Source organism: Triticum aestivum, chromosome 3A (genome assembly GCF_018294505.1).
Source record: "Triticum aestivum cultivar Chinese Spring chromosome 3A, IWGSC CS RefSeq v2.1, whole genome shotgun sequence".
Taxonomy (NCBI): domain Eukaryota; kingdom Viridiplantae; phylum Streptophyta; class Magnoliopsida; order Poales; family Poaceae; genus Triticum; species Triticum aestivum.
In genome coordinates, this window is record NC_057800.1 from 147,485,405 (window position 1) to 147,557,493 (window position 72,089).

At 43.0% G+C, this 72,089-nt stretch overlaps 1 protein-coding gene, 3 long non-coding RNA genes and 1 pseudogene across 29 annotated transcripts in view; 3 read left to right on the plus strand and 2 right to left on the minus strand.

Annotated features, from left to right (window-relative positions):
* The window catches only part of LOC123060746 (dual specificity protein phosphatase 1B), a 3,844-nt gene extending 2,162 nt beyond the window's left edge, over positions 1-1,682 (plus strand). Inside the window, exons 4-6 of one of the 7 annotated variants that reach the window (XR_006428114.1) lie at positions 1-21; positions 1,250-1,373; positions 1,518-1,682. The exon at positions 1-21 is cut by the window's left edge and continues 125 nt beyond it. Coding sequence is in view for 6 of the 7 variants with exons in the window: in XM_044483579.1 (XP_044339514.1) it covers positions 1-21; positions 1,188-1,411 (245 nt within the window). In the remaining variant the exon portion in view is untranslated. Of the gene's footprint in view, positions 22-1,187 lie in introns of all 7 variants that reach the window. The other 6 variants (XM_044483581.1, XM_044483580.1, XM_044483584.1 and 3 more) reach the window with 6 other exon arrangements.
* Positions 1,683-15,925: 14,243 nt separating this feature from the next.
* On the plus strand, positions 15,926-19,671 carry LOC123060747 (uncharacterized). 3 transcript variants are annotated; one of them, XR_006428116.1, is made up of 3 exons: positions 15,927-17,627; positions 17,718-18,439; positions 19,202-19,671. It is a non-coding gene; the product is annotated as an uncharacterized lncRNA (long non-coding RNA). The 3 variants fall into 3 exon arrangements; XR_006428117.1 differs by having other exon boundaries at positions 19,216-19,671; XR_006428115.1 differs by having other exon boundaries at positions 15,926-17,627; positions 17,718-19,671.
* A 2,635-nt stretch (positions 19,672-22,306) lies between these two features.
* LOC123060748 (uncharacterized) lies at positions 22,307-30,609 on the minus strand. 18 transcript variants are annotated; one of them, XR_006428124.1, is made up of 9 exons: positions 30,509-30,609; positions 30,027-30,128; positions 29,435-29,574; positions 28,630-28,856; positions 26,973-28,055; positions 25,021-26,466; positions 24,727-24,890; positions 24,048-24,619; positions 22,307-22,772 (listed from the first exon to the last, which is right to left on the minus strand). It is a non-coding gene; the product is annotated as an uncharacterized lncRNA (long non-coding RNA). The 18 variants fall into 18 exon arrangements; XR_006428118.1 differs by having other exon boundaries at positions 26,973-27,097; positions 27,815-28,856; XR_006428125.1 differs by having other exon boundaries at positions 24,048-24,172; positions 24,573-24,619; positions 24,727-24,887; positions 26,973-28,856.
* LOC123060750 (uncharacterized) lies at positions 22,501-23,335 on the plus strand. Its single transcript, XR_006428136.1, has 2 exons — positions 22,501-22,785; positions 23,076-23,335. It is a non-coding gene; the product is annotated as an uncharacterized lncRNA (long non-coding RNA).
* A 1,603-nt stretch (positions 30,610-32,212) lies between the features above and the next one.
* LOC123056856 (heat shock 70 kDa protein 17-like) lies at positions 32,213-40,461 on the minus strand (annotated as a pseudogene).
* Between the last annotated feature and the right edge of the window lie 31,628 nt (positions 40,462-72,089).

The following is a 72,089-nucleotide window of genomic DNA, read 5'->3' on the forward strand; positions in this document are numbered from 1 at the left end:
ACTTTGAGAAGTCTCTGCAAGGTAAAATACAAATATCTCTTGTTTTATGACAACAGTTTGTAAGTTTCATTTTTTTAACATACTGCTTCTTCATATCAATAACCTAGTTTTCCAAGTAACAGCAACTTAGTATTTCGGGTGTCAATTCCTTCATAGTTTCTTGTGTCTATTTCATTTGATCCCAACCTATGATTTGACTACAAGTGTATATTCAAATCTTTAGGGCTTGTTTCGACCAGAAGGGATATACTAAATCCCTTGAATTGCAAGGGAAACTGTAGCAAGTCCTTGCCAATATGTAACTAGTGGACCTAAATAATCCCCACATAGCCAGCCAGCCCTTAATGGGTTTCTAAATGTTTTCTCCGTGTATAATTGCTTATAGTGAAGCTATATTTTCTGTGGAAAGATGTTTGCTGTAATGTTTTTCCCTGAACCAGCCTGATTAAGGAGTAGGACAGTTGCAAGCAAGGCTGCACATATAAGCTGATTAAACTCTCCTTTTGTTGCTAAACCAAACTTTGGAAGCATAGAAGTAGGTTCACTACTATTTTCCCGTTACTGCCTGGAGATATTTGGCATGTTGGGAAGTATGCTATTATGTCGGGACGGAGGGGGTACTATTTTCCCGTTACTGCCTCGAGATATTTATTATGTCAGGAAGTACGCTATTTTGCTTGTTGGCACAACATTTTCCTAGCAACATGGCTTGAAGAAAAGCGTACTGGAACCTTGTTAAGTTTGCTAATGTTAGAGTTTCCGTTTTTTGTATACACATCTCTTCTTCCTTAGCTCTCAGCCTTAGTCACTGTCAGTTACTACCTCTGACGCTTAATAAACAAGTTTTTTTTGGTGAGATGCATGGATCCATGGGAGGATTCCGTAAAGAGAGACCTGAAGGGGACTGGAATATCACCAAAGAACTAGCCATGTGCAGGGAAGTGTGGAAGTTAGCTATCCACGTGCAGGGAAGTGTGGAAGTTAGCTAGCCACGTGCCAGAACCATGGCTAGGTTTTGAGATCTTATAGGTTTCAATTCTAGCTTACCCCAACTTGTTTGGGACTGAAAGGCTTTGTTGTTGTGCATGGATCCAAGTATTAGATGTCATTGGTACCATGACTCAATTGTATTAATCGTATTCACTAAGTTTTCACTCATCATCTTTTAGTTCACTTCCAGTTCTTAGTTTATCATAGGCCTAACCACAGTGGGAGTAATCTTACATGCCAAACTTCCATCGGTGTGCAGTGGAGCAGGGACAAAGAACGTTGCAATCTAACTAACTACAGGTGTAAATATCAAGAACCCGCTGTGAATAGCTTCCTTACTGCATGTTATCACCTCCAGAAATCAAACAGGGCCGTTGCAACTGGTATGAGTTCCGGCCATCTTATTATGCTCATTTCCTAATTGATTCTGTGATGTTCTAGGGTAATTTTTAGCCCAGGGAATCAGCGCTACAAGAATGCAGATGATACAGCAGTCTCCCCTGTAATAAATGTTCCCTGTAATGCAGATGATACCTTTGCCCTCTTCATTTAGGGCCTGTTTGAATCACGGGGAATTTTCCTGTCGACCTGTTCCATTTTGATGCTCAATGCTCTTCAGCAGCAGCAGCCTTCTGTAATGAAAGATGTGTATGTATGATCTTTGAAAAAAAATTGGTATGGTGGTTGTGTGACATGAATTAGCTTCTGTTCGGTGTTCGTGGTTGTCTGTTTATTCTGTTACTGACGGTCCTGGGATACTACTCCCTCCGTTCCTCAATATAAGTCTTTGTAGAGATTTTACTAGATGGACTACATACGGAGCAAAATGAATGAATCTATACTTAAAATACATATATATACACCCGTATGTGGTTCCTAGTGGAATCTCTACAAAAACTTATACTCCCTCCGTTCCTAAATACTTGTCTTTCTAGACATTTCAAATGACTACTACATACGGATGTATGTAGACATATTTTAGAGTGTAGATTCATTCATTTTGCTTCGTATGTAGTCACTTGTTGAAATGTCTAGAAAAACAAGTATTTAAGAACGGAGGGAGTATTTAGGAACAGAGGAAGTAGTTTTTTAACTTCGCGGCCATGATGCTATGCATGCAAGGAAGACAACAAATTTCTGACTCGGTTGACGCTATTTTGGACGTTTTCACATCGGATTAACCACCACCTTGTTTAGCTTTTAACGTGTCATCCTAGGCCGTACAAACAAAATTATAGACAGGCACACCAACACATTAGATGTTGCATTTTAGTGATGTTGTATTTAATTTGTTTAGGAATCATGTCTTTTTAGCAACAGCTAAGAGCATTACCTTCTGTGTGTGTCGAAGGAAGGGGGGGGGGGGGGGGGGGGTGGAGGAAAATAACAATTCATGACTTTGCATAACCCAACCCTACCTACCTCAATCTCCCCCCCCCCCCCCTCCCCTCCCTCAGTCTTTGGCTGTCGTTGTGAGGCAGAGGGGAGGGAATCATCTTCTCTCGTCCTTTGTGTCGTAGGTTTTTGGGTCAAGGGGGCGGCGCTCCTACGGTGATGGCGATGTCATCTCGAATGAAAGTCCTTCGGCTCCAATCCTGTCATGGTAAGGCTTGGTGCAGCATTGCTGAGGAGCCTTGGAGTTTTTGTCCCCGCAGTTATTGATGGACGATTGGTAGGTTATCTAGTGTTGTTTGTCAATGTGGTTTCATGTGCATTGGCGGTGGTATCATCGTCTTCTTCGACAACCTTTTCCTTCGAGCCTTCGTGAGTAAGGTTGTTGGCTTGGTCTGGCAATGCTAGTGCGGCTGCCTGCCTAGATCAGGGTGACCCCCCCCCGCCCCCAGCCCACCACCAATATGGTTGGCATGATTGCCAATCTCCTCGTATGCAGCGGTCTACTATTATGGCGATTCAACGAGATTTGTTCCTCTACAGGTCTTTGTAGGCACTTTGGCGGTTGAATTTCTTATGTTGTCCATTATTGGCGTGAGCTATGGTGGTGCAACGACGCGAGATTTCGGCAAGAATTTTAAGGCATATAGTCGTGGTCATAGGCTCCTCCTTTTTTCGGATGTTTTCGTGTATGTGGGTTCAATTACCCTATATCCGATTGCATCGAATCTTCTATTAATCTAATATAAATCAGATATAATTTAAAAAATAAAAAGGCATGCTACCTTAATGAAGTCATCCTCGTGTTGTTGAAGATGCATCGACTCCTTTCTTTTCCCACACAATAATAAAATCCATTAACGGTGGCGCAAAGGGCGCACCCTCGCCTATGCCACGTTCATGATTTTTACTGTCGCGGGATCTACCCCAGGATAACACCTCACCAAAGTAAGTACGTCCCACTTGTGACGCCCCGAGACCGATGCGCCAGGTGTCTTTCAGTTGTTCGTCGTCGTTGCCATGTCATTTGCTCATGTGTTGCATCTTGTCATGTCATCATGTGCATTGTATCATCATGTTTTCAAAACTTGCATCCATCCCGGTCTCCTTGTTATTTCCGTTATCCGTTCTGAGCCCAGCCACACTTACACGCGCCCGCGGCACGTCCGAAATATTATTTTATAAGTGGCCAAAAGGGGTCTCGGAATGGGATGAGAGTTGGCGTGCGGTCTTGTTATAGTGTAGGTAGACCGCCTGCCAAGTTTCATCACATTCAAAGTCCGTTTGATAGCCCAACCGTTAAACTATAGCGGCAGTATAGCCGGTCAATACGTCGGACGTTTTCGATCTCCAAAAACTGCTGCCGGGTCTCTCTCTCTCTCTTCTCTCCTCTCAGCCCGAGCCCTTCTGCACAGCCCACAAGTTCCAACCGACCCCTCCTCACGCGCGTTCGAAAGCTGTCCTGGACCCGACCCGGGCAGTCGTCACCGTTGGATCCGGATCATCCCCTAACATCTACAAAACATCTCCATTTTTCTGTTTGGACTCCCTAGCCTATTTTTCTCGACCGCCTGATTACGATCGGATGGACCGAATACCCCCTAACCTAACCCAACAACGCATATAAAAGGGCAACCCTAAATTTTAGGGAGTTATCCCATCCATTCCATCACCGCGCTGCCACTCCACCTCGTCTCTCCTCCCACCTTGGGATCTTCCTAGATCCAAATCCTCCCGCGTCCAAACCAACCAGCAACCGATCCCCCCTACCTGAACTCCTCACCGCGCCTGCAGCTCCTCGCCGGAGCAGGCAACCGAACTGCAGCCAGGCCTCTCCCTCTTCCCTCCGCTTCCCCTTCCCTCTGCTTCCCCTTCCCTCTGCTCTTCATTCCCCTCTATGACCCCCTGCTTTTCCCCTCTTGTCGACAGGAACAATGACGCCATGGCGCCCGGATCTTGAGCTCGTCCGGCACCACCATCTAGACCCATCTCCGGGGACCGGATCCACCTCCCACCGCCGGGAATCGGTTCCCCTCGACCTCGCGCCGCCTCCGGTGGTCGTCCCGCCGTCTACCGTCGTCGGAAGCACCAACGCCTCCACCACTCACCTTCCTGTAACGCAAGCAGCCACTTCGGCATGACCCCAGCTTCGTTGACCGGCCATGGCGCGCCCCTGCCTCGCCAAGTCCGTCTCCAGCCGCTGCAGAGCCGCTCCTTCGCCCACCCCGCAAGCCTGCCTCCAGCGTCCCATCACCTTGGAGCAGTCATGGTGGCGTCGTCCTCCTCCAACCCCGTGCAGACCTGAAGCCCTACCCTGTGGCCCCGCCATCTCCATCGCTCCCTCGCAGCAGCCGGACCTTTGCCTCGCTGGAGAACACCGTCCTCGACCGGAACCCCATCGCCGCGTTGCTGTTTCAGGCCTCCTGCCGTTCAAGTCCCGCCTCACCGTGGCTCTGCTTCATGCGAACCGAGAACGAGCACGACCGCGCGCTCGTCCCTGCTCGCGTTGACCCCCCCCCCCCCCCCGCGTGGGCTGACCGATCTCGAGGCCCAGCTGCCTCCCCACCAGCGCCTGGGCTTGGCCCATGGTGAGAAACCCCCCAAGCCCTCCTGTGTTCTATTGGGCCAACCTTTGTTTCGGCCCGTTTCTGTTTTTTTTTTAGTTTTGCGAATTTATCAATTTTCCAGAGACTGCGGTTTTACAGAAAAACCCTCCAACATCATGCGTATAATAACTTTTCAACCGTGCATCATATTAAAATAATTTATATATGAAAAATGCTTAGAATTTTGTGTAGTTTCATAATATGCCACTTTCATCTATGGCTAAAATGTTTAAACTGCTGTTTGCATGTATTTGCTTAATTGCCATGCTAAAATGCTTTAATTCATAGCTAAATAACCATGGCTCCAAATTTAATAATCTTTATATGTAAATGGGGTAGAAAAATGTCTAGTTTAACATGGTGGCGTCACTTTGCATGTTTAACAACCCTAAATTGTGTTTAGGGCAGAACAGTACCAAATCCATTAATATGCACATGAGGTTTTTCCGGACTTATTTCATGTTGTTTCGACCTCATTTAAACTTGCCTAGATAGGTAGTTTTACTTTGCTACAACCCTTGCCATGTTTAAGAACATTTAATATCGTTGGGTACATAAACTAGATTGAACTAAATAATCAAATGTGGTGTCCGGCAATATGCAACTCGTTGCATATTGAGCTCCACTTAATTTGTAGTGTTGTTTGTTGCACTTTGCCATGCCATGCTTCATTAAACCGGACATGCATCATACTTGGTTGTGCATCATGCCATGTTTATGTGATGGTTGTTTACTATGTTGTTTGCTTCTTTCCGGTGTCGCTTCTTCGGGCTGGTTCCGATAACGTCGTGTTTGTGAGGATTCGTTCGACTTCATCCGTTTATCTTCTTCATGGACTCGCTCTTCTTCCTTGCGGGATCTCAGGCAAGATGACCTTACCCTCGAAATCACTTCTATCTTTGCTTGCTAGTTGTTTGCTCTATTGCTATGCCGTGATACCTACCACTTGGTATGTCGTGCCTTCCATTTTGCCATGTCAAGCCTCTAACCCACCTTTCCTAGCAAACTGTTGTTTGGCTATGTTAGCGCTTTGCTCAGCCCCTCTTTTAGCGTTGCCAGTTGCAGGTGGAGATGAAGTTTGTTCCATGTTGGAACATGGATATGTTGGGATCACAATATCTCTTATTTATATTAATGCATCTATATACTTGGTAAGGGTGGAAGGCTCGGCCTTATGCCTGGTGTTTTGTTCCACTCTTGCTGCCCTAGTTTCCGTCATACCGGTGTTATGTTCCTTGATTTTGCGTTCATTACACGGTTGGGTGTTATGGGGACCCCTTGACAGTTCGCTTTGAATAAAACTCCTCCAGCAAGGCCCAACCTTGGTTTTACCATTTGCCTCACCACCACCTACCCTTCCCTCGGGTCGGCCAACCCGAGGGTCATCTTTATTTTAACCCCCCCCCCCCCGAGCCAGTGCTTGTCTAAGTGTTGGTCCGAACCGAGCTGCCTGCAGGGCCACCTCGGGGAAACTTGAGGTTTGGTTCTACTCGTAGATAGTCTCATCCGGTGTTGCCCTGAGAACGAGATACGTGCGACTCCTATCAGGATTGTCGGCACATCGGGTGGCTTTGCTGGTCTTTTTTTACCATTGTCGAAATGTCTTGTAACCGGGATTCCGAGACTGATCGGGTCTTCCCGGGAGATGGAATATCCTTCGTTGACCGTGAGAGCTTGTGATGGGCTAAGTTGGGACACCCCTGCAGTGTTTTGAACTTTCAAAAGCCGTGCCCGCGGTTATGGGCAGATGGGAATTTGTTAATGTTCGGTTGTAGAGAACTTGACACTTGACTTTATTAAAATGCACCAACCGCGTGTGTATCCGTGATGGTCTCTTTTCGGCAGAGTCCGGGAAGTGAACACAGTTCTTGTGTTATGCTTGAACGTACTCCCTCCTTCCATCTATATAGGGCCTAATGCGTTTTTCAAGACTGCCTTTAACTATTGACAAAATTAATAGTACATGACATGCATAATATGAAAATTATATTATTGAAAGCTCCTTTCACATACGAATTTGATGATGTGCTTTGTGTAAGTTGCATGTCATATATTATTGCTCTAACATTTGGTCAAAGTTAGCCTCAAAAAACGCATTAGGCCCTATATAGATGGAAGGGGAGAGTAAGTAGTTTCAGGATCACTTCTTGATTACTTCTAGTTCACAACCATGCTTTGCTTCTCTTCTCGCTCTTATTTGCGTATGTTAGCCACCATATATGCTTAGTGCTTGCTGCAGCTCCACCTCACTATCCTTTCCTACCCATAAGCTTAAATAGTCTTGATCTCGCGGGTGTGAGATTGTTGAGTCCTCGTGACTCACAGATTCTTCCAACAGTTGCAGGTGCCGATGATACCAGTGCAGATGGCGCAACCTAGCTCAAGTGGGAGCTTGATGAAAACCTTTTCGTTGTTGTGTTTCGTTTCCTTTTGATCAGTAGTGGAGCCCAGTTGCGACGATCGGGGACCTATGCATTTGGGGTTGTCTTTATTTTGGTTCTGTAGTCGGACCTTGATTGTATCTGGATAATGTAATGCTATATTTATGTATTGTGTGAAGTGGCGATTGTAAGCCAACTCTGTATCTCTTTCTTACTCAGTACATGGGATGTGTAAAGATTACCCCTCTTGCGACATGCCTACTATGCGGTTATGTCTCTAAGTCGTGCTCCGACACGTGAGAGATATAGCCGCATCGTGGGTGTTACAAGTTGGTATCAGAGCCATCTCCGACTTAGGAGCCCCCTGCTTGATCGAATCGCTGGCGTTGTTGAGTCTAGAAGAAAAAAATTTGAGTCTTAGGATTATATATATCGGAGAGTAGGATTCTTTTTACTCCCCAGTCCCTTCATCGCTTTGGTGAGGCCTCCTGACGTAGAGTTTTGACTCTTCTCTTCTCAAATTTCATGAATTTTTTTAGGATCACGCAGGTATCTTGGAATCATTTCGATGGTTTTGTGACGAGAACATTGTTCTTGGTGCCTCCTGACATTTAGGGGTTGTGGCAGTGTCCCGGGGAGTTGAGCTCCGAGGTGTTGTCGTCACAATTTTATCGTGGTAGTTCTGGAATACCTAAGTTTCACCAACATCGAAAATCTCTTTTATGCAGTTGTTGGTGAGATAACCTCAACGCCACCCAGTACTGGGGCAGGAATTCGGGAGTACTGCCATAACTCGTATAACGGATGCTTTTCAAAGGTTGGGGTAAATGATTTCCGAAGGTTTCTTGGTTATGTGTTTAAGGATGGATACAACTGGATGTAGGATTTGTTAGTTTTGGGTGAGATATTATGCTTCCCCTGTATCCCCAACACCTGATTGCATAATCAGAAAGTTTCGGGAGTTTATAAGTGGGAATTCAAGTATATCGTAGGATATCTTTCTAACAGTTGTATGATGTGAAATTGGGGTTCGACGTCTAGTGGTCCGTCTATCCATGGTTGGTTTTACAGTGGTCTCATTGTGTCTTAAAGAGTCCTTGGCTATGCTGACTCGGGGACACTTCGTATGTCATGTGCACTGCCTTGTACATGATGGTGCTGTAGGATCGAGCCCGTGTGGGCCCCACCACAAAAACTTCAGATGAAATCTCTATCATATGTTTGTTCCGGCTTTTTCTGCAAGCCAATCCTTTGTTTTGTTTTCAGTTGTGGTATTCGGGTTGCTTCGAAGTCAAATGTTGATTCCATACCTTTCCTAAATGGTGTTCTCATACTCCGATGTGAATACCAATCCTTCATGATAATCGAGATTGTCATGTCAATCCTTTTCAACCGGCGTGTTTCTCTTCAAGTGGATCTGATCATTCTTCAACGTCCGCAAGATCAGTTCTAAGTTCTCTCAACGGTGTTTGTTTCATCCGTCCCAAGTTGCCTTTGTTTTACCCACCCTCCCACCCTTTTTCTTCGAGGACTCAGATTTCTTAATCAAGTATCATGTTATTGATGATAAGTCTATTCATTCTTTTCTTTCAATGTTCGTATCCGGTGATTCTCATGAAGATACTAACGGAGCATCAAGTTCATCATTCTTCGTTCTCTTTTCTTCTCCGGTGGATTCAATTCAAGTTTTGTTGACCGTATCCTTTCCTCGTTTTAAATGTTTTCTCATGTCAGTGCACCTCTTAATCTTCCACTTCTCGCTATTCAATTGTTCCGGAGTGCCGAGGTTCTCTCAGAAGATTCACGTTTTCCATTCTCAATCAGTTCAAGTTATTTCGAGGTTGTTATCTCATTCAAGCCATTTAATTCAACCGGCGCAATCTCCCTTTCAAGTAATCGTTCGATGGTGTATCTTTTGAGTGGGCCCTAACCCACAAGTCTTTTCCCGGGATCTTACCTGACTCTTCTAATTTTTCCCGGAGCTTCCCAAATTCTTTTCCAAGTTTGACGTAAGAATGAATTGTCACCAATCAAATGTCTTTCTCAAAGATCTTTCAAATTCTTCTCATCGTTGGTTCAACCTTTCAATTCTTCATTATTCCGGAGTGTCTCAACAAGTTGGTGGTGTTTCTCATCGTCTTCTCTGCATTTGAAGTCTGAAGAAGAGTTTTCCTCCAAATCTTGCTCCATTCTCTTCAAGATTCATGGTTCTAGCTTGATGTCGTCCTCTCATAATTGGTTTTCGATTGTGAGAATTCTTTTCATCCATCCGGAGCATTTCAAGAGTCTTTCAGGTTGATTCTCCGAAGGCCATCATTTCGGGATTATTCATTCCAACTTTCAGCTCTCGTTCTCCAAATCTTACCGGTGCATCATTCAAATATTCTCTAATCAGCTCGTGATCTCTTTGTTCTTATGTATCTAAATTCTCTCAAGTATTTTCATTCGTTCTCTAATTCTTCCTGGTGTTTTGTGTCTTTGCTACTTTCATTTTCAAGTCTTACGGTGGTTCTTCCAATATTCTTCTTCTTTCGTTTATCATATCAATTTATTCGTTTGTTTCAACCCTTCCGGTGGTTCGTTGAAGACCTTCCCAAGTTGGCGCTATATCTATCTTCATCCTTTTTACGAGAATAAGTAGTATGCAAAATCCATTGCTTGTCATCAACTTAAATTAGTGAAGGATAAGCATAATGTAATTCTTATTCTTATTTCATCGAGTAAATTCAATTCCTTATTCTGGAGGTTCATCAAAGTTCTCGGTTTTCAATTGTGTCATCTTTTCTTTCCCGGGGTTTCAAGCTCTCGCAATGATATCACCACGAAGATCCATTTAAATCATTACAAGGCTTCACCTTGTGTTTTCAACTTCTCTTTCTTTTTATCATCATTTTGTTACCGGAGTTCTTCATGGAGGTTCTACATCATGGTTCGTCAAGGATTCCTTTCATTCTTCATTTGTTCTTCAAGATTTCTCTCGAAGTCATGATCCGCCAAGCTATACTCTCAAATAAACATGGTGTTCAACACATGTTTTGTTTTGAGGAGTTCAAGTATTCTTCTTCCTGCATTCCAAAGTGCAATTATTTCATATCTCATCTTTTGAGGTGGTGTTATGTCATTGTTGACAATTTCCCTTCGTGTTTCATGATTCACAAGTTGTCCGGAATGACATATTTTAAACCCATCATTTTCAATTCGTTCTTGAGATCCTTTGCAACCAATCAATCTCTTCATTGGAGTTATCTTGGGTTATATTTCACCTAAAGCTTTCCCTAAGGGTTGCTGCTATTTAGGGTGCTTATAAATGACCCAAGTTCTTCATTTATCCTCCCGGTGAGATAAGCTTCTCGTCTCCTTGTTCATATCAATCCAATCTATTGGTTCTGTTAGTGGCAGAATTTCACCTCATAGTTTTGAGAAGTTTTTCATAAGCCCACTATAAGCTTATTCGTTTCGTTGTTGGTTTTCCAACAATTCCGTTTTAACCTTCTTGGAAGGGTGTTTGTCCAAGCTCAATTATGGCAGAAGTTGTCATTTTCTTCTCCATTCTTATATTTCAATTATCTATCTTCTATTTTTCTTCCGGAGACATTGGGATGTTGCAATCTTCGACCCATCTTCCCATTTTTGTCAAAGATCATGTTCTTTTCGTGCTTATCCATTTAACCGGAGTGTCGTGCCCTCTTTTCAAGTTCTTCCATCTTATCAAGTTTTACCTCCATTCTCAACCGGAGTGCTGTCTGGAATCTTTCTTACCCCTTGTGCCATTCTTTCAATAGTTCCGGAGGCAGTGCGTTGTTAATTTCATCAAGTATCCTCTCATCTTGTCAAATTCATGTTCATTTCCTTCCATTTACAGTCAGAGTGCTGCCCAAATTATATCATTCTTTTCCCTTCTCTATCTTGTCTTAACCGGAGTGTTATGTCTATCATTCCTCTTCTAACCGGAGTCTCATCCAAGTGCTTTCATTTTGCCTAGCTCATATTCTTTGCCTAACATTTCTTACCGGAGTGTTGTCGTAATTGACCTTTATCGTTCCTTGTACTTCTCGTTTCGACCGGAGTGCTTGCATGTACTTCTTGTCCATCGAAACCCCTTTTCTTATGTCTTTAAACCTACAAGGCTCTAGTAATGTTCCTTGTTTCTCTTTTCTAACGGAGTGTTTTCAACTTTGGTCATCTTTGTTGTTTTCTTCTTTAAAAATGTTCAACCTCTAAGGTTCTTTGGTTTCACTCTTTTGTCAAGAAGCAACTTTGTTTTACCTCTTCCTCCGCTTTCTCTCCGGTGCCATCCTAGATCTTGGGACGAGATCCTCTCGTAGTGGCGGAGTGTTGTGATGCCCCGAGACCGATACGCCAGGTGTCTCCTAGTTGTTCGTCGTCGTTGCCATGTCATTTGCTCGCGTGTTGCATCTTGTCATGTCATCATGTGCATTGCATTATCATGTTCTCAAAACTTGCATCCGTCCCAGTCTCATCGTTCTTTCCGTTGTCCGTTCTGAGCCCAGCCACACTTGCACACGCCCACGGCACGTCCGAAATATTATTTTATAAGTGGCCGAAAAAGGGTCTCGGAATGGGATGAGAGTTGGCGTGCGGTCTTGCTATAGTGTAGGTAGACCGCCTGCCAGGTTTCATCGCATTCAAAGTCCGTTTGATAGCCCAACCGTTAAACTATGGCGGCAATATAGCCGGTCAATACGTCGGACATTTTCGGTCTCCGAAAACTGCTGCCGGGTCTCTCTCTCTTCTCTCCTCTCAGCCCAAGCCCTTCTGCACAGCCCACAAGTTCCAACCGACCCCTCCTCACACGCGCGTCCGAAAGCTGTCTTGGACCAGACCCGGGCAGTCGTCACCGTTGGATCCGGATCATCCCCTAACATCTACAAAACATCTTCGTTTTTTTGTTTGGACTCCCTAGCCTATTTTTCTCGACCGCCTGATTACGATCGGACGGACCGAATACCCCCTAACCTAACCCAACAACGTATATAAGAGGGCAACCCAAAATGTTAGGGAGTTGTCCCATCCATTCCATCACCGCGCCGCCACTCCACCTCATCTCTCCTCCCACCTTGGGATTTTCCCAGATCCAAATCCTCCCGCGTCCGAACCAACCAGCAACCGATCCTCCCCTACCCGAACTCCTCACCGCGCCTGCAGCTCCTCGCCGGAGCAGGCAACCGGACCGCAGCCAGGCCTCTCCCTCTTCCCTCTGCTTCCCCTTCCCTCTGCTCTCCATTCCCCTCTATGGCCCCTTCTTTTCCCCTCTTGTCGACAGGAATAATGACGCCATGGCGCCCGGAGCTTGAGCTCGTCCGGCACCACCGTCTAGACCCATCTCCGGGGACCGGATCCGCCTCCCACCGCCGGGAATCGATTCCCCTCGACCTCGCGCCGCCTCCGGTGGTCGTCCCGCCGTCTACCGTCACCGGAAGCACCAACGCCTCCACCACTCGCCTTCCTGGAACGCAGGCAGCCACTTCGGCATGACCCCAACTTCGTTGATCGGCCATGGCGCGCCCCTGCCTCGCCAAGTCCGTCTCCAGTCGCTGCGGAGCCGCTCCTTCGCCCGCCCCGCAAGCCTGCCTCCAGCGTCGCAACACCTTGGAGCAGTCATGGTGGCGCCGTCCTCCTCCGACCCCGTGCAGACCGGAAGCCCTACCCCGGGGCTCCGCCATCTCCATCGCTCCCTCGCAGCAGCCGGACCTTGCCACGCCGGAGAACGTCGTCCTCGACCGGAACCCCATCGCCGCGCTGCTGTTTCAGGCCTCCTGTCATTCAAGTCCCGCCTAGCCGTGGCTCTGCTTCGTGCGAACAAAGAACGAGCACGACCGCGCGCTCGTCCTTGCTCGCGTTGACCGTCCCCCCCCCCTCCCGCGTGGGCTGACCGATCTCGAGGCCCAGCTGCCTCCCCACCAGCGCCTGGGCTTGGCCCATGGTGAGAAACCCCCCAAGCCCCTCATGTGTTCTATTGGGCCAACCTTTGTTTTGGCCCGTTTATGTTTTTTTCTAGTTTTGCGAATTTATCAATTTTCCAGAGACTGCCGTTTTACAGAAAAACCCTCCAACATCATGCATATAATAACTTTTCAACCGTGCATCATATTAAAATTATTTATATATGAAAAATGCTTAGAATTTTATGTAGTTTCATAATATGCCACTTTCATCTATGGCTAAAATGTTTAAACTGCTGTTTGCATGTATTTGCTTAATTGCCATGCTAAAATGCTTTAATTCATAGCTAAATAACCGTAGCTCCAAATTTAATAACCTTTATATGTAAATGGGGTAGAAAAATGTCTAGTTTAACATGGTGGCATCACTTTGCATGTTTAACAACCCTAAAATTGTGTTTAGGGCAGAACAGTACCAAATCCATTAATATGCACATGAGGTTTTTCCAGACTTATTGCTTGTTGTTCCGGCCTCATTTAAACTTGCCTAGATAGGTAGTTTTACTTTGCTCCAACCCTTGCCATGTTTAAGAATATTTAATATTGTTGGGTACATAAACGAGATTGAACTAAATAATCAAATGTGGTGTCCGGCAATATGCAACTCGTTGCATATTGAGCTCCACTTAATTTGTAGTGTTGTTTGTTGCACTTTGCCATGCCATGCTTCATTAAACCGGACATGCATCATACTTGGTTGTGCATCATGCCATGTTTATGTGATGGTTGTTTACTATGTTGTTTGCTTCTTTTCGGTGTTGCTTCTTCGGGTTGGTTCCGATAACGTCGCGTTTGTGAGGATTTGTTCGACTTCGTCCGTTTGTCTTCTTCATGGACTCGTTCTTCCTTGCGGGATCTCAGGCAAGATGACCTTACCCTCAAAATCACTTCTATCTTTGCTTGCTAGTTGTTCGCTCTATTGCTATGCCGCGATACCTACCACTTGCTATGTCATGCCTTCCATTTTGCCATGTCAAGCCTCTAACCCACCTTTCCTAGCAAACCGTTGTTTGCCTATGTTACCGCTTTGCTCAGCCCCTCTTTTAGCGTTGCCAGTTGCAGGTGGAGATGAAGTTTGTTCCTTGTTGAAACATGGATATGTTGGGATATCAAAATATCTCTTATTTATATTAATGCATCTATATACTTGGTAAAGGATGGAAGGCTCGGCCTTATGCCTGGTGTTTTGTTCCACTCTTGCCGCCCTAGTTTCCGTCATACTGGTGTTATGTTCCTTGATTTTGTGTTCCTTACACGGTTGGGTGTTATGGGGTCCCCTTTACAGTTCGCTTTAAATAAAACTCCTCCAGCAAGGCCCAATCTTGGTTTTACCATTTGCCTCACCACCACCTACCCTTCCCTCGGGTCGGCCAACCCGAGGGTCATCTTTATTTTATCCCCCGGGGCCAGTGCTTGTCTAAGTGTTGGTCCGAACCGAGCTGCCTGCGGGGCCACCTCGGGGAAACTTGAGGTTTGGTTTTACTCGTAGCTAGTCTCATCCGGTGTTGCCCTGAGAACGAGATACGTGTGACTCCTATCGGGATTATCGGCACATCGGGTGGCTTTACTGGTCTTGTTTTACCATTGGGGAAACTTGAGGTTTGGTTTTACCCGTAGCTAGTCTCATCCGGTGTTGCCCTGAGAACGAGATACGTGTGACTCCTATCGGGATTGTCGGCACATCGGGTGGCTTTGCTGGTCTTGTTTTACCATTGTTGAAATGTCTTGTAACCGGGATTCCGAGACTGATTGGGTCTTCCCGGGAGAAAGAATATCCTTCGTTGACCGTGAGAGCTTGTGATGGGCTAAGTTGGGACACCCCTGCAGGGTTTTGAACTTTCGAAAGTCGTGCCCGCGGTTATGGGCAGATGGGAATTTGTTAATGTCCGGTTGTAGAGAACTTGACACTTGACTTTATTAAAATGCACCAACCACGTGTGTAGCCGTGATGGTCTCTTTCCGGCGGAGTCCGGGAAGTGAACACGGTTCTTGTGTTATGCTTGAACGTAAGTAGTTTCAGGATCACTTCTTGATCACTTCTAGTTCACGATCGTGCTTTGCTTCTCTTCTCGCTCTTATTTGCGTATGTTAGCCACCATAGATGCTTAGTGCTTGGTGCAGCTCCACCTCACTAGCCTTTCCTACCCATAAGCTTAAATAGTCTTGATCTCGCGGGTGTGAGATTGCTGAGTCCTCGTGACTCACAGATTCTTCCAACAGTTGCAGGTGCCGATGATACCAGTGCAGATGGCGCAACCCAGCTCAAGTGGGAGCTCGATGAAAACCTTTTCGTTGTTGTGTTTCGTTTCCTTTTGATCAGTAGTGGAGCCCAGTTGGGACGATCGGGGACCTATGCATTTGGGGTTGTCTTTATTTTGATTCTATAGTCGGACCTTGATTGTATCTGGATGATGTAATGCTATATTTATGTATTGTGTGAAGTGGCGATTGTAAGCCAACTCTTTATCTCTTTCTTATTCAGTACATGGGATGTGTAAAGATTACCCCTCTTGCGACATGCCTACTATACGATTATGTCTCTAAGTCGTGCTCCGACACATGGGAGATATAGCCGCATCGTGGGTGTTACACCACTTCTCTCTCATCTTCTGAAAAAATCTCTCTCTCGTCTTCTCCTCGAGTGGCGGCTAGGGTTCCGCCTCCCTCCCACCAGCCGCCGCCTCTTCCGCCACACTCGTCCCCTCCTCGCTATGTGTGCCGCCTCCACCCACCATCCCTCGCCTTCCCCCTCTGGTCTCGTCCTTCGATGGCAGAAAACTGACACCCTGAGGAGGTCGTTCCCGGCGCCCGCATCCTCGTCGTCGACCTTGCCCAAACGGCAGGTCGCTGCTGCTGGCCGAGGTCGCCCAGGTCATCACCGCCCCCGCCGGCCTGCAGCTCATCCTACCCAAGGGCAGGGTATGTACAGTCGCTTGCTCCCCCTTCCTCCCCCTGTCGATCTCCAGAGGTGTTGATTTGTTGGGTTGTTCGATTCAGTGCTTCGAGCGAGGATGACTGTGAGTGGTTGGGCATGGGATAGCCTAGCGCCCGTAGATACATGATAGATTTGTGCTTCACTAATTGTTACACATGCAGCTATCCAATTACCCCAAGCGGAATTAAATTACTTGTAGAATGATAGCCGTAATGTTATAGTGTTGGTCCCAGTATCCGGCTATCCTTTGATAAAAACAATTTGTTGCAAAATTGCAAAAATAAGTATGTGCCTTATTTTCTCAGATGAATGCAAGGCGGCTTGCATAGTTCTCAGACTGGCATATGTGGAATGTGCTATGTGCCCAACATCTCTATCTACTCCACCGTGATCTAACTCACATGTCAAAGAATCACATAATACATTTTGCATGAAGGAGGTGCAAGAACCTACTTATCTTGCAATAGAAAGTACTGCAAGACATGTTTATCCAGAGAATATTGTGTTGGATGCTTGCTTCAAATTGGCTAATCTAACTCTTCTGATAGATAATATAGAGGCCAATCAGTAGTGTTATGTATTTCGACCAATGTCAGCTAATTTCCAGCTGTAAACAAGCAGGTATAATTTAATATTCATTTTCATGGACTTGAATCTGAATATATTTTGGTTTAGTACAGTATCTAAACTATTACTTTTGGGGTCTGCTATGAGGCATTGGGTTTAAATACTTTCTTAAGAGTTGTGTGAAATAGCATTTATTCCAAGAAATTGCAATGTATATAGTGCTACTTTATTTTATATTTTTATTTTAAAAATTGTTCCTCGACACTTCAAACTCAGAATTTTTACAATTAACTCTTAAATCGGAAATTAGCTGCCATGGCCTGAATTATCATGGATCGAGTGTGTTTTGTGTAAGATTTTTCTATTGACAATCCTTTTATATGTACACCTTCTAGGAAGTATGTGCATTCCTTCTTGCAGACAGATATGTTTTCTCGGGTTGTTGAATGCTGGAAACGAGGATTATCAGTCACAAAATACATAACAGACCTTCGGATCCATGGATGTAGCCAGCAAGGGCGCCATCAACCTGGGCTGCCTTAGAGCTTAGGCAACCATGCTGTATTTGATGTGAACAGTTCATATCAATAGCTCGATTAACTTGTGTATGTCTCATGTGTGGTTGAATACTAATTCTAACCCTGTTGCACTCTGTGCTGCCATTTGATCTAAAAAACTGAACCATGAAAGGTTCACTGTTAAATCAGTATGCGACATGGTGACGGTTGCAAAATACTGGAATGTCACAATCATCGTGTCGTACATGGATAAAACTTCATTTTGGGTTGCCCAGGTCAGCATTTCTTTCTGCAGTCAATGCAATTCTTAACATTTTAGTTAAGGACTGCCTTTGTCTTACCCTTTTCTCTTCCTTTCCCTACAGTGAGTTCCAAGATATATTTGATGTAGACTACTTCATAGCATCATTGAGAGATGAGGTCCGGATACTGCAAGAGCTGCCTCCAAGGCTGAAAAGGAGAGTTGAATAGGGATATCCTTGCTCCTTGCCGCCCTTCAGTTGGTCTGATACATCCTATTACCATAATCAGGTTTCTTTGCATCTCTCCATTTCTCGTGATGTATCTAAATCATATGCGTACCCAAATAAATATTGTAAGTAGTAATTTATGGGAAAACATATTTTACCAATGATAAAGAAGTGCATGGTCCTTCATATGAATAAATCACGTGCACGGCTTGAAAATAATGGGCTACCCATGGAGATTCAGAAACCGAGGTGCCATTTCAGTTTTCATGCACTTGGATTTACCCCCTAAAACAGAAGAGTTGGGCAGGTGTGTGGTTCAAATTCTTCGTCGGAATGGACCCTTTTGTGGTTCTCCACTTGTGGTATAAGATGGACATACTTGCCTTCTCTGGGTGTACACATGGTAGCAGGAAAGATGAGGCTGAGGAGGGTTAGAAGGATGAGATATTGCAGTTCTAGCAAGTGGATCTGCACAAACAAGTATGTGTTTGACTGTGCAGGTGATAAGGGAGCTGAAGCTGCTGGACGGCGTCGGTCTTGCAGAGGTCATCACAATCCTTGTTCCAAATAGGTCCGTCGGACTTCGCATCCCTTGCCTTGCTGCACTCTCCTGGAAGGTAATGTTTGTCACTTATTGTGTGTGTGTGTGTGTGTGTAGGATACGTCGTGATGAAAATGATATTCTTAAACAACCCTTCATGTTTGGGCACAAGTTGACTCTTCCCACCGTGTATAGAGATGATTGAATTCTCAAGTCCCGTCAATTGCTTTGCCATGTTTTGTAAGAGAAAATGTATGTGTTGATTACTACTGTGTTTTTGGTTAGTTGTTGAACCTGGCAATGTGTGTGTATTACTTGACACTGTACATTTGATGCTTCATGGTGTTCCAATACGGCCCCATCTAGCTAAGCTTGTTGGTAGTATTGGACAAAAGCAATAGATATTTCGACTTTGACAAATTAGGATATGTCTGTTTCAAGCGTGTTGTGCTTATGTTTAATTTACTCTTGTGCGTGAGGTTTTCTCATTGTCCCTAGCTCTGTACATTGTTCCTGTTGTTTAGTAAAGCTTTATAATGATGCATTGGGTTTAGAACCACAACCACAATCTCTTCCTATTTTTTATCATCTTGTTTAGAACCACAACCTACGATCTCTTCCTATTTTTTATCATCTTCTTGTTTAGTACCACAACAGATAAGCATCACTTGAGACTCCTTCTCTAAACAAGTAAGCATCATGGGCAGTGGGTATGAGGAGGACATTGGAAAAATGATATTTGGGGTGGTGATTTCCCCAAATGCTGCTTGGTTAGATGATATATCTCCTGATAATGCAGTGTGTTTTCATTTTTGTGAGTTTGACCTTTTTTAGAAAGATTTTCAATTGCAGGCCTGTCTCTTATGGATGGATGGTCACATGGGAGTAATCAGTTGACTAACTATGAAGATTGCTAGGATTGACAAAAACGCAAAAATGATCCAGTCGGTGGAACTATTATAAAACTCCTGAAGGAGGTAACCCTTTACAAAAGGGTGCAAGTGTTACTGTCTCCTGCTATATTTGACAGTAAAAAAACCAGTCAACAAGTAGTCAAGTATTCTTGATTGAAAGTCTGCAAGTAATCAAGTGGTCTTACGGAAGGCCATTCTAGAAGATCTTTGCTTGTTGTAGCTATACAATTTACCTCAATTTTTTGCCAGTTGCTAGCACCGTATTTTAATCTTTGTGGCTTTGGCGAGGATTTTTCTGTCCGCTCTTTTTCTTGTACCAAATTAACTCCTTTGACTCTAATGCAATTAAGCTTTGTTATAATAATATGTTGAGAGCAGGCTAGCATTGCTTTTATGCAGTTGGGCATAAATTGCAAACAACAAATAGAAAGGGGCGCCTTTCACCTGCCACTGCCCCAACTAAAACTTAGGCGGACAACCGAATGTGCGGAAACAAGATAAGAGCGCACAGGCACATCTCAGGAGGTGCCACCAGGTGGCGCCCCAGCCTCTAGTGTAGATAAAAGATCGTTTCGACACCTCTTTTGATTGTTATTGATGCCACAAATCATCTTCTGCTAACAATTCATGATTTTAGATAACCCTTGATTGAAAAGCCATTGCCCTTTGCATGATTTCCTCAAAAATAAGGTGCCCCACCTCAACTCATGAAGAAACCCTAGCTACCAAAAATTCAATCTCCTCTCCCCTCCGTCTTCGGTCGTCGCTCCAATGTCGTGTGGAGGTTTTGGACCAATCTCAAGACCTGCTAGCTCAGTCTCTTAGAGGTGCTCATAGAGGTAGGGTGTGCATGCGTGGTGAGTGTATGTACGTGTTTGTGAGCGTCTGCATCTGTATTGTGTTTCTCAAAAAACAAATAGAATACATTAAAAAAATAAAAAAGGTGTGCCACCGCCATGAAGTCATCCTCATGTTGTTGAAGATGCGGCGGTTCCTTTCTTTTCGGACGTTCCACATAACATACTCCCTCTGTTCCAAAATATGTGTCGTGATTTTAGTTCAAGACACTTATTTTGGAACGGATGGAGTAGATAAGATGACCGTTGCGACCCCTCTTTTGATTGTTGATGTCACACAAAACCCCATCCCACCAAACATCGATCAAAGGGTAGGGGGGCTCGATGGCTATCCACCCAAGATAACACCAGCTAGTGGACTTCTGAGGTGAAAGGGAAATCCTTACATAGGTGGGTAGCGGTCTTGGGTGCCCATAAGCAAAGCCGACAAATCAGGTCATGAGGCCATCCTCGCATGGCGACCTGGTTAGTCACGAGGATTATGTTGCGGAGAACAAGCCATGAGAAAAGTATGCATTACAACTCTGCATGGGCCCTCCAAATCTTCTCGGGTAGGAACTTGTGACGCGATCCAATGAGCGGGGTCGTGTAAGACAGACTAGAGGCGTATTGATGACTCGTGTTCCATAGGAAAGTTTAAGGGCACCACCAGCCGAATCCAAATGTCGTTGCGGACCTCATCATGAATCGATCGTTTCGTTCTTAGGATGCACAATGCATAAGAGCATACAACAGTGGTGGCGAAGGGCTCTGTGATACGAGGATCTCTAACCGTCTAGCGCAGGGTGAGGAACATGGGTGGCGAAACCGAGAGATACTATTGCTCCACCCTACCGATAGTCGGAGTATTCGTCGACATGGAACAAGGGTGGATCGAGATACCTCCCGAAGAGCATATGATGTTGTAATTGAGTTCAATGTGAGACACCACTAGAGATAGAGGGAGAGAGGGGGAGGAAGAGAGAGAGAGAGAGAGAGGGGGGGGGGAGGGAGGGAGGGCGGGAGAGGAAGAGAAAGAAGAAGGTGATTTGGTAAAATTAGAATTTAACTAGGACCTCCATGTGTATGACGTCCCACCGTCAATGAAAGCGCTTCGAGTGAGGATAAATACTAGACGTGTGAGTTCCAAAAGTTTAGGGTGCAATTTCCCCGGTTTAATTTTTTTAATGGGTTTAATAGGAGTTTCATTCCATAGTAACATGGTTACAGTCGAGAAGTAAGATTTCCTTTATACATGGAGGACCCCAATGCAACCACACACCCTTGGTGCATTCAATTCAACTATACTACCTTCGTCCTGGTTTATTGGTCCTTATTGTATTTTGTACCAAATTTTGATCATAAATTTAACTAAGAAAATGTTCATGCATGTCATAAAAAAATTATATCATTGAAAACTAGATTCAAATACGAATCCAACGAAATTATTTTTGTTGACATGCATTAACATCTTATTAGTTAAATATTTGGTCAAAATTTGGCACAAATTACAAAGAAGACTAATAAACTAGGACGGAGGTAGTATCTAGCTAGGTAATCTGCAACCTTATTTGATCTCTATGATTCTTTTTGAGGAATAAAAATCCTACCAACCGTTAAAAATGTAATCTTCGAAACTAGTTGTTCATAAGTAGAGCGATTCAAGCTATTACTAAAGAATAGAAAGAGCTGCACAACTCTTGAGTTCCAAGTCTGACTACACGAGAATGGACCCTTGAAAATGCTGCACAACCAGTGTCATATCCATCATTGTTAATGTGCCGGATCGATGCCAGTCTACAAGTTGAATTGTACTCCCCGGGATTGTGCTTGGGGATCAACGACATACTACTCAATCGATTGTGCTTGAACAAGGACGTAGTGTTCCGTGACGACGTAGCTCTGCACCAACGCCTCGCAAAAAAGAAAAGAAAATGCATGCCAGCAAGAGACACAGGAGGTTATGGGTCACAACCTGACATGTGGGGTGTTAGTTATGTGGGGACTACACGTCAGGTTGTGTATTGGCTTTGAGTAGGCTATATTATTATTTTTCATACGATCCAAATTGGATCGGGCTCTACTATCATCTATATCTACTAGATAACCCGTCCCATGGCGCAAAGACCGAGAACAAGCTAGTTATTGAAAAAGTGTGCATCAAAATATGTAGACACAGAAAGAAACATATGAAAATAAATACGGGTTGATGATAGATAGATGACTGCTGATCATAAATGTTTTCTAAGAAGCACCAAATAGCACTGGCGTTTGGCCCAGCCCAAATACATTTAAGCCCAATACACCGACCAACTCCCACGCACGCTCGTCTCTCCTCCTTTCCCCCAACCAGACCTTATCTGTTCTCCTCCTTTCCGCAAATCAACCCACATCTTTCACAGTTTCACTCGCTTCTCGCTGTTGCCAACTGTTGGCCGCCGGCCTTGCCAACTCTCGCTGCCCACCACAGCTAGGGCCCTCCAAGCCGCCACGCCGGGTGCCGGGTGTCTGCTGGTTTTGGCTGCTGGCTGCTGCCGCTTCTCCTCTCGCTGCCTTCTCCGCTCGTGCTACCTGCTGCCGTGCTGCGGACCACTGTTGCTGCCGCCGGCTCATAAACTAATCGGTGAACTGTTGTTGAAGCGCCGAAGGAGCAAGACTGCTGCAAGAGCAAGGTATGTTTCGAAAATAATTAAAGAAGAATGATTCAATGATGTTCTTCAGACTTGCATAAAGTTTTGATTGCCATGTAATTTTTGAAGTTACTATCCGCGTCAGCCATGTATTGTGCCAACTTTTGATAGACTAAGCATCCATGATTTTTGTGCTATATACGTCAGTAATGAAGTACAGTTTCAGATCCATCATTCATTCATGCGTTTTGGGCTATGCCTTTTTTAGTAGACAGTCGGCCATCTTCTGATTCAGAAAAGAGGTGACAATGTTTTTTGAATTTTTGGCTCAGGTGACACTGGTGAAACAGAAAACCATGGTCCAGGAGAGCATATCTGTAGTTATTGGTTGTAGGCGTCTTTTGGTCAGTCCGGTGTATTCCACAGTTGTGGCTATGGAGCATTTTTGGCCAGTTCCGTGTATTCTACGGTTGTGGCTATGGAGCACTGGATAATAGTAATTATCCACAATAGCAGGTATGTTGGTGTTACCATGTATCTGTGTAAACATAAATAGTGAGCATTGGATAATAGTAGTAATTATATGTTATAACATTGTTAGCTGCATCTATTTTTGTGCACATTTTGCTTTGTATTCGAAACTGCCAGATAGGACAAATAAACTATACGTAGTACATGTACATATGAACTGAATTACACCGGGCATCCTGAAGCCAGCGGGTAAAAACAATGGAACAACCTGGAAGCAAGAATGCAGCACATGCAAAAACATATAATAATGAAGGTGTATAAAACATAGCTGTTTTTGGCAAAAAGAATCAATTCTTTCTAGTGCCTTAATTCTGGGGCTACACATTTGCAGCTCTTACAACTTATCTGCGATAATCTGTCAAAGTACTGCATGCATCAAACATTTGCTAGGATAGCTGAAAGCTGAAACTATCCGGCACAAGGACCATCTAATTTTCCAAGGCTGTTAGTCACTATGTGTGAACAAGGCCCTCAAAACTCTACCCGAGCAAACACGACGTTCCATCTCCGAATAGAAAGTGAGGCACCCAGCAAAAACTCCCTTTGCAGAGACAACGCCACATCCTTAAGTTAGTTCTACACCCTTCATCAGCATGAAGAAAGAACGTATGAAAGCAGAAATTAACAGCAGTCACAAGCAATAATCAACGGCAAGCAACACCAGGTAAAGACATGAAACGACACAATGCATGGAACACACACAGTTAGAACCGGGTAAATAACTGAATCTGAAATGAGTATAAGAAAAGAAAATGCTTAGGAGGAGATGAAACCTTGGCACGACGAAAGAGAGCAGCCGAGGCGTCGAGCGAGCTGAACTGCAGCTGAATCTTCACAAAACTGGAGTGAGGAGGCGAGCTGACCGGGATGGAAAACAGATGGAGGCAGAAACAACTGGCTGCTCAACAAAATGATGGCAGCGGTTAAATGCAAGAAAAAGAATAGGGTCCTGAACACATGCCTTCTTAAATTCGATCAAGGTTTTATCGGTACAGAGTAATGAAGCTTGTCAACATAATTTGTTTTATTCTAATATATGAGAAGCATGATACAAGCGCATGCATAGATTAAGAAAAACATCAATGACACACACTAGTGAGAGGCAAACGTGCCGAGAGATTGCTGACTATTAGATCATAATCTATTTACAACATGTAAAATTAGCATTTTACCTTATAAAATTCAGGCTAACCAACTTACCAAGCTAGGAAAGCAAAAGGCATACAATGCATATAATCTATGGAATACCGAGGCAAGCAATAGGATGAACCTGTCTTTGGTGAGGTCTGAATCTATACCTATTTACAGTGTTACTGCACCGAGTCCGTAAATCTCGCAAACTTGGCTGCACAAATATTATAGGTGTCATTATTTTCTCTCAGCCAATGTATAGCAGCAGATTCCCAACTCGAGCCTGCCACTCTTCAAAATAAAAATCACATCCTACCATACCTCAGAGTCTGTGGTAAACAACACCAGCTCGGACGGCGTCCATTAGCAGCTGGTCTTTGTCTTCTTCAGCTGAAAGTAATGGTGAAGCAGATGACGAGCCAGCGCGTGAGGCCACGCCCTGTTCCTTCCCCCGCTGGTCTCACTCGCCCAATTCCCTCCCCCTGCTGGGCTTGCCGGTTTATTCAGAAAAATAAGAAAGGAACCACAACACTTGCACAATATTGCATAGATGGGAAGAAAGAGAGAGTGATAGAGATCAGGAGCAAAGTGTGAGAAGGACGCAGAGAAGCTCACTTTGGCATCACCGACGGCGCTGCCACCTCGACCTGAGAGTACCTCTCCGTCTGGATCCCTACACCCCCACCTCGGGCCATTGTCCTGCAGTCTTGCCAGCCCCAACTCGACCTGTGAGCGGCTCATCCATCCGTGGGCAGGAGAAGACGCTGCCGCCTCGGCCCGTCGCCTTGTAGCCTCGCCCGCCCCCACGGCCAGATGCGCTGTTGCACGGGGAGAGAGGAGGAAAGACAAGGGTGGCGGCGGCAGCTGGAGAGGATGAACGGGGGGAGGAGAGGTGGCGGCTAGGGTTGTGCCCCGACCTTAGATGCGGGCTGGAGGAGGACGGGGATTGGTGGATGAGTCGTCGAGGATCCCCGCGGTTAAAATTTTATCACCCAAGACGCATGCGACGCACACACAGCACGCACACTGCCAAACCAGACCCGCGAAAGACGAAGGCCCACCCGTCATCTGCCTAAGCAAGAAACATCAGCGTGGAAAGAAACAAGCCGTGGGATTGTTGACAGCACGGTGAAAAACCTCCAGCGAGGCAGATCGAGTGAAAGAGATCGCTCGCGCGTCGCGAGTGCCTCAGGTGGGCGGGTTGCCTAGCATCCTTTATACTAGACTGGATCGGGATCGCGCCCTGCCGGTCCCAACATTTTGGTAAAGCAAGTAGTGGTGCCGGTCCCAACATTTTGGTAAAGCAAGTAGTGCTAAGTTAGTAAAAATCTACGTTTAGCGTATGAAACATGATAACAAACTAAAGTGAAGAAGAAACATTCGTTTGTGATAAAACATAATGGAGTTCAATATCGACATGAAATTATAAGGCAATGTTGAGTTCAGCATGTACATAAGACCACAAAAGATAACCACTCATCATTAAGTTTGGTACCAAAATCATTAATATAGGATAGGAAGGACTGAAAGTAGGCACATAATGCAGAGCCCATGCTTTTAGCAGAGAGAACGATTATCTTTGACATAGAACTTGTACTTGTGGATTAGTAGGTGATATGAGCATGCCGCAGTATAGTACATGTGGGTTAGTAGGTGATATGAACTTGTACATTGTGGAATTTTACCTTCGCTGTCAGTATAGTAGCTCAAAGCTTGACGCATCAAGTTTGGCAAAAAGGAATGGATCAAAAGCAATGTGGTATAATAAATCAGAATTAGAGCAAGCCATTTATATAGAAAGCAGCACACTCCATATGTCATTCATAATAATTAGGTCATTTGTACATACAGATACTGAAGGCTGAGTAGTGCATTAGAGGGTAGCTGTACAGTACAGAATACATGTCTCATTACTTTGGACAGAAGTGTAGAAAAGCATAATCACACTGATTTGTTCTGTGAGTACATCCTTCGACGGTAAATGGCTCTACGAATTCCAAGATGATCCAACATGATATAAAGAATGATCCTGGCCGAGATTCTCACAATAGTATGGTCAACCTGAGTCGTCAGAAATGGTTTAGAGACAACATAAGTAAGTGGTTGAAATGTATAAACAGTAAAAGAAAGTACATGTGCAGGACAATAGACCAATTCCAATTGGATTTCTTGTAGAAACAAACATGATACAAATCCTACAAAGCAAGTTGATAATTTTCATCAAACCTTGATAGGTGGACGAACCCAATAAGAACTAAAAACTTTGGCACCATATTCTGCTACGTTTCTTTAATTCTTTTCAACATGAGAATGCAAGAAATTCATTTCCTTGTGAAACCTCATACGTTAATGGATACCCCATGGAGTCAATCCAGAGATATGGCATGTATCACCATCAAGCTAGCACACACAGTTCATCTATGAAATCTACTCCTATAAACTAAATCAAGCTAGCATACGCAGTTCATATCCAAATAGGATTACATCTCTTGGGTTCTAGTTACCCAAATCCAACCATAGATCCTCACAAGCGAGGTGGGGGGCATAGAAGAGCAAAAGGAGCTTACTTGCAAGAAGAAGTCAGACTCCAGGGTCGCGCAAGTGCTAGACATGCCATCACAAGCACCATTACGGCTCTTGATCCAGATCCCCTCCTTCACCGTATGATGCCACTTGAAAATAGACCATTTTCCTGGGTGGGAAAAAGCATGGCTCATAGGCATTGTGGAGGCTCCATCCTTTACACAAAGGTGTAGAAAAGGCAACTCATCTCCAAACAAAATAACTTGAAATAATTCTTTCTTTGGAACTGCTTAATTTAAATGCATGCAGCTCTTTATTTGTTTAGGATGTATGCAAGAATTTCTAGTAAGTTCTACATGGAAAGAACTGAACACAACTTGACAGCAAGACAATCTCATGTTTAAGTTGAAGTTGAAATTGTATGCTCAATATTTATGAAATTGGATGCTCAATATGTGTCTAACCATATCTATCACGGGCCTTTGTCACAGAAACAGGGTAAGTAATCGAGTAGGAATACCACATCACCATGTGTCAGCAGTTTTATTTATTTTCATAATAAATACACCATCACCAAGGAACATACTCAGTTTTGAAGCAATGTGTATATCCTATTATAATGTTTGGTAACTGATCATAAACACTAAGGAGCAAAGCAAGTGTGCACGAGTCCTTTTTAGTATACAGAACATCATCCTAGCATTAGAAGCAAGAAAAAAAATCACCTGCCGCCTGAGCTCTGATTTTCACATGCCTAAAACATGCAATTCATATATAAACCCAAAACAATATAATGATACATTTATAAAACTCTCTGCAGTTCATGTATAAACCAAAATCAATATAGTGATGCATTCCTAAAACCCGTTGCAATTGATGTATAAACCTTGAAGGAGTATTGTAGTTTTTTCCTAAACACGTATCTAGCAAGAAAGCAGACGGGCCCACAGCGTCCTGCCGACGCTGCCGGACCAAGGACCCATGTGTCTCCCGCCCCCATAAACCAGGCCATGCACCACAGGTCCTGCACCGCGCCAGATCTAGCCGGGCAAACGCCTGCCGGCCACCACCAAAGCAGGGGAAGACCCCGCAGCCGCCGCAAATCACCGTGCCACCGGGGGGTGAACCTGGAACCCCGACGGAGTCGAGATGAAGGCGGCAAAGCTCCGACAAATGTCCATCACATGATAAATAAAGAAAAAAACAAATTAGCGGATCTTCTACGCATATCCACTGCTATAGATTCAAATAACACTAATCGGAAAGCAAGGATGTAGCTTTACAGGACCAACCAGTAGCTAAGAAATCAGGGGCTAAACAATTATTTTGTCTAAGAGCTAGTACATACTACAGAATGAATACTGCAGCAAGAATTAATAGAACACTTGACCAGTCCAACCAAATTAATAGGTTATAATACTACACCATGTCTTGACCAGCTCCAAACTAAATTCTATTTGGATTCTGTGTAAACGAAGCCTAGTTATACTACTACAATAACCTAGAACCACTAAAGCACCCACACAAACATTCACAGTATCCTCATCTTGATGAAAGCAAAAATGTATCATATAGCACGCACACACACAAATAGTCACAGTATCCTCATCTATGAAAGCGAAAATGCATCATATAGCACGCACGCACACAAACAGTCACATTATCCTCATCTTGCTGAAAGCAAAAAATGTAAATACATACCTTGACCTGGAACGGTATGGTCCAGTCTCAGTTGACAGTCTTGATGATTCATGTTGGCCTTTAGATATGTTTTTGAACAACAATTTTTCTTGCTGCTTGTAGAAGACAACATCCTTCACATAACCACCATCTAAGCACTCCGCCAATGGAAGGCCATCAGTGATACAGGCTATCACTGTCAGCTTCACCATTTCAAAAAGATAACAAGAGACAAGCAAAAGTGCCACCTGCACAAAAAAGCAGAGGAGAGCTAGTAAATACTTGTAACATGTTCACTTCAGTATAGAGGATCCTACTTATCCAATGACCCATATATCTCAAACAGAACAGATTAATATCTCAGGCAACAGTGAATATCTAGCATGTTCTCCAAAGTTACAGAATATAACAGGTTCAGAGACTGTCAAGATCAAACAATAACGAGGTATTTTGTAGCCACATGGCAAAGCTAATAAAATTTCTTCTAATTTAAATCTCAGACATCTCACTGAAATAAATAATTTGATACATAACTGAAACTGAACTCTAACCTTTTGTTGTTTAGTTGTCTTCTAATGACTATCAACACAGGTATAACTAAAACTTCGAAAGCTTAATGTTAACTAGATTAGAACTTTCGAAGTGTAACACCATATTGAGCAAGACTAAGGTAAAAGCAAGAAAGATTAAAATTGATTACCACAATTACACAAAGAGAAGTATTTTTCCTTTTTCAGGCAACCAAATCTAACTCAATGTATGGTATGTATTTGTTATTAAATATTTAATCAGCAAAGTCTTGAGAGAGAGAGAGGGGGGAACTTACCAGTTGAAGGGGCCACAGGAGTGAGGGGTGAGGAGACGCTCGGAAGTGGCACCGCTAGCCAGCAGCACCTCAAAGGCCGAAGCCAATCGACTGGACTCCTGATGCTCACCAGCCTGCACTTGGTCCTCTTGCCTGTGACACTGTATAGCAGAAACACATAAAATTGATCACACAGAGCTTAGAGCAAGTTTCTTCTTGCAAAAATAAGAGAGCATATTCCTAACACACATAACCAATGTTATTCATTCACACCTCATTATACTTCCTTGTATAGTCGTATGTGTATATGGTTTCACTATGTGGTTTGATACACTGAGACTTCACCTCCAATTCAAGCATAAGCATATGAAAAATGGTATAGTGAACCTGAGTTTGATTTTTTGAAGCTTGGAGACTTAAATATTTGAATAAGAGAACATAAAAAAAATCTACTGAGTAATCCTCTATGGAGATCATATTATCTTTCTGGAGGAAGTACAAAGAAATGGATTGTGGAGGGATAACCTCAACATGCAAATAGTATCACTTTGAGAAAAAAATTCTAGAATCCCTTGAAACAATCACGTGAGTGTGGTGCATGCGTATAGCTTACCTTAGCGACATGAGGAAGAGGCAGTCAGAAAAACGCACAGTTGCTCTCCTTCTTCCAACTTTCCTCTTCAGCTTGCCTCTTTTTGTAAGTACTGCCCTGGTCCTGGGGAGAAAAAATTAAGCATTTACTGTAATAACCTATGTAAATTTCTTCATTCCAAAGAACAAACAAATGTTATCTTCTTCATTTGCTCATAGAAACTGAGGGGCATGTTTAGAGCCATTGGAAACAGAAGCAAATATATTTGAATTATATTCAGTTGAAAACAGGAGGACGGGTAGCTTCCACAATTTTCTAAAGCTAGCAACATAGAAAAGGGCCAGCCACCGCTTGTATGTTACCGCTGAATAAATCTAAAAGTTTTTAATATAGAAGGTTCAAGCACCTTTTTTCACACATTAGTTTGGCCATATTTAACCAGTACTAATGCAAAGAGCGTAGCTATTGCAAACCAAATGGAACATGAGATCGCAAGACTGAACCTGCTGCCGGACGGCGGCAAGGATGTCAGCGTCCACCCAACAAATCTCTCTATGAATCTTCTCCATCAGCGGCTCGACCACCAAGAACGACGCCTCTGCCAAGCCACACAAAAACATAACCAATGATAAAATCCTGAACAGCGAAGTTCAAAAGAGCACATTGCAATTACATGTAAACAACAAATAGATGGAGCTAATATCAATTTCAGGAATATTTTTGCAACAAAGTCTAGTCATGCACAACACTGCCAAATATAAGATGCTTATGGCGTCTAGCGACTCATGCACTTTGATCAAACAGAGACAAAATTGCAAGGCGGAAGATGAAGTGATGACTGCAAACTTAACCAAAAGGTTTACTGCAGAAAGAGGAGCGAGACAGATATATGCTGAATAAGTGAATCTGGTATTTCATACATTACACAACAATATGTAATAACTCATGCTGCCTAATTAATCACATTGTCAATTTAAGGTACTGCATGCCTTTCTTTTGCTTCATATGAACTGACCAGCTCCACACAAAAAAAGGAAAACTCAACACAAACATTAGACTTGGTAAGCCACAACCCATGCCTAAATGATAAATATTAAATTAGAAAATGTACATGGAAAGGCATAAATAAAGGAATGAGAAAAGAAAAGCACCTGCAATAGGACCGTTGACAAAAATCATAACTATCGAGACAACCACAACAACGACAGATCCCAGCAGTCCGACAGTCAAGAGCATGAGCAGACGACAACCATCAACAGAAAAATGTTGGATCCAACAGCAAACCCTAACCCATCCCTACACAGAGCAAAAGCAATAGAACAATAAAATGCCTAGATGTGCAGCAGGACATCCAACAGATGCATATAGTACCAACTCACAGCAAACATCCTATCAGCTGTCAGGCTCAAAGGTTCTAAACATGTCTTATATATTCTAAACCTTTACCTGCTATGATCCACCATATGGTGCTGCAAATACTAAAAAACATATTAATAAATGATTTGTACATCATGATTACTACATAGTTACTAAATTCTTAAATTTGTCTCCATTTCTAATTAGAATATGATACTACTCTGATATGCCTCCTGATTGTGATGATACTGAAAACTAAACTAAAGGATATGCAGAAGAAGCCAAATAATAAAACCATGGTGATTACCATAGGGAGAAGGCACTTCGACCCTGTAATCTTAAATATTGGGATGAAGAGGCTAAACTAAAGTATTTCTGCGTAATTAGTTGCCACCAAGAAGAGGCTAAATCACACGGCCCTAACCAAACCATGTTCCGGCCGCAATCAGATCAAGCAATCTCTAACAAAGAATGTACGCAAGCAGCACCATGACGGGAATCAGTGTAATCTCTCTAGGGGTGCTATAACTGCTACTCTGCCTCTGTTTTCAGCAAATGGAGCTAAGATATTTTCAGCAAATGGAGCTAAGATATTTTCTGTCCATGCCTAGAGAGGTTAGTGGAGGGGATGCGGCGATGGCGAGGGGCAAGCTCAGCCACTTCCGGAAGTTGGATCAATTTCTAGACAATTTATATTGACATGACCATATACGTATTACAACTTCACAGAAAATTTATTCAGAATAAATATTGGTTCACATAAGGTCCTTTCAGGCTGTTAAGTTGACTATGGGCAGGGTTGAGAGTTGACACTTGAGACTACACGCACCAAAATAACATCAAAACTGTGCTTACTTTTCACTGGTTTCTGTCAGGCCTGATATGGCGTACTCTGCAAACATTTGCAATAAAACACCTGGGGGCAATTCAGAAGCTTTGTCATAGCTGAGAGACACATCAAAGTCCTTAGTATATTTGATGGACCTGAACAACTGTAGACAACAGACAAATAAAAAGCTTGCTCAGATATATATTTTCAAACAACGGGCAAAGTTTGTCGACAAGTAAGAGATTGACTAATATCCTTCTTAACCTTTATTGGCATCTTTTTCATCCTTGGAACCAGTACTTGATCAGTACTTTCATCTTTGACAAAATCTGGGCCATCTATTTCAAACACGAAACCATAAGTAGAACTGTCAATCATCCCCAACTTGCGGTTCAACTTAATCCCATCACTTAGATTAGCAGCATGTCGTGAGGCGCCAAGAACAATTGCTTCATCAGCATCAAGGTGCTTATCTAGCTCACTCCATCCCAGGAATTCCTGCAGCTTAGCCTGGAACAGTGGAATACAAATGTGCCTCGTGAGTCAAAATGTGAAAAATAAAAAAAACAATGAGATTCAAGATAATAATAAATGGTACAGATAGATAAGGCATGTAACTCTATTCCATAAGTAAATGAAGTCCTCTGTATGACTAACAACAGTTTATAAACTCCATCCCAAATACTGAATTCTGTTCACGATGAAACCTTCTTACGAGAGAAAAGGTGTAACAAGAAGCAGGCAATCACATGCACCCAAGTTCTAAAATCAGTTTAGTTTATATGAGCATACACAGAAAGTTTCAGAAATTCAACAATGCAACAGTCCTGCATTCCATTACAGCCCCTCAATGGCAAGTCAAGTATAAGTCTTGAATGAGGGAGTAATAATCACCTGCAGTTTCGGTACCCTGGTAGCTCCTCGAATTAGCTCTACAGCATATACGTCACCAATTTTCATGCCTGAATGCGTGAGCACATCTTTGATTGGAGACAGAGCCTGCTCCCATAAATATGCACAAAGCTCTTCAAATTTTTCACGTGTTATGCTGCTTCTGTAATAAACAACATGTCGGTCAGCATGTAAAACCTTGATTTTTTTTCCTAACCATGATTTAGGATTAAAGGTGCGCTCTATGCTGAGAAAAACTGAAGGAAAGCTGAAAGCATGAGCTGGGGTAAAAGATCAATAATCACAGAACAAAGCAGTAAGGAATAAGGACATCAATGGCCAATGGGTCTACGGAAAATACCAACAATGGCATGTTAAGAAGCCGGTATAATCTTGCAAGTTCCACATAATCATGAATATGCAATGAAAATGGATGCAGAACTTCAATGTAGCAGAAACTATCCACAAGAGATATGCAAAAGCAGTACCAAAACACATTTTATTCAATTGATACTGCATATACGCACTTTAAAGGAGACAAAGAAATCAACTTGATCTATCAAAGGTCAGACCATTTGGCAAATATGAAATAATAGGGCCTGTCATCCATGCTACTCCAGATTATGTTTGGTTGCAAGCAAGAGGTCCATGTGTTCAGAATCGATCCAGGACATAAGATGGATCTTTTAAGTTTCATATAAAAAGGTCATCCAAAGATTATGCATGTACCAAAGGACACACCTGAAATCGGTATCATTATAGAGAGATTCAACTGAGATTGGAGCAGGGGTATATGCGCTCAGAATTTCTTTGGTGCGCTTGACTTGCTTCTTCAACTTAGCCATTGCTTTAGGAGACTGACAGATGTATGCTTATTAAATTGATCTGCGGAATAGTTTACCAAACGCATTTCCATTTCAAGGCCTCCCAGTTTGGAGTTCCATCTGACATCCTTAACGTGCGGAGGAATTAGCTAAAAGCATTAGCACTAGATGCCTATTCAAGATAGCGGCTAAAATTTCATGTTTTTTCAGATCTACAGTCATCTAGCATGTGAAAGCAGTAGTAACAACTTTTTCTTCAGAGATCTTACAAACAGACATATGAGTTTAAGCAGAACTGAACAGCTAAAGGAGCTGGAGAGGTGAGAATTTTACCTGGAACTCGTTGACACACACCATCTTCCCGAACTCCTTGGCGCTGTAGGACGAACTGCAGCGCGGCCCCGGCGTGTTCGTTGACGAGCGCCAGGACGTTGAACCCGGCGAGCTGGGCCGCCTGCGTGAGGGCCCGGCGCTCGGCCTGGCCGAAATAGGGCGGCACGGCGACGACGGCGTCACGCACGGAAGGCCAACGTGCGCATCGGCGATCCCCGAGGCATAGTGGAGCACCATGGCGATGGTCTCGTCGACGGTGTTGGACCTGGCCGTCGTCGGCGCGGACGGCATCGGTGCCACGGGCGTCGTGGACGAGGTCACAACGGAGGAAGAGCGAGTCGGCGATGGCCCGCGCGTAGAGGATGGACTTGGCGAGGAGGTCGCGCACGCGGGAGAATACCTTGGTCGGGCGGCGCGCGGTGATGCCGACCGTAAATGTAGCGGGGCTGGCGAGACGGGCAGCGGGACGGACGGGGCGGGGCTGGCGAGGCCGCGGGGCATCGGCCACTGCGAGCGGGACGGGCGAGGCGGGACGGCGGGGTCGTGGTCATCGGCCACGGCCACGGCGAGCGGGGCGGCGGGGCGGGGTGGGCGAGGCGGCGGGGCGGGGCAGGGCGGGCGAGGCGGCGGGGCGGGGCAGGGCGGGCGAGGGAGTGCCGGGAGAGGAGGAGGCTAGGGTTCACCACGCGAGCCGGCCCTTTTATACCCCCACCACGCGAAATGACCAAAATGCCCTGGTGGGGGCATGGTATTTACATTCTGTTGCCATTACTATTCATTCCAGCAGTGTTTTTTCCAGATCCAACGGCCCAGATTTATCCAAACGTCAATCCAACGGATGAAAACGCATCAAGGGACCCGATCCAACGGCCCAGAATCGCTGATCTCTGTGGAGCCTTGTAGGAACATCCTTTTCTTATCTCTTGATGTTCCATGCCTTGTAGGAACATCCTTCTCTTATCTCTTGAATCCAAACGTCGATCCAACTGACGAAAACGCATCAAGGGACCCGATCCAACGGCCCAGAATCGCTGATCTCTGTGGAGCCTTGTAGGAACATCCTTCTCTTATCTCTTGATGTTCCATGCCTATTAAGGGCATCTCCAACGTTGACTCTCAAACCGCCCGCATACGTCTGGACCGTGTGTTGCGCTATCTAACGCGGGCCTGTATCGGTCCGAACGCATTTTATCTAAAAACAACGTCGGATAGCATCCACGTAGGACTCCAACACCCCTGGCCCACTAAATCCCCACCTCGGTCCTATTTTCTTCCATTTCGCTCCTTCTCCCCCCTTACTTTGCATCTTCACTGATGTAGGGTGGAAACCCTAAGGCCGATCTTTCACGAAATGGAGAGAATCCTACAAAAAACACGAGGGAAAGACACTCAAATCAACGAGAACAATCACACATGTGCTAGATCCATGAATATAAAGAGTGATACAAGATCGAAACACAATAAATGACGATATAAGAGACGGTAGTTCTTCTCCGTGAGGAGATCTTGAGGAGTCTTCCCGTTAGGGGTCTTGAATCCACTTGGGGGATCTTCTCCGTAGAGGTCGCGGTCTCTGAAGGAGAAAGTATCAAGTGGATGAGCAAAGCTCTATCTCCAAAATGAGCTATAACATTGTCGACCCTAGAAAGAGGGAGGAGGAGGAGTATATATAGTCTAGGGTCACGAAAGGGTACATGGGCCTCGGTCCAACACGCTGTGCACAGACAGGCGTTGGTCGTCCGACAGCTACCGGACGTCCGGTGGCTCGTGAGGGTCCGGTCGTCCGGCTGGTGTCGGACGTCCGGCGTTTTGGCTCTGATCAGGTGGCGTCGGATTTCCGATGGACGTCGGACGTCCGGAGGCTTCAGACTTCCGATAATTTCCATTTTGTTGTGTGACACCGGTCGTCCGGAGGGGCTCGGTCGTCCGGGCGCTGGGAGGTGTCGGACGTCCAGTCGCTGGAGTCCTCGTTGGCTGGTCCTTGGGTTGTCTAGTTGACGCTCCACGCGTCGAACATCCGGTCCAGGCCGGTCGTCCGGTGGCTGTAGGCTCCTGGCAGCTCCTTCTCTTGGTCCTTGTACTTGGCGTCCTCGCGAGCTCGTCCATTGGATGTAGTTGTCGCGTTGCTTCCCTCTAAGTACTTGATCACACATACGGTTTCCTCTTGAGGTAGTAGCCATGTCTCACATGTAGAAAGTGGTAGTTCGGAGAGGAGCGAGTTCACCTTAGTTTCGATAGACTTTGCTCGAGCTATTGTCATTGGTCCAAGTGGTGTCGTGGGAGACGTAGGTAGGTCCATGGGGATGACCATGGGATGCTCCGCATCATCTTTCCCCCCTGAGAAAGATCCGACCTCGGATCAAAAGCCTCATCACCATGGTATGGAGAGAGATCCTTGACACTGAAAATGTCACTCATGAAGTACTTATCTCGTGGTAGGTCGATCTTGTACGCATTGTTGTTGTAGCGCTCGAGCACCTTGAATGGTCCGTCAGCTCATGGTCGTAGCTCGGACTTGCGTTCATTGGGGAAGCGTTCCTTGTGAAGGTGCATCCATACAAGATCTCCAATGTTTTATATCATGGGTTGCTTGTTGATGTTGAGCTTGGTCGCGAGTCATTAAACTTGGTGCTCAATGGTGTGCCTTGTATCTTCATGCATCTTCTTGAGGTAGCTCACGGGTGCACTTGCATCCATGTTGATTCGCTCTTGTAGTGGTAGAGGTAGAATGTCCAATGGGGACAACGGGTTGAAGTCGTAGATGACCTCGAAGGGGGACTTGCCAGTAGTAGTCTCCTACGCGGTTGTAGGCATACTCGGCGATGGGTAGGCACTCCTCCCACTCCTTGATGTTCTTCTTGATCAACACGCATAGGAGAGTGGAGAGCGTCCGGTTCGTGATCAACACGCATAGGAGAGTGGAGAGCATTATCTCCGCCCTCATGACTTGGGGATACATAGTTTGTTAGCTCTCATAAGATAATCATCTTTGATGTAATAATGTTCCCAAGATGTATACATCAAACATTTGGCATATGTGATAGCAAAAGTAGGATCATGCGCATACAAGTCTTTTATGTGCTCAAAGCCAATGACATTCAATTCAAGTTGGGTAACAAGCATGCATCTATGGGAAAGCACATCCGCCACGACATTCTCTTTGCCTTTGATATACTTGCTGACATAAGGAAAAGACTCAATGAATTCACACCACTTAGCATGACGCTTGTTCAACTTAGTTTGACACTTAAGATACTTAAGTGTTTCATGATCCGTGTGAAGAATGAACTCATGAGGGCGGAGATAATGCTCCCAAACATGCAAGACTCTCACTAAAGCATATAGCTCTTTGTCATAGATGGGGTAGTTAAGGAAAGTTTTTCACTAAAGTAAGCTATGGGGCGCTTCTCTTGCATTAACACACCTCCTATGCCATAACCGCTAGCATCGCAATGGATCTCAAAAGGTTTATTAAAGTTGGGTAATGCAAGCAAAGGGGCATGTGTAAGCAAATTCTTAAGCTCATTGAATGCGGTATCTTGTTGTGGTCCCCAAATAAATGGTTCGTTTTTCTTACTCAAGGCATGCAAAGGTAAAGCAATGGTGCTAAAATCCTTCACAAAACGACGATAAAATCCGGCTAAGCCAAGAAAACTACACACTTGTTTCAAGTTTGTTGGTTGGGGCCAAATTTTAATAGCTTCAATCTTAGATTCATCTACGTGAACACCCTTAGAATACACAACGAAACCCAAGAAAACAAGCTTATCAACACCAAAAAGGCATTTGTCCATATTAGCATAAAGGCGCTCTTTTCTAAGAGTTTGCAAAATGGTTCTAAGATGGGTCACATGATCTTTGATAGATTTGCTAAAAACAAGAATATCATCAAAATAGACCACAACAAATACACCAATGTAAGGGCGAAGAACAAAATGCATCACATGCATAAAGGTGTCGGGTGCTTCGAATAAGCCCATAGGCATGACTAACCATTCATACAAGCCAAACTTGGTTTTGAAAGCGGTTTTTCATTCATCACCTTCTTGGATGTGTATTTGATAGTAGCCACTTTTAAGATAAATTTTAGAGAAAATTGTGGCTCCACTAAGTTTGTCTAGCATGTCATCAAGGCGTGGACTGGGGTAGCGACAATGAACAGTGGTAGCATTGATAGGACGACAATTAGAACACATGCGATATGTACCATCTTTCTTTGGAACAAGGATTACCGGGACAAAACATGGGCTCAAGCTTTCTTGTACATGGACGTTGTCGATGAGTTGTTGAAGTTGCCGTTGGATCTCCCTAGTTTCCTCGGGGTTGACGCGGTATGGATCCTTGTTAGGAAGAGGTGCTCCGGGGATGAGGTCGTTACGGTGTTTGATGCCTCGAAGAGGAGGTAGACCCGGAGGTAGCTCGTCGGGGAATACATATTTGAATTCCTGCAATAGAGAAGACAAGACTAAAGGTAGATTGTGAGAGGTGTTAGTCCTTGCCACTTCATCCTTGCACAAAAGGACATAGTGCATAACACTTGATGGGTTCTCACACACTTCTCTCATCTCACTTTTGGTAGCGAATAGAACTAAGTTTTTCTTGTCATTCATCGTGGAGGCACTCAATTTGGGCTTGTGGAACTCACTCTCTTTTTGGTGGTTCGCTCTCTCATTATTCTCTCCATGATGGGTGGTTGCTTGCTTGTCGGTGATCACTTGGCTTGGTGACATAGGTCATAGCACATACTCCTTTCCCTTCATCTTGAAGCTATAGTGATTGGTTCGCCCGTTGTGGGTGACGCCACGATCAAATTGCCAAGGTCGTCCAAGTAGTAGATGGTAAACGGACATAGGAACCACATCACACTCCAAAGTGTCTTCATATGCTCCAATCTTGAAGGAGACTTGAATGGTGCCGGAGTTGCTAAGCCATTGGACCTTGTAGGAGCAAGGGTGCTTCATCCTAACCAATTGTAGCTTGGAGCATAGTTCTTCACTAGCCAAGTTGTGGCAACTTCCTCCGTCGATGATGACCTTCACGGACCATCCCTGTGTGGAAGATATGGCATCTTTGGTCTTCATCTTGTTGGTGTTGAAGTGTCAAGACCTTGGAGACAACGAGAGTGGGGCTCAAATCATTGTCGCAAAAGACTTGGTCATCTTCATCTTCACTCACTTTCCGGTGCATGGCCATGTATTCAAGCACGCCCGTTTCCTCTTCACCCATGGAGTCGTATGTGCCATCATCGTTGAGGATCATGGTGCGCTTATTGGTACGCTCGAAGGACTTGTGGCCTCGGCCGCTGCATGTGAAGCATTTGATGGAACTTGTCTTGATGGTCTCACCATGGAGTCGTTGAAGCTTGGTTGGAGGAGTCATAGTTCTTGGAAGAGTATTTGGCATATTGGAAGTCATCTTGCACTTGTCGCTCTGCCTTGGTGGCTTTATGCACTAGCTCGATGAGGTTGGAGTAAGGTTGGAAGTCGGCGATCTTCTTGATAGGGTGATTGAGTCCATTGAAGAAACGTGCCATAGTTTGCTCATCATCTTTCATGACATTTGCTCGAATCATGGCAATCTCCATTTCCTTGTAGTGTTCTTCAACGCTCTTTGTTCCTTGGTTGAGGAGTTGTAGTATCTTGAAGAGGTCGCAGTTATAGTATGTTGGCACAAAAAGCACTCTCATGACTTCCTTCATTTGATCTCAAGTTTGTGATGGGTGGTTCACCTCTTGCCTCTCGGCGCTCAATGATTTGCTCCCACCAAATGAGGACATAGTCTTGGAACTCAAGGGATGTCATGGCGATCTTCTTCTCTTCTTCATAGTTGTGCAAACAAAAGATCTTATCAACCTTCAATGCCCATGAAAGATACTCTTCGGGATCATTGCTTCTGGAAAACTTGGGCATGATGAACTTGAGTTTGCGATAGCGTTGCTCTTCATTGTGTTGGGGTCGAGGGTGATGACGCCCTTAACGAGGAGGGTTGTCAACCTCAAGTTTCTCCTGGCGTGGAGGATTGCCATTGTCTTGTTTCTCTTAGCGAACTTGTGGTTCTTGTCGGGCTTGTTGTGCTTGTCTAGCTTGTGGAGGAGCTCGTGGAACTTGACGGTGCAATCATGCTTGATAGTTCCTCTCTTGAACTTCATTGCGAAGTGCTTCTTCTTTCTCACGCGGATGTCGATTGCGTGCGGAGACGGCGCAACTTGTGTCTCGGAGGGCATGTTGCGCCTCAAGTGCTTCAGTTTCATGCCATTGTTGTCATTGATGTTGTGCCTCAACATCTTGTTTGTCTTGGTGTTGGTGCGCTCGCTCTTCCTCTTGGTGGCGCAAGCGTTGCCTTTCTTGTGCTTGCTCAAGGGTACACTACAAAAAAAAGACACAACCGTGACATTTTGGGCCGAACAATTTTTTTTTCCTGTCATGCTTATGACACTTCTATGACGATAATTGTGACAAAACCCGGTATCATCATAGATGTGGTGGGCTCCTACTTCTATGACAAAAAATCATGATAGAAAATGGACTTTTCGTCCTGGGCGAGCCGGAGACACAGCTGTATGACATTCTTTGGGCCGTCCATGACGGAAAAAACCATGGTAGAAGCGAGGGCGAGGAAAATATCGGGGAGTTCCTGGTTACGGTGGGTGGTCGGGTCCGAGCGATGCACGGAGGGATTGCGCATTTCTCTCGTACGCGTACGCGCGTGGGTGTGAGGCGTTGGGCTCTAACCGAACCCGAGTGAGGCATTCGCCTGCTGAACCCGAGCGATTGCACTTCAGGCTATGCATTACTAAACCCGAGCGATCGATCGATCCCTAGCTGTTAACTGAACCTGATCGAGCGATTCCTTCGCTACTGCTGCTAACTGAAGCCGATCGAACCTCTGCCTCTTGATGAACAATGAGCGTTGTTGGGGGTTGGATGAACAGTTCCCTGTGGGGGTTGGATGGACAGGACCCCATGGTAGTAGAGGTCGTTGCCGCTGGATGAACAGGACCCCGATCGAGCCGGTTGGGGGTGGATGAACAGGACCCCGTGGAGGGCTGGATGAACAGTAGCCCGTGGAGGGGTGGTTGAAAAGTAGCCGGTGGAGGCTAGATGAACAGGAGCCCCGTGGATGAACAGTAGCTGGTGGAGGCAGGAGGGAGACACCGTGGATGAATAATACGTCTCCAACGTATCTATAATTTATGAAGTATTCATGGCGTTTTATTATCATTCTTGGATGTTTTACAATCATTTTATAGCAACTTTATATCATTTTTTGGGACTAACCTATTGACCTAGTGCCTAGTGCCAGTTGTTGTTTTTTGTTTGTTTTTTACATCGCAGAAAATCAATATCAAACAGAGTCCAAACACCACGAAACTTTTTGGAGATTTTTTGTGGACCAGAACACCCAGGATGGGCCAGAGCAGCACCTAGGGGGTGCCCGAGGGAGGCACAACCTACCAGGGCGCGCCTGGGGGGTCAGGCGTGCCCAGGTGCGTTGTGCCCACCTCGGTGGCCTCCCGCACCCCCTCTTTACCCTATAAATTCCCAAATATTCCGAAAACCCTTGGGGTAACCCTAGATCAGAAGTTCCGTTGCCGCAAGGCTCTGTAGCCACCGAAAACCAATCTAGACCCTGTTCTGGCACTCTGCCGGAGGGGAGAATCATCACTGGTGGCCATCTTCATCATCCCGGCAGCCACCACGATGAGGAGGGAGTAGTCCACCCTCGAGGCTGTGGGTTTGTACCAGTAGCTATGTGTTTAATCTCTCTCTCTCTCGTATTCTTGAGATGTCATGATCTTAATGTATCGCGGGCTTTCTTAATATAGTCGGATCAAATGGTGTTTTCCCCTCTCTATCTTGTTGTGATGAATTGAGTTTTTCCCTTTGATATTTCGTTTTTATCGGATTGAATACTTTTATGGATTCGAGAACACTTGATATATGTCTTGTAATTGAATACTCGTGGTGACAATGGGGTATCGTATTGATTCACTTGATATATGTTTTGGCACTCAACTTGCGGATTCTCGAGGTGACATTGGGATAATCTATGCATAGGGGTTGATGCATGTTCTTTTCTTTGTTTCTCCGGTAGAAATTTTGGGGCACTCTTTGAAGTTCTTTGTGTTAGATATTGAGTATTATGAATATGAATTTTCTTTGGTGTTATTTTAGTATGAACTCTATGATAGATCGAACGGAAAGAATAGGTTGGTGTTATTTTAGTACGAACTCTTGAATAGATCAAACAGAAAGAATAGCTTTGAGGTGGTTTCGTACCCTACAAACAATTTATTCTTATGTTCTCCGCTAGATAGGAATTTTGGAGTGATTCTTCATCACACTTTGAGGGGTGGTTATATGATCCAATTATATTAGCATTGTTGAGAGATTGCACTAGCGAATGTAGGGACCCTAGGCCTCATTTTCAAGCATTGCAATACCGTTTTTGTGCCCGTTTACTATTTTCTACCTTGCTGTTTTTATTTATTTAGATTATAAAAATATATTTCTACCATCCATATTACACTTTTATCATCATCTCTTCGCCGAACTAGTGCACCTATACAATTTGCCATTGTATTTGGTGTGTTGGGGACACAAGAGATTTCTTGTATTTGGTTGCAGGGTGGTTTGAGAGAGACCATCTTCATCCTACACCTCCCACGGATTGATAAACCTTAGGTCATTCACTTGAGGGAAAATTGCTACTGTCCTACAAAACTCTGCACTTGGAGGCCCAACACGTGTCTACAAGAATAAAGTTGCGTAGTAGACATCAAGTTCTTTTCTGGCACCATTCCCGGGGAGGTGATGTCGCTTAAAGCTACGTCGGTATTTCCCCAAAGAGGAAGGGATGATGCAGCACATCGGTGGTAGGTATTTCCCTCAGATATGAAACCAAGGTTGTCGAACCAATAGGAGAACCAAGCGACACAACATAAATAGCCTCTGCACACATATAACAAATCCTCGCAACCCGACGTGTTAAAGGGGTTGTCAATCCTTTTTGGGTAAAGGTGCCAGAAATTGGTGTGTGCGGGAAAAAGTTGTAATTGATTGAATAAATAGATCGCAAATAAAATAAAGTGCAGCAAAGTATTTTTGGGTTTTTAGATTAATAGATCTGAAAATAAAAGCAAATAAAAGTAGACCGCAAAGGCAAATAATACGAGAAAGAGACCCTGGGGCCGTAGGTTTCACTAGTGGCTTCTCTCGAGAAAAATAGCAAACGGTGGGTGAACAAATTACTGTTGGGAAATTGATAGAACTTCAAATACTCATGATGATATCTAGGCAATAATCATTACATAGGCATCACGTCCAAGATTACTAGACCGACACCTTCCTGCATCTACTAATATTACTCCACACATCGACTGCTATCCAGCATGCATCTAGTGTATTAAGTTCATGGAGAAACGGAGTAATGCAATAAGAACGATGACATGATGTAGACAAGATCTATCTATGTAGAGATAGACCCCATCGTTTTATCCTTAATAGCAACGATACATACGTGTCAGTTCCCCTTTTGTCACTGGGATCAAGCATTGTAAGATCGAACCCACTACAAAGCACCTCTTCCCATTGCAAGATAAATAGATCAAGTTGGCCAAACAAAACCCAAATATCAAAGAAGAAATATGAGGCTATAAGCAACCATGCATAAAAGAGATGAAATAAACTGAAATACTTTTATGGATATAAAAAGATAGATCTGATCATAAACTCAAAGTTCACCGATCCCCACAAACACACCGCAAAAGAGTTACATCATATGGATCTCCAAGAGACAATTGTATTGAGAATCCATAGAGAGAGGAAGCCATCTAGCTACTAACTACAGACCCGAAGGTATACAAAGAACTACTCATGCATCATCGGAGAGGCACCAATGGAGGTGGTGAACCCCATCTGAGATGGTGTCTAGATTGGATCTGGTGGTTCTGGACTCTGTGGCGGCTGGATGAATATTTCGTCGACTCCCCTAGGGTTTGGGAATATTTGGGTATTTATAGAGCAAAGAGGAGGTCCTGGGGGCACCCAAGGTGGGAACAACCCACCAGGGCGCGCCTGGGCCTCCTGGTACAACCCACCAGGGATGCGTCTAGGCCTCCTGGCTCCCCCTGGTGGGTTGGGCCTCCCTCAAGACACCCCCCAGGCGCAGCCAGGGCCCGTTGTGTTCCTTTTGGCCCATAAAAATTCTCCATGAAGTTTCGTGGCATTTGGACTCCGTTTGATATTGATTTTCTATGATGTAAAAAACATGGGAAAAACAGCAACTGGCACTTGGCACTATGTCAATAGGTTAGTACCAAAAAATGATATAAAATGACTATAAAATGATTATAAAACATCCAAGATTGATAATATAACAGCATGGAACAATCAAAAATTATAGATACGTTGGAGACGTATCAGCATCCCCAAGCTTAAGTCCTACTCGTCCTCGAATAGGGAAGTGATAAAAACATAATTTTTGATGTGGAATGCTGCCTAACATGTCATATCATATTTCTTCTTTTTTTTAGCATGGACATTTGGACTTTTATATTGTTCAAAGCAATAGTCTAGTTTTGACATGATAATTTAAATACTCAAGCATATCAACAAGTAACCATGTCTTTCAAAATATCAATGCTAAAATAAGCTATCCCTAGCCCATCATGCTCAACCATTGACCCATTCATGAAACACACTCGCATATTAGCTACATCCAATACTCAAGTACGATCATATTGCCTCCTAGTTGGTGCTTTTATAAGAGAAGATGGAGACTCAAATTCAAAACAAAAATTGCATAAAGTAAAAGAAAGGCCCTTCGCAGAGGGAAGTAGGGATTTGTAGAGGTGCGAGAGCTCAAAGCGAAAAACTTAGAGATAAAAACATTTTGGGAGGTGTATCCATCCCACCAACGAAAACAACTTAGAGTTCCCAATACTTTCCATGCTTAGATATATCATAGGCGGTTCCCAAACAAAAAATAAAGTTTATTCCTTTTTCCACTATACTTTCACTTTCCATGGCTATTCGTATCCACAGTTGCCTTCCATACCAACACTTCCCAAAGAATTTATTATTTGACAACATAAAGTAAATTCATTTTTTTCATTTCGAGATTGGGCATCCCTAATACCTTTGCCTTACTCTCGTGCAATGACAAGTGAATAAACACTCATCTTGAGAATAACACATCTAGCATGGAAAATATTAGCCACCCCTCACCACTCCGTGAGCGAAACAAACACACAAAAGAGAAGTTTATTTTTGAAAATTAGAGATACATATGCAAATTTTCTTAGAACGTAAAAAGAATACCGCATATAGGTAGATATAGTGGACTCATGTGGCTAAACTAGTTTAAAGGTTTTTTGATGCACAAGCAGTGATCATATTTAGTGCAAAATGAAGGCTAGCAAAAGATTGAGAAGCGACCAACCAAGAAACGAATAATCTCATAAGCGAGCATTAAGCATAACTAACACCGAAAATGCACCATAAGTAGGATATAATTTCATTGCATAACTATTGACTTTCGTGCTTGCATAGGGAATCACAAACCTTAACACCAATATTCTTACTAAAACATAATTACTCATCAAGATGACTCACATATCACATCATCATATCTCAAAACTATTACTAAGAATCAAGTTTATTTTGTCCAATAATCTTCATGAAAGTTTTTATTATATCCTTCTTGGATATCTATCACTTTGGGACTAATTTTCATATGTTGCTTTTGACAAGCTCAAACAAATATAAGTGAAGATCATGAGCATAATATTTCTTCCTCTCAAATTAATTTAAGTGAAGCAAGAGAGAATTTCTTCAAAAATACTAAGCACACCATGCTCAAAAAGATATAAGTGAAGCACTAGAGCAAGTCCATAGCTCATGAAATTTTTTAAGTGAAGCATAGAGAGCAATTCTAACAAGTCATGACATAATCCTGGCTGTCTCAAATAGGTGTGTCCAGCAAGTAATCACACAAAACAAAACAAGCAAAGACTCATGTCATACAAGACGCTCCAAGCAAAACACACAGTATGTGACGAATAAAAATATAGCTTCGAGTAAAATACCAATGGTCATTAGAAAAAAGAGGGGATGCCACTCGGGGGCACTGATACGTCTCCGTCGTATCTATAATTTTTGATTGTTCCATGCCAATATTATACAACTTTCATATACTTTTTGGCAACTTTTATACTATTTTTGGGACTAACATATTGATCCAGTGCCCAGTGCAAGTTCCTGTTTGTTGCATGTTTTATGTTTCACAGAATATCCATATCAAAAGGAATACAAAAGGGATAAAAATGGACGGAGCTTATTTTTGGAATATTTGGAAAATTTCGGAAGAAAAATCCACGCGAGACGGTGCCCGAGGTGGCCACGAGGCAGGGGGCACGCCCCTGACCCTCGTGGGCCACCCGTAAGGCGGTTGATGCCCTTCTTCGGCCACAAGAAAGCTAATTTTTGGTAAAAAAAACACGATGATGGTTTCAGGCCAATCGGAATCACGGATCTCCATATATATACGAAACGGTGAAAGGGCAGCAGAAGAGAACGCATAAACAGAGAGAGACAGAGAGACAGATCCAATCTCAGAGGGGCTCTCACCCCTCCCATGCCATGGAGGCCAAGGACCAGAGGGCAAACTCTTCTCCCATCTAGGGAGGAGGTCAAGGAAGAAGAAGACGAAGAGGCCCCCCTCTCCCCTTCTCTTCCGGTGGCGCCGGAACGCTACCGCGGCCATCATCATCATCACCGCAATCTACACCAACACCTCCGCCATCTTCACCAACATCTCCATCACCTTCCCCCCTCTATCTACAGTGGTCCACTCTCCCGCAACCCGCTATACCATCTACTTGAACATGGTGCTTTATTCTTCATATTATTATCCAATGATGTGTTGCCATCCTATGATGTCTGAGTAGATTTTCATTGTCCTATCGGTGGTTGATGAATTGCTATGATTGATTTAATTTGCTTGTGGTTATGTTGCTGTCCTTTGGTGCCCATAATATGAGTGCGCGCATGGATCACACCCTAGGGTTAGTTATATGTTGATAGGACTATGTATTGGAGGGCAAGAGTGATAGAAGCTTCAACCTAGCATAGACATTGATGCATACGGGATTGAAGGGGGGCCAATATATCTTAATGCTATGGTTGGGTTTTACCTTAATGAAGGTTAGTAGTTGCGGATGCTTGCTAATAGTTCCAATCATAAGTGCATATAATTCTAAGTCAGGGATGATATGCTAGCAGTGGCCTCTCCCACATAATACTTGCTATCGGTCTAGTAAAGTAGTCAATTGCTTAAGGGGCAATTTCGCAACTCCTACCACCACTTCTCCACACTCGCTATATTTACTTTATTGCTTCTTTACTTACAACAGCCCCTACTTTTTATTTACGTAATCTTTATTATTTTGCAAACCTATCCAACAAGACCTATAAAGTACTTCTAGTTTCATACTTGTTCTAGGTAAAGCGAACGTCAAGCGTGCGTAGAGTTGTATCGGTGGTCGATAGAACTTGAGGGAATATTTGTTCTGCCTTTAGCTCCTCGTAGGGTTCGACACTCTTACTTATCAAAAACTATTGCGATCCCCTATACTTGTGGGTTATCAAGACCTTTTTCTGGCACCGTTGCCGAGGAGCAATAGCGTGGGGTGAATATTCTCGTGTGTGCTTGTTTGCTTTATCACTAAGTAATTTTTATTTGTTGTTCTTAGTTATTTTCTATCTTTAGTTATGGGTAGGAAACGCAAAATACCAAAAAAATTAGTTGTACCTACTAAACCAATGGTTGAAGAACCACTCAAAATCTATCACACTGCTGAAGCTTATTACTTGGATCATCTTCGATCCCTATGTGCTCGTGCTGAAACCCCAACTAGCTTAGTTGAGGGCAAATCCTTTGATGAGCATGCTTGTTATGTGCGACACCGAATATCTGAAAAGGGAAAAAATTTACTGGGTCAAATTCATCGTTTGCAATGCTATGCTTGGAATTTATGCGAAATATATGATATTACTTGTTGTTCTAAAAACCCTAAGAAACACCTTCCCTATCAATGTGAGTTTAGTGATAATGGAATTGTATCTTCGTATGCTAAGGGTGTTTATAGTTACTATGATGTTCAACAAATTAAAGAATTTGTTGCTTTTAAGGGTGCTTATGAAATTGCTTCTTTGATTGAAACGTATGATGCTACTCTTTACAAATCTGAAAATTTTGCCATACTTAAATATTGCTATGATAATTATGCTTCTAATGCCTATGTTGAACCATATATTGAGGACTACCCCGCTGTCCAAGAAGAGACTAATGTTTTGCAGGAGACTATGGAAGAAGAAATTGATGAAACTGTGAGCTCATTGGATGAAAAAGATGAGGAGGAGAGCGAAGAACAAAAGGAGGAAGAGCGGATTAGCTGCCCATGCCCACCTTCTAATGAGAGTAACTCTTCAACTCATACATTGTTTAATTTCCCTTCATGCTTACCGAAGCATGATTGCTATGATGATTGTTATGATCCCTTTGATTCTCTTGAAATATCCATTTTTGATGATGCTTGCTATGCTTGTGGCCAAGATGCCAATATGAATTATGTTTATGGAGATGAACTTGCTATAGTTCCTTATGTTAAACATGAAATTGTTGCTATTGCATCCATGCATGATAGTCCTATTATCTTTTTGAATTCTCCCAACTACATTATATCAGAGAAGTTTGCACTTATTAAGGATTATATTGATGGATTGCGTCTTACTATTACACATGATGATTTTAATGAATATAATATGCATGTGCTTGCTTCTCCTACTTGTAATTATTATGAGAGAGGAACTATATCTCCACATCTCTATGTTTCCAATACGATAAAATTGCAAGAAACTGTTTATTCTATGCATTGGCCTTTACTACGTGTGCATGAATTGTTGTTTTATGACATGCCGATGCATAGGAAGAGAGTTAGACTTCGTTGTTGCATCATATATGTTACTTTGTGCTCACTACTAAATTACAAATCATTGTTAATTAAAATTGGCTTTGATATACCTTGGGATCTGGGTGATTTTAATGGTTTTAAAGAAAGCGCTGCCAGGGACACAACCCGGAAGTTTTAGAGAGTCATTTATTTCTGTTGAGTGCTTCATCTCTCCCTAATAATAAAGCACAGATTGAGTCTCTGGGTTCACCGTCACGACGCCAGTTTTTTTCGAGACAACGGACGCCGGTTTTAATGGGAGTACACGCAACCGGGCCGACCCAATTCATCGAGCATAGCATTTTCTTCAAGGAATCGAGCACAGCGGTTGGACGCACAAAAGGGCCGGCCCAATTTGCAGGCTTCGAACGAAATACGAAAAATATAATTGGTACTGTAGGAATCAAACTCTAGATCTCACATTGGATGTTACTGAAGCTAACCAGCCGAGCTATCAACTAAGCACGACTAAGATGGAGCACTAAATCTAAAGTCTAATGACTACTTGCCAACCAGTTCGGAACACGACGACCAACCGAGCAACCTCATGCTCGTGTGCTGATGAGAGGATTCATATTTTTATTAAATAGTACCATCTCGCTCCTTAACATATTATTTTATAGGCAAGACCATCGTTGGGTTTAAAAACTACATGCATATACGGTGGCTATACGGCCGCTCCTGTCCTGCTCAACTGCGCCCCGTAGCCGTGTTGCATGTACATGCTGGATGATTAAAATTGATTCTTGAGATATGCATGCTGGATGATTACAAAGGGATTGTGGTTCTATTTGTTTTTTATGACGAGATAATGGTTAGCTCTAATTAAAGACATGATTATGCCTTGAATGGTTAGGTATTTCCACACACAACTACGATAAGATATACTATATATTTTAGGAGTACCATTCAATGAACGAATAAAGTAGCACATCACTTCGGGCTTGAAAAATACGGACGCGGCTAAGTGGTCAGCCCACCTAATAATACTCGACTTATGGAGTATACATAAGCACTGATAATATATGCGAAACCTCGGCTGGGCCTGCATCCATGCTCAATTGTATCCGTCGTAGGCTGCATATACAATTGAATATATAGTGATACACTGAATAATCCCACCTTGCTCCCGTGAATCGAATCTTACCAATTCAAATATGTCTACGTTATCCCTAGCATCAACCAGCCTCCTCAAGAATCAACAAAAGCACATGAGAAAAGCACAGGCAAAGGCGGGACAAGATCGGCGGGAGGCAAGGGTACGGAGGTGGGTCCGTGGAGGGAAAAACGCGTCTGCTATAGGAGGCGAGGATGGCGCTCGGGACGGCCGGCCAGGCGGGAGGTGGAGGCGGGGAATTGCTCGTCGGCCGACACCGCACCTATAGATGGCGGGGATGGGGACACTCCACGGTGGCGGTGCTTGGGGTTCCGACGAACGGAAGCGAAAGCCAACAGGAGAAGCTCCGCGGCGACACCCTGAAGGCCATCAGCCATGGCGGGAGCGCGGGCGGCCACTGGCGTTGTGGAGCAGGGGAGCCGGCGCGCGAGTATGTAGCCCGCCATGGCCATTGGTGCTGGGTGGTGGAGCATGGGAGCGGGGTATCCTGGCTGGCAGCGTGGGCAGGAAGACGAGCGGTCGGAGCAGGGGAGCGGTGCGGGGGGTAACGGGATAACGATGGCGATGATGGGGCAGGCGGAAGCGGCGGCATGTCTAGTATCGAGGTGGGGTGGGGGTGGGGGTTGGGAACTTGGGATGGATAACTGACGCGAAAACCGAAGAGATAAGGCGACGGGGTGAGCTCGGGGAAGAACTGATGAGTCCATATCACGCCTGGAGGACCGGCCGATTTTTTTTCTAACTACGTGCACGCAGTTTGGATGGACTGGTAAATATCTTCCACTTTTTTTAGGAGTGCATACATGTGTTTGTTCTCCAAAACTATGCACACATTGCGGGATTTAGTGATATTATTATTGAAAGGAGCATGAACAAGTTAAATCACACACGAGCCAACACACATATGCTTACATGTCCTATAAAGTAAATATAAAATAAATTGTCTCCAACCGCTATTGTTCTCATTTCATACGAGTGCGTAATAAATTATTGGCGTCAAAACACAGACATTTACGTGTCATGGCAATCGAATCTTTAGTTGATCTCAATTGCGATGAAAAATCATGCATGTACGCAACAAAATATGATTGGCGCCCTTAAGAATTCTATTATTAATTGATTCATCATTTTTATCATCATCAAACTTATCCTCTACATGTCTAGCCTAATTAATGATAAATTAACGTTTGCTCACAGTAAAACACACCACTTTTTTCTCCCGTTGCAACGCATGGGTGTAGGATTGACAGTATGTCTAGAGGGGGGTGATTAGACTACTTGACCAAATAAAAACTTAACCTTTTCCCAATTTTAGTTCTTGGCAGATTTTAGCTAATTTAGGACAAGTCAAGCAATCATCACATGATTCAAGCAAGCATGCAAAGAGTATATAGGCAGCGGAAAGTAAAGCATGCAACTTGCAAGAATGTAAAGGGAAGGGTTTGGAGAATTCAAACGCAATTGGAGACACGGATGTTTTTCCCGTGGTTCGGATAGGTGGTGCTATCCTACATCCACGTTGATGGGAGACTTCAACCCACGAAGGGTAACAGTTGCGCGAGTCCACACAAGGCTCCACCCAAGGGTAACGGTTGCGTGAGTCCACACAGGGCTCCACCCATAAAGGGTCCATGAAGAAGCAACCACCCACAAAGGGTCCACGAAGAAGCAACCTTGTCTATCCCACCATGGCCATCGCCCACACAGGACTTGCCTCACTAGCGGTAGATCTTCACGAAGTAGGCGATCTCCTTGCCCTTACAAACTCCTTGGTTCAACTCCACAATCTTGTCGGAGGCTCCCAAGTGACACCTAGCCAATCTAGGAGACACCACCCTTCAAGAAGTAACAAATGGTGTGTAGGTAATGAACTCCTTGCTCTTGTGCTTCAAATGATAGCCTCCCCAACACTCAACTCTCTCTCATAGGATTTGGATTTAGTGGAAAGAAGATTTGAGTGGAAAGCAACTTGGGAAGGCTAGAGATCAAGATTCATATGGTAGGAATGGAATATCTTGGTCTCAACACATGAGTAGGTGGTTCTCTCTCAGAACATATGAGTTGGAATGGTGTGTGTGTGTTCTGATGGCTCTCTCTACGAATGAAGAGGAGGTGGAGGGGTATATATAGCCTCCACACAAAATCCAACCGTTACACAGTTTTCCAATCTCGGTGGGACCGAATCAATAAACTTGGTCGGACCGAAAATGTAAACCTAGTGACCGTTAGAGATTTTCGGTGGGACTGACATGCAACTCGGTAGGACCGATATCGTTAGGGTTTGGGCATAACGTAATCTCGGTGAGACCGATTACACAAACTCGGTGAGACCGAATTTGGTAATTAGCTAACCAGAGAGTTGGTCAGGCAAACTCGGTGGGACCGATTTGCTCTTTCGGTGAGACCGAGTGGAACTCGGTGAGACCGAAAAGTTACAAAGGGGAAACACTGAGTTTACATTGCAATCTCAATGGGACCGATTCGCTCTTTCGGTGAGACCGAAAAGTTACGAAAGGGAAACAGAGAGTTTGCAATCCCATCTCGGTGAGACCGAGATCCTTATCGGTAGAACCGAATTGCTAGGGTTTGGCAGTGGCTAATGACAAGTGAAACTCGGTGGCGCCGGATAGGAAGAATCGGTAGGACCGAGTTTGGCTTAGGGTTTAGGTCATATGTGGATATGGGAAAGTAGTTGAGGGTTTTGGAGCATATCACTAAGCACATGAAGCAAGAGGCTCATTAAGCAACACCTCATCCCTCCTTGATAGTATTGGCTTTTCCTATGGACTCAATGTGATCTTGGATCACTAAAATATAAAATGAAGAGTCTTGAGCGTTTGAGCTTGAGCCAATCCTTTGTCCTTAGCATTTTGAGGGTTCCACTTTCACATCCATGCCAATGCCAATCATTGAGCTTTCCTGAAATAATCATCTTGGAATAGCATTAGCTCAATGAGCTATATGTTGTTATGAATTACCAAAACCACCTAGGGATAGTTGCACTTTCAATCTCCCCGTTTTTGGTAATTGATGACAACATATAGATCAAAGCTTCGACAAATGATAATAAGCATGAAATATATCGTCGCTTTGAGAAGTATGTGATAAGTAAGAGCTCCCCCTAAATTTGTGCATATTTAAAATTTGATTTGGACTGCAAATGCACAAGGAGTTAGAGTCATGGGTTACTCTTCCATGTCACATACATCTTGGTGGAGCGCTTAAAATGATAAGAATGAAATACATGCACTCATCACCAAGAATAGTGAATGATCACATAAGATAGATAAGATAATAGCATTAAGCAAGCTTTAAGTGTAGCTTATGATCAAACACATGATCATCAATGTCTCACAAGCATAGTATCTCAAGCACTCAAAAGCAAACAAGTTTGAAAAACCACCAAATAAAGCAAGAGAGAAAAGCAACACACTCTCTCTCTCGAAGCCTATGATCTATACATCTTCTCCCCCTTTGGCAACAAGTTACCAAAAAGTTCCTAGAAAATGCATAGCACTAGATCGACGCTCAGGCTTGATCTTCTGGTGGTGGTGGATTCCGGATCACTCCAAGGACGAAGGCTTCGGTAGATGCTGAAGTAGACGCTGGAGTTGGAGCTGAAGTAGATGCTGGAGCTGGTGGAACTGAGGTTGTGGCTGGTGCTGAGGTGGTGGCTCTGGTGTCAGCAACTAGCACGGCAGATGACCTCGGGCCTCGTGGCACTCTGGCAAAGGCATGAGTGGTAGTCCTGCCTCTCCTCTCCTGCATGTCATCCTGGAGCTGCTCCACTGCAGACTGAACTTCTGTTACTTTGACATCCAGGTCATAGAACTTCTGTTCCATGATTCTCTCTAGGCTCTGCTGATTTTGAGTGAGGGTGGCCAGACTTTGCTCAATCCTCAGCATGGATGCAATCAAGTAACCAAGCTGCTCTTGTTTGGTCTTCAAGAAGTATTCAGATGCCTCCTCTTGAGTTGGCATTTTGGCAGCTTTCTCCTTCCTCGCCTTCTCCTTCTTTGCGTAAGCTTGTGCAGACGATGGCTCGTTCTCAGTCATGACAACTTGATTGTCCTCAAAATCTGGACGGATGGGCAAATGTTCCTTGTCCAATAAATATATGTCCGTGCCCATCTTGGAGTTGATGAACTCCTGAATTTGAGGGGCATATCCGCAACTCCTCTTCTGATCTGTTGCAGTCCTCTTGATTGTTTCCACTATGAGTCTCATCACCTTGAACTTCTGAGGCACATCAAACACATGTAGCAAGTTGATAGCATGGCCTCTGATCATCTTGTGATCTCCAGACTTGGGCAGTAAGGTGTGCCTTAGTATCCAATTGATCGTAGGCAGACCTGACAGAAGATAATGCACTGAGCCAAACTTGAAAGTATCAAGTGCTTCATTTGGGATCTCCTTGTACATATTGGACATTGAGTTGTGGTCCATCTTCTTCTTGGCATATATGTCCATGTCATCATCATGCTCCTCTGGGGCATTAATTAACTTTGCCCATTCCTCAACAGTGGATTGGTACCTCGTACCCTCAGACATCCATGTGATCCTCCCATCTGGATAAAAATGTGTCGTGGAGTAGAACTGCATTATAAGCTCCTCATTCCACTTTGTGAGCTTCTGCCCAACAAAGTCAGCTACTCCACAAGCTATGAAGCTGTCTTGCACTCCAGGATAGTGCTCTTCGTTGTCATTGATATATTGCCAATCAACCCATCGCATATCACAGACAATGGGCTTCTTATCTAGCAGCACTGTCTCATAAAAATCCTGCTGCTCCTTGGTGTGAAATCTGTAGTCCACGACAGTCCTTCTCCTTGAAGCATATGGGTCTGCTTCTCTCCACTTCCTCAGCCCTGAATCTCTCCTAAGCTTCATATCCTCAGCCACAGGATGAGCATCGTTGTGGTCTTGGATCTTGGGCTTTAGCTTTCTCAGGACATTCTCTTCCTATTCTTCAGCAACAGTCTCAGGCACTGGGGCCTTGTTCTTCTCAGCTGCAGGAATGCTCCTTGTATTCCTCTTTGGTTTTGGCTTGGAGGCAGCTTTGGGCTTAGATGCAGTAGCCCCTGACCTTATGGCATCACCCATCAGCTTGGGTGCCTTGGGTGCTGGTGCAGCTACCTCTTCTTCCTCTTCCTCTTCCATGATGGAAGCTTTTCCTAGCACTCTGGCTACGGTCTTCTTGACCCTTTCCTTCCTCTTCTTGCCTTCTGCAGCAACTGGCTCTTGGGGAGTGGGCTTCTCAGTTGAGGCTCTTGCCTTTGACATGGGCTGCCTGCCTGCTGGCCTTTTGATTTTCAGCCCTGGCTTTGTGCCTTGAGCTGGCTCAACTCTCTTGGAAGTGGCCTCTTCCTCTGCCACATAGTCCTCATCTTCGGAATCTGAAGTCCTCTTCTTCCTCTGTCTCGTGGCAGCCTTTGGCAAGTTGCTAGGGGTGCTCCTGCTGCCCTCATCTGAAGAACTTGAGGGACTAGTGCCCTCACTCATGTGCACCTGCTGCTCTGACATGTTTTGGCTATCACTTTGATCAAACATGCTGCAAACTGACTGCTGACCCTGTGAACAGATTATAGATGAGGTAGAAAGGATGAGCATCACAAAATGCAGAGATTTTTGCAAAAGAATGATCCAAAAACTTAGTTTTAGTTTCCCACTGAAATCATCTCGGATCTACCGATTTTCAAACTCGGTGATACCGAAGCAGTTTTGGAACCTAAACTAGTGAACTCGGTAGGACCGAGTCACAGTTCGGTGGCACCGAGACTGCTAGGGTTTCACAGAGTTCCAAAATCGGTCACACCGATAAGTAATTCTCGGTCAGACCGAGTCTCACTTGTGCAATGGCATAAGCCAAATCGGTGGGACCGAGTTTTTCAACTCGGTGGGTTCGAGATGGTTTCAGCGGAGACCTAAACCTAGAATTTTCGAATCAAACCTAATCTATGAGCATTTTGACTAGATAGGAGTGTTTCAATCGTGGCAAGAATCACGAAGATCACAATGTGCTAGGAATCAGATTGGAGAATAGCACAAAGATCAAGTCCATACCCTAGTTCAGCGGGGACTTGCTACGGCAGCAACGGCGGGGCAGAATTCCCGTTGACGGTGACGGAGACTAGCGACTGGAGGCAGCTGGCGGCGAGAAGACGATCCGGAGACCACGAGGGCAGAGCAGGCTATCGGGCGGGCGAAGGGGTTCGGAGAAATTTCCAAAATTTTGCCCGTGACTATATATAGTCCGATCCTGTCGGTGTGACCGAGTGGAACAACTCGGTGGCACCGAGATTCATAACTGCAAGCAGTTACTGAAACTCGGTGTGACCGAAAGGTTCAAATCGGTTGCACCGAGATCGGAAACCTAGATCAACTTAATGATCTCGGTAGGACCGAAAGTGGAGTATCGGTCAGACCGAGAATCATATAGAGGTTTTGGAAGTTTAAGTCTATGACGAATCGGGGACTCCGAGCGCTCCTCACACAGAGTGGTTCGAATCTGACTTGATCAAATTTTGTGATGCAGCATAAATAGAGTTTGAGACGAGAAAAGCATAGATAGCTAGAGGAGGTTCTTAGGCATTCTTGTCCATCCACTTGGCAAAAAGAAATAAAGCCGAACAATCAAAACAACAAGTGGATGTCCTCGAATGAGTAAAATATGCAACCAGCATGCTCACACAATAAGATGGCAAATGAAATATGTGACAAGGCATGCACAACCAATTCTAGCATCTATCAAGCAATTTGCGATGACTAGGTCATCTATATATGAGTATATTGACTTAGGAGTCAAGTGAGAACACTTGATCATAGGTCATACTCATCGTTTAAGCTCAAGTGGGGTTACCACTTTTACATAAAGCATTGTTGTGTTCACATCTTTAGAGTTGCTTTAGCTCAAGTCTTAGAGTAAAGCTCCCCCTAGATTTGATATCCCCCCTAAGAGGGATGAACTAACCTTGGGTTTTGTCGATGATGACTTCATGTAGATATTGAAGATGTGGATGCTCAATGTTGATGTAGATCTCTTGGAGCTATCCATTTGAGTGAATTGCACTTTAAATACCTACATGGGTTAGTCCCACAAGGAACAAACAAGGATATCCATAGACATAGAGTGATGCACACACAAGATGATGTCCATGAAAACTTTTAGGTTACGTTGTCCCTTGTCTTACCAACAAGAGGGTTTGTGACTCCTTGAACTAGTGCAAGATGTGGAAGTTGATTGCACTTGTTCTTGCCAAAATGATAAGAGTGAAGTATGTTGGCGGAGTCACCCTCGAGAACTCTCTAGTTCTTCTTCTTTTGGATCCACACCATCTTGATGGGAATCCTTGGAGTTGTAGTCGTACTTGATGAAGTGGAACTTGAAGTAGTCTTGGGAATCCACTTGACTAAGGTCTTTGGAGCTTCTTCAAATGCATCAATTTCCTCTTGAAGCTTGTCCTTGCCTTTTTGCTTGTAGTCTTGTGGTGGAAGATCATCTTGAGCTTGTGTCCCCTTGAAAGAAGTATCATACTTCTCTTGTTGAGGAATAAACTTTGTCTTGGGGTATTGATCTTCTTCCCACTCAACTCCATTGGCATTGAACTTTCGTTCAAAAACCAACACCTTGATTCTTCCGGTGCATTCCTTGCTTGCGCACAATTTCCTCGAATTGCTTACTCCCGGCAAGGCTTTTGTACACTCCTTTCTCTATAATTCCCTTCAATAAACTATTTTCTTGCTCAAGTGTAACTTGGCTAAGAGAATCATTAGTGGAATCAAGAGAACTACTAGAAGCAACAATATTGGATTTAACATGATCATTGTTACTGCTAGAGGAAGAATCTTTCTTGTTACTAGACTTGACTTGAAGCATGTAAGTGGATAAGAGTAAACGCTTGGCAATGTAAGAAGAACTTTTCTTGCGGAGATCATCATTGATTGCTTTTAAGAACTCATGCTCTTGCTCAAGATTGAGCTTCTCAAAGCGTAATTTCTCATGAGCTCTTAAAAGTTCTCGATGATCTTCGAAGATGGTTTCATGAGCTAACTTAAGAGTGTTTAGTTCTTTAGTTAGGGCCTCAATCTTCTCCTTATCATTGTCATTCGTTTTATCTTGATTAGCATGTTTAATTGACATTTCATCATAGTATTCATCACTAGAGTTGTCAATAAGCAAATCATCACCTAACAAGTCATCTTCATCACTATTGAAATCAATATACTCGGGGTGTGTTACCTTAGGACCTTTGGCCATGAAGCATCTTCCAATTCCTTCATTTGGTGAGTCAAATATGTCGTAGGAGTTGGTTGACACAAGTGCTAGACCGGCAACACCTTCATCTTGAGTATCTTCGGAGTCGGATTGATAACTTCTTTCGGAGTGGCTGTCGGAGTCAGATACCCATTCACCAACATGAGCTTGATGTCTTCGTCTTGTATAGCTCCTTGATGATTTTTCCTTCCTTTCCGAATCCTTGCTTCTTCATGAGTATCTTCGTTCATAACGATCATCTCTACTCCTTCTCTCTCTTGGTGGTGATCCTTTGCTTCTTCTTTTTGGAGAATCTTCTCTTCTCTTGTAGGGAGACGTACACTCATTGGAATAGTGTCCGGGTCTTCCACAATTGTAGCAGTTTCGCTCTCGACTAGAAGATCTTTTGTCATTGTAGGACCTTGACTTGAAGCTTCTATCTTTGCTTCTACTCTTGTAGAACTTGTTGAAGTTCTTCACCATTAAGCTCAATTCTTCATTGAAGTCTTGTTTCTCACTTGATGATGTAGGGGCTTCACATGAGGCTTTATAGGCACCACTTGATTTGTTGTGAAGTTCCTCTTTATCCTTAAGTGACATCTCATGAGCAACAATTCTTCCAATCACCTCCGTTGGCTTGAGATCTTTGTAATTGGGCATCATTTGGATCAATGTGCACATGGTATCATATTTTCCATCCAAGGCTCTTAGAATCTTCTTGATGATGAATCTATCGGTCATCTCTTCACTTCCTAAGCTGGCAATCTCATTTGTGATGAGAGCAAGCCTAGAGTACATTTCAGCGACACCTTCACCATCCTTCATCTTGAATTTGTCAAGTTGGCTTTGAAGCACATCCAACTTGGATTCCTTGACGGAGTCGGTACCTTCGTGCATATCAATCAAAGTGTCCCAAATTTCCTTTGCATTCTCAAGACGGCTGATTTTGTTGAATTCTTCGGGGCACAATCCATTGAAGAGAATATCACAAGCTTGAGCATTGTATTGCAACATCTTCAACTCATCCACGGTAGCTTCACGGTTTGGTTCTCTCCCATCAAAGAAGTCACCTTGCAAACCAACACACACAATAGCCCAAATGGCGGGGTTATGTCCAAGAATATGCATTTTCATTTTATGCTTCCAACTAGCAAAATTAGTACCATCAAAGTAAGGACCTCTACGGTGATAATTTCCCTTGCTAGACGCCATACTCTCCTAGGTTATGAAACCAAGGCTATGACCACCAAAAGCTATGGAGATCAAAGCAAATGGAGACCAAAGCTCTTATACCACTTGTAGGATCGAAAGTATGTCTAGAGGGGGGTGATTAGACTACTTGACCAAATAAAAACTTAACCATTTCCCAATTTTAGTTCTTGGCAGATTTTAGCTAATTTAGGACAAGTCAAGCAATCATCACATGATTCAAGCAAGCATGCAAAGAGTATATAGCCAGCGGAAAGTAAAGCATGCAACTTGTAAGAATGTAAAGGGAAGGGTTTGGAGAATTCAAACGCAATTGGAGACACGGATGTTTTTCCCGTGGTTCGGATAGGTGGTGCTATCCTACATCCACGTTGATGGAGACTTCAACCCACGAAGGGTAACGGTTGCGCGAGTCCACACAGGGCTCCACCCAAGGGTAACGGTTGCGCGAGTCCACACAGGGCTCCACCCACGAAGGGTCCACGAAGAAGCAACCACCCACAAAGGGTCCACGAAGAAGCAACCTTGTCTATCCCACCATGGCCATCGCCCACACAGGACTTGCCTCACTAGCGGTAGATCTTCACGAAGTAGGCGATCTCCTTGCCCTTACAAACTCCTTGGTTCAACTCCATAATCTTGTCGGAGGCTCCCAAGTGACACCTAGCCAATCTAGGAGACACCACTCTCCAAGAAGTAACAAATGGTGTGTAGGTAATGAACTCCTTGCTCTTGTGCTTCAAATGATAGTCTCCCCAACACTCAACTCTCTCTCATAGGATTTGGATTTAGTGGAAAGAATATTTGAGTGGAAAGCAACTTGGGAAGGCTAGAGATCAAGATTCATATGGTAGGAATGGAATATCTTGGTCTCAACACATGAGTAGGTGGTTCTCTCTCAGAACATATGAGTTGGAATGGTGTGTGTGTGTTCTGATGGCTCTCTCTACGAATAAAGAGGAGGTGGAGGGGTATATATAGCCTCCACACAAAATCCAACCGTTACACAGTTTTCCAATCTCGGTGGGACCGAATCAATAAACTCGGTCGGACCGAAAATGTAAACCTAGTGACCGTTAGAGATTTTCGGTGGGACTGACATGCAACTCGGTAGGACCGATATCATTAGGGTTTGGGCATAACGTAATCTCGGTGAGACCGATTACACAAACTCGGTGAGACCGAATTTGGTAATTAGCTAACCAGAGAGTTGGTCAGGCAAACTCGGTGGGACCGATTTGCTCTTTCGGTGAGACCGAGTGGAACTCGGTGAGACCGAAAAGTTACAAAGGGGAAACACTGAGTTTACATTGCAATCTCGGTGGGACCGATTCGCTCTTTAGGTGAGACCGAAAAGTTACGAAAGGGAAACAGAGAGTTTGCAATCCCATCTCGGTGAGACCGAGATCCTTATCGGTAGAACCGAATTGCTAGGGTTTGGCAGTGGCTAATGACAAGTGAAACTCGGTGGCGCCGGATAGGAAGAATCGGTAGGACCAAGTTTGGCTTAGGGTTTAGGTCATATGTGGATATGGGAAAGTAGTTGAGGGTTTTGGAGCATATCACTAAGCACATGAAGCAAGAGGCTCATTAAGCAACACCTCATCCCTCCTTGATAGTATTGGCTTTTCCTATGGACTCAATGTGATCTTGGATCACTAAAATATAAAATGAAGAGTCTTGAGCTTTTGAGCTTGAGCCAATCCTTTGTCCTTAGCATTTTGAGGGTTCCACTTTCACATCCATGCCATGCCAATCATTGAGCTTTCCTGAAATAATCATCTTGGAATAGCATTAGCTCAGTGAGCTATATGTTGTTATGAATTACCAAAACCACCTAGGGATAGTTGCACTTTCAATGGGCATGTTTGCTAGTATAGTTTAAAAACAACAAAAATAAAGATGGGAACCCAAAACTTTTTCCAAAAGGAAAGTGAAAGTGAGAAAGACAAGCATTGTTGAAGTGGGAGAGCTCCTTGAACTTTGTTCATGCTCACGGAAACTTTGTGAATCTTGATTACAGAAAATTTCCAATAAAAATAATTATCCCCTCGTACAATTCCATTGTATTATAAAAATAATGTGCCAAGGTTTGCCTTTAGGATGTTTACATTTGCTTGATGGTTTGTACGGTGCAGGACAGAAACTTTGGCTGTAGTGCGCAATTTTACATTTTTAGCTGGAACATCAAATGGTTCTGATTCTTTTTGCACTGTATTTCTATACAAATTTTTTATTTTTCCTAATTTTGGTAGAATTTTTCAAGTATCAGAAGTATGGTGAATGTTCAGATTATTACAGACTGTTATTCTGTTTTTGATGCATAGTTTACTTGTTTTGATGAAACTATTGATTTGTATCAATGGATTAAGCCATGGAAAAGCTATATTACAGTAGACAAAATGCAAAAACAAAATATGAATTGGTTTGCAACAGTACTTAGAATAGTGATTTGCTTTATTATACTAACAGATCTTACCAAGTTTTCTGTTGAAGTTTTGTGTGGATGAAGTGTTTGATGATCGAGAAGGTCTCGATGTGAGAAGAAGGAAGAGAGGCAAGAGCTCAAGCTTGGGGATGCCCGAGGCACCCCAAGTAAATATTCAAGGAGACTCAAGCGTCTAAGCTTGGGGATGCCTCGGAAGGCATCCCCTCTTTCTTCAACAAGTATCAGTATGTTTTCGGATTCGTTTCGTTCATGCGATATGTGCAATCTTGGAGCGTATTTTGCATTTAGTTTTCATCTTTCTTTTATGCACCATGCTGGTATGAGATAGTCCTTGGTTGATTTATAGAATGCTCTATGCACTTCACTTATATTTTTTGAGTATGGCTTTATAGAATGCTTCATGTGCTTCACTTATATCATTTGAAGTTTGGATTGCGTGTTTCTCTTCACTTAGACAACCGCCATTTGTAGAATACTATTTTACTTCACTTAGATTTGTTAGAGTGTGGGCATATCTTTTGTAAAAAGAATTAAACTCTCTTGCTTCACTTATATCTATTTAGAGAGATGACAGGAATTGGTCATTCACATGGTTAGTCATAAAATCCTGAGGTAAATACACCGATGGTGCTTGAACTTGCCGCTGATGTTCACTTTAGTGCATGAACTTGAAAAATACGTCGAACTGGTTCTAAAACTTGCCACAAAGGTGCGAATACGGTGCTAACCCTGTCTGTAGACGTAAAATGCGCCGACGTGGCATTGTATATGGCTGACATGGCGTAGGGCCCATTCGTAGCTAGGAACAAAAGTACTTGAGTATATATAACAAGTGGGCCCGCCTATCAGTAATCAGGAAAATTAACATAAAAAATAGTTTTGTGAGAATAGAACCTGCAACCTGACCATTCTGGTACACATGCGCTGGCCACTCGACCGGATACATTTTGCTGTTAAAGATTGTCCCTCAGTTCTAATGTATTTAAACAAAAAACTCTTATGCACATAAATGGCTGCAGCCAGTGGCCCGTGTTGCACACGTTATTTTAAATGTAAAAAGTATGTAAATAACAATCATAATAATAAAAGAAAATTCAAATATTCATGTGTTATTAATGATTACCTCATGCTACACAAATATCTGTGAGCACACAAAATATATATATATATAGGTATGCAATATAATAACATACTAACTAAATATATAGAGGTATGCAATAAAATAAATATATATTGAAATTGTTTTCTAAATAATAATTCAATATTTCTTAAAAGTGCAAGAACATATTTTTAGTAAGTTATATTATTAAACTCCTCTATATATTTATTTTTTATTTACATGTACATTTGTGTAGCATGAGGTAATCATTAATGACACATTAATATTTGAATTTAAATTTTATTATGATTATTGTTAACAAGGTTTTCACATTTTTAAAAAAGTAACCTGTGCAAAATGGGCCACTGGCTGCGGCCCATTTATGGGCGCAAGACTTTCAGTTAAAAATTTAAGATACATCAAAACTGAGGGCACATTTTATCATTTGTACACGCTTGGCATAGTGGCTAGCGCAAGCAGCGGGCAAGCATTAGGTCACTTGATCGATTGATCGATTCCTTTCTTGCACATTTTTCAAATTAATTTTTCAGACGTACTGACACGTGGGCCCACTAGTCATAGAGTCGGCTACTCAAGTAATAATTCTTTTTCATAGCTGCAATTGGGCCCCATGCCATGTCAGTGCCACATCATCCACATACGATGCCACGTCGATGCACATTACGTCTTTGGATGGGATTAGCATCATATTTGCACGTTTGTGCCAAGTTTTAGAACCAGTTTGGTGTATTTTTCAAGTTCAGGCACTAAAGTGAACATCCATGACAAGTTGAAGCACCACCAGCGTATTAACCTCTAAAATCCTACATAAAACTTGTAGATCACTGAATATGATATGTTTGATTCCTTGCAATAGTTTTGCGATATAAAGATGGTGATATTAGAGTCATGCTAGTGGGTAGTTGTGGATTAGTAGAAATACTTGTGTTGAAGTTTGTGGTTCCCGTAGCATGCACGTATGGTGAACCGTTATGTAACGAAGTCTGAGCATGAGGTATTTATTGATTGTCTTCCTTATGAGTGGCGGTCGGGGACGAGCGATGGTCTTTTCCTACCAATCTATCCCCCTAGGGGCATCCGTAGTAGTACTTTGCTTCAAGGGCTAATAAACTTTTGCAATAAGTATGTGAGTTCTTTATGACTAATGTTGAGTCCATGGATTATACGCACTCTCACCCTTCCATCATTGCTAGCCTCTCTAGTATTGCGCAACTTTCGCCGGTACCATAAACCCACCATATATCTCCTCCTCAAAACAACCACCATACCTACCTATCATGGCATTTCCATAGCCATTCCGAGATATATTGCCATACAACTTCCATCATCATCATATACATGACTTGAGCATTATTGTCATATTGCTTTGCATGATCGTAAGATAGCTAGCATGATGTTTTCATGGCTTGTTCGTTTTTTTGATGTCATTGCTACGCTAGATCATTGCACATCCCGGTACACCACCGGGGGCATTCATATAGAGTCATATCTTTGTTCTAAATATCGAGTTGTAATATTGAGTTGTAAGTAAATAAAAATGTGATGATCATCATTATTAGAGCATTGCCCCCCCCCAAAGGAGAGGCCAAAGAAGCCTAAATAAAAAAAAGGGCCAAAGAAGCCCATCCAAAAAAGGGAGGCAATGTTACTATCCTTTTACCACACTTGTGCTTCAAAGTAGCACCATGTTCTTCATATAGAGAGTCTCTTGAGTTATCACTTTCATATACTAGTGGGAATTTTCATTATAGAACTTGGCTTGTATATTCCAACGATGGGCTTCCTCAAATGCCCTAGGTCTTCATGAGCAAGCAAGTTGGATGCATACCCACTTAGTTTTAGTTTGAGCTTTCATATACTTATAACTCTAGTGCATCCATTGCATGGCAATCCCTACTCACTCACATTGATATCTATTGATGGGCATCTCCATAGCCCGTTGATACGCCTAGTTGATGTGAGACTATCTTCCCCTTTTTGTCGTCTCCACAACCACCATTCTATTCCACCTATAGTGCTATATCCATGGCTCACGCTCATGTATTGCATGAAGGTTGAAAATGCTGAAGTGCATTAAAAAGTATGAACCAATTGCTCGGCTTGTCATCGGGGTTGTGCATGATGTGAATATTTTGTGTGGTGAAGATGGAGCATAGCCATACTATATGATTTTGTAGGGATAGCTTTCTTTGGCCTTGTTATTTTGAAAAGACATGATTGCTTTATTAGTGGGCTTGAAGTATTATTGTTTTTATGTCAAATGATAGACTATTGCTTTGAATCACTCGTGTCTTAATATTCATGCCATGATTAGATATGAGATCAAGATTATGCTAGGTAGCATTCCACATAAAAAATTAATTTTTTAATAATTTACCTACTCGAGGACGAGAAGGAATTAAGCTTGGGGATGCTGATACGTCTCCGTCGTATCTATAATTTTTGATTGTTCCATGCCAATATTATACAACTTTCATATACTTTTTGGCAACTTTTATACTATTTTTGGGACTAACATATTGATCCAGTGCCCAGTGCAAGTTCCTGTTTGTTGCATGTTTTATGTTTCACAGAATATCCATATCAAAAGGAATACAAAAGGGATAAAAATGGACGGAGCTTATTTTTGGAATATTTGGAAAATTTTGGAAGAAAAATCCACGCGAGACGGTGCCCGAGGTGGCCACGAGGCAGGGGGCACGCCCCTGACCCTCGTGGGCCACCCGTAAGGCGGTTGATGCCCTTCTTCGGCCACAAGAAAGCTAATTTTTGGTAAAAAAACACGACGATGGTTTCAGGCCAATCGGAGTCACGGATCTCCATATATATACGAAACGGTGAAAAAACAGAATCTGTCAAAATAAAACAGTCTGTAGCAATCTGACTATTTCGAATACTTCTGTGACTCCAAAAATTCTTAAAAATTAGGACGGCCTGAGAAAATTGTATATTGATCTACTGCAAGTGGAATGGGTATTTTATCGCTCTCTGGTAAAAAATGAAAAATAGTTTCGTGAGCGCAAAAGTTTCTGTTTTTTCAGCAAGATCAAACAACTATTACCCAAGAAGATCCTAAAGGCTTTAGTTGGCACCAACACTAATTAAAACATAAAAAACACAACCATAACAGTAGCATAATTGTGCTAACACTCAAAAACAGGAAGCGAAAAGCAAAAATAAAATTTATCCATTGGGTTGCCTCCCAACAAGCGCTATAGTTTTACGCCCTTAGCTAGGCATAAAGCAAGGATCTAAGTTTTGTCATCCTTCTTAACATTCTTAGAGGTGTTTTCATCATGGGGTTTTGTAAACTCAACATAAAACATATTATCCATAGGAACCTTGGTGTTCCTAAGTTGATGTTCATCATAACCTCTTTGATTTCTCGCAACAATCCAAGAGTAATGTTGATTAACATTATTGAAACTTGTCGGATTATATCTAGAACGGGGACTTCCTTTTTGAGATTCTCATCAAAGATTTTATTACCCCCCAACAAATGTCTTAAAGCATAATCACTATTCTAAAGAATTTCATCTATCACATGTTTTTCATGATTCATACCATAAAAATCAAAGATTTCCCTAGCTTCCCGTATTATGTAGTCAAACTCATTCATAAGAATGAGAGTGGCTAACTTTTTGGCCCTAGGATTCTTTATAACGGGAAGCTCAAAAAACAATCTTTGTAAAGTAGGATGGGTATGAATAAATTTACTTTCAAGTTTCAGAACTAGTGCTGAAATAGCATCCACATAAGATCTAGTAGTGTTAAGTATAGGAGCATCATCAAGACTTAGCTTCCCAACACAATTGAAAAAATTCTTCAATATGTTCTTTTCCCATAATGTTCCCTTGCCCCAAGATAAAACTTTTAGCATCCAGATTGCCCGCATGTCCAATTTTAGGAGTTAGGCCATCATATGTTGGTGCCATACTGAAATCACTCATGATTACAAGCAAAGGATAGATCTGGCGAGAAAACGGCAACGGAGAAAGAGGGGCGAATAAAACAGCAATTTTTTTGTGAAGTGGGGGAGAGGAAAACGAGAGGCAAATGGCGAATAATGTAAATTGCAAGGAGATGAGATTTGTGATTAGGAACCTGGTATATGTTGAAGATCCTCCCCGACAACAGTGCCAGAAATTCCTTTTGATGTCGCTTGAAGCCACGTCGGTATTTCCCCAAAGAGAAGGGATGATGCATCATAGCGGCGGTAGGTATTTCCATCATATATGAAACCAAGGTTATCGAACCAGTAGGAGAACCAAGCAACACAACGTAAACATCCCCTGCACACAAATAATAAATCCTCGCAACCCGACGTGTTAAAGGGGTTGTCAATCCCTTTTGGGTAACGGTGCCAGAAATTGGTGCTTGACGGGAAAAAGTTGTAATAGATTAAATAAATAGATTGCAAATAAAACAAAGTGTAGTAAAGTATTTTTGGGTTTTGGATTAATAGATCTGAAAACAAAATCAAATAAAAGTAGACCGCAAAGGCAAATAATATGAGAAAGAGACCCGGGGGCCGTAGGTTTCACTAGTGGCTTCTCTCGAGAAAAATAGAAAACGGTGGGTGAACAAATTACTGTTGGGAAATTGATAGAACTTCAAATACTCATGACGATATCCAGGCAATGATCATTACATAGGCATCACATCGAAGATTAGTAGACCGACACCTGCCTACATCTACTACTATTACTCCACACATCGACCGCTATCCAGCATGCATCTAGTGTATTAAGTTCGTGGAGAAATGGAGTAGTGCAATAAGAACGATGACATGATGTAGACAAGATATATCTATGTAGAGATAGACCCCATCGTTTTATCCTTAGTACCAACGATACATACGTGTCGGTTCCCCTTCTATCACTAGTATCAAGCACCGTAAGATCGAACCCACTATAAAGCACCTCTTCCCATTGCAAGATAAATAGATCAAGTTGGCCAAACAAAACCCAAATATTGGAGAAAAATACAAGGCTATAAGCAATCATGCATAAAAGAGATCAAAGAAACTCAAATACTTTCATGGATATAAAAAGATAGATCTGATCATAAACTCAAAGTTCATCGATCCTAACAAACACACCACAAAAGAGTTACATCATATGGATCTCCAAGAGACCATTGTATTGAGAATCAAGAGAGAGAGAGAGAGGAAGCCATCTAGCTACTAACTACGGACCGAAGGTCTACAAAGAACTACTCACGCGTCATGGGAGAGGCACCAATGGAGGTGGTGAACCCCATCCGAGATGGTGTCTGGATTGGATCTGGTGGTTCTGGACTCTACGGCGACTGGATGAATATTTCTTCGACTACCCTAGGGTTTTGTGAATATTTGGGTATTTATAGAGCAAAGAGGCGGTCCGGGGGGTACCCGAGGTGGGCACAACCCACCAGGGCACGCCTGGGCCTCCTGGCGCGCCCTGGTGTGTTGTGCCTTCCTCAGGGCATCCCCCAAGCGCAGTCAGGGCCCATTGTGTTCCTTTTGTCCCATAAAAATTTTCTGTAAAGTTTCGTGGCATTTGGACTCCGTTTGATATTGATTTTCTACGGTGTAAAAAACATGGAAAAAACTGCAACTGGCACTTGGCACTATGTCAATAGGTTAGTACCAAAAAATGATATAAAATGACTATAAAATGATTATAAAACATCCAAGATTGATAATATAACAGCATGGAACAGTCGAAAATTATAGATACGTTGGAGACGTATCATGAGGTTAAGTAAGCGACACTCACATCCCATCAACGAAGCTCTTTTCTGGCGCCATTGCCGGGGAGTTGAGTGCATGAAGGTATATGTTTATATCTTGTAATTGAATCTTTTAGTTTCTTTTTTATCACTAGTTTGGTTTATAAAAGAAAACTACATAAAAATGGAATTGAGGTTGCATCATATTATTGATCATCTTTATAATATCTTTCGTGAAGATGATGGAAAGGAAAATTGTTCTCAATTGATAGAAGAAGAATTCTATAAATTTTTTGACAAAAAATCTTTGAATGATGAGCATGATTGCAATATTTTTGGTACAAGCTCTTTGAATATCCATGATGCTAATGATATGCAAAGCTATAAGCTTGGGGATGCTATGTTTGATGAAGATGATATTTTTAGTCCCCCAAGATTGATGTGCAAATTTGTTATAATGATTTCATGCCTCCTATTTATGATGATTATAATGATGAAAGTAGATTTGGAGAGGTCATGACTTTATTTAGTGATGAATCCACCATTTTGGATGAGGCTTAAATTGACTATGATAACAAAGTTGCTATCTATGATGATTATGGTGATGACATGTATGCTATAAAGAATAATGATAACCATTAAACTTGTCATCATGATTTTAATTTTCATTCTCATGATAGTTATTTTGTTGAGTTTGCTCCCACTACTATTGATGAGAAGAAATTTGCTTATGTGGAGAGTAATAAGTTTTCTATGCTTTTGTGTCATGAAAAGAATGATTTATGTGATGGTTATATTGTTGAATTTATTCATGATGCCACTGAAAATTATTATGGGGGAGGAACTTATGCTTGTAGGAATTGCAATAATATCAAGTTTCCTCTCTATGTGTTGAAAATCTTGAAGTTGTGCTTGTTTTGCCTTCCTATGCTAGTTTATTATTGTTCCCATAAATTGTTTAATCACAAAATCCCTATGCATAGGAAGTGGGGTAGACTTAAATGTGCTTGCCATGTGCTTCATGATGCTCTCTTTATGTTTCAATTCTTATCTTTTATGCGAGCATCATTGAAATCATCATGCCTAGCTAAAAGGCATTAAAGAAAAGCGCTTGTTGGGAGACAACCCAACACTTTTACCTACTGTTTTTGTGTGTTCACATGATTATACTACTGTAGTAATTATGTTTTATTGCTTTTGTTTCAATAAAGTGCCAAGTAAGACCTTTGGGATGACTTACGGTGATAGTTGATTTGATCTGGCTGAAAAACAGAAACTTTTGTGCTCAGGAAAACAATTCTAATTTTTAATAGAAGCGTGAAAAAATGCTGATTCTTTTTGCAGAAAATTAATAGACAAATTGCCCAGGTTTTCCTAATTTTACAGAATTGTTGGAGTAGCAGAAGTATGGTTGGAGTACAGATTACTATAGACTGTTCTGTTTTTGACAGATTCTGTTTTCTATGCATAGTTTGCTTGTTTTCTAGTTTCCATGGCTTATATTGCTCAATATAAATTGTGGAAATGTTATTCTACAGTAGGAATTGTTTGAGAACGATTATGAATCTTGTCTTTGACAGTACCAAAAGTGAAATGGTTTGCTCTTTATCATACTAACCTATCTCACAAAGTTCCGTTAAGTTTTGTGTGATTGAAGTTTTCAAGTTTTGTGTGAGATGTCGATATGAGGAGAATAAAGAGTGACAAGACCATAAGCTTGGGGATGCCCAAGGCACCCCAAGGTTATATTCAAGGAATATCTAAGCAACTAAGCTTCGGGATGCCCCAGAAGGCATCCCCTCTTTCGTCTCCAACATTATCAGTAACCTCACTTGGAGCTATGTTTTCATTCGTCACATGGTATGAGTTTTACTTGGAGTATAAATTTATTTTTTTAGTATTTGCTTTATGTTATTTATAATAATGTTCTACATCTTTTATTTTAATAAAAGTGTCATTGATAGCCTTTACTATGCTTATTTTACAAGTCTACATGTTGCTGTTTGAAAATAGAAAGTTTACCGCTGTTGCCAAATTTCCCTAGAAAAGTCAGAATGTGATAAAATGTTGAAACTTTTTGCAAAATGAGATATAATAAATTTTCTACAGTGTGGCATATTTTCATAACTTTTGGAGTTAGGGAAGTATTGATACTCTTGCATTCTTTACAGACTGTACTGTTTTGGCAGATTGCTGTTATGTTTGCATTGTTTGCATATGTTTGCTTGTTTAATGATTCTATTTGAGGATAGGAGTATTAAATATTCAGAGGCATTTAGTATGCAATGTTGAATAATAATTTTAGTGATTTTCTACAGTAGAGAATGATAAGGTTTTTTGCATTGGCTTATACTAACTTATCTCACGAGTTCTTGTTGAGTTTTGTGTGGATGAAGCTTTTGAGATTTAGGAAAACCATGATATGAGAGGAATTAAGGAGACACAAAAGCTCAAGCTTGGGGATTCCCAAGGCAACCCAAGATAATATTTCAACGAGTCTCAAGCATCTAAGCTTGGGGATGCCCTGATAGGCATCCCACCTTTCTTCTTATACAATTATCGGTTAGTATCGGTTGAGCCTAAGTTTTTACTTCTTCACATGATGTGTGATATTCTTGGAATGTAATTTTGTTTTATTTTGATCGCTGTTTTAATAAAATACTTATATCATAAAGTTTTTAAATAAAATAGAGTCCTGAAATAGTTACCAGGGAGGCTCGGTAAGCGGCATTCACATCCCGTCAACGAAGCTCTTTTCTATGGAATTGCTCTAGTGTTTCACTTATATCTTTTTGAGCACGGCGTGCTTTAGTATTTTTGAAGAAGTTCTCTCTTGCTTCACTTAAATTAATTTGAGAGAAAGAAATATTATGCTCATGATCTTCATTTATATCTTTTTGGAGTAGCTTGTCATTTACTCTTGTGCTCCACTTATATCCTATGAGTAAATTGTTGAATAAATTGAATGTAATGAAGT